The sequence below is a fragment of the Neltuma alba genome, unplaced genomic scaffold (genome assembly GCF_004799145.2).
Source record: "Neltuma alba isolate B1F8T4 unplaced genomic scaffold, ASM479914v2 tig00003454_pilon, whole genome shotgun sequence".
NCBI lineage: Eukaryota > Viridiplantae > Streptophyta > Magnoliopsida > Fabales > Fabaceae > Neltuma > Neltuma alba.
In genome coordinates this window covers 799-72107 of record NW_021633290.1, presented here as the reverse complement: position 1 = coordinate 72107, position 71309 = coordinate 799, and the positions used below count along the sequence as shown (strand labels likewise).

Genomic DNA, 71309 nt, shown 5'->3' with positions numbered 1-71309 from the left:
GAATTTTCATGTGCTGCTTGTTCTCAAGGCAAATTAATTATAAGGCCTTCATTGACAAAAATAGGAGTTGAGTCTCCTGCATTTCTAGAGCGTATCCAAGGAGATATATGTGGACCTATCCATCCACCATGTGGACCATTCAAATATTTTATGGTTTTAATAGATGCATCTACAAGATGGTCCCATGTGTGTTTGTTATCAACACGTAATTTAGCATTTGCTAGATTACTTGCTCAAATAATTCGATTAGAGCACAGTTTCCAGACCATGCAATTAAGACAATTCGTCTTGATAACGCTAGTGAGTTTTCATCTCAAGTTTTTAATGATTATTGCATGGCAACTGGAATAACAGTAGAAAAATCTGTTGCTTATGTCCACACTCAAAGTGGTCTAGCAGAGTCATTCATTAAACGCCTCCAATTGATTGCTAGACCAATGCTCTTGAGAACAAAACTTTCTATTTCAGCTTGGGGACATGCAATTCTGCATGCAGCAGCAATTATACGCATCAGGCCAATAAGTTATCATGAATTCTCCCCGTTACAATTGACTTTTGGTCGAGAGCCAAATATTTCCCATCTTAGAATTTTTGGATGTGCAGTATTCGTCCCTATTGCTCCACCACAACGCACAAAGATGGGACCTCAAAGAAGGTTAGGGATATATGTTGGCTATGAATCTCCTTCTATAATTAAGTATTTAGAACCATTAATAGGAGATTTGTTTACAGCACGTTTTGACGATTGTCATTTTGATGAGACAATTTTTCCAATATTAGGGGGAGATAATAAGCAGCTGGATAAAGAAATTATATGGAAAGCATTATCATTATCTCATCTAGATCCTCGTACACAACAATGTGACCTTGAAGTTCAAAGAATAATTCATTTGCAAAACATTGTAAATCAATTGCCAAATGCATTTACTGATCCTAAGAGAATTACTAAATCTCACATTCCAGCTGAAAATGTGCCAATTAGAATTGATGTCCCAGCAGGACAACTAGAAAGTGCAAGTGAAATCAAACCACGCCTGAAGCGGGGTAGACCAATCGGTTCCAAAGATAAAACTCCTAGAAAGAAAAAAGGAGCAAATAATCATGATGGTCATGATAGTCAAATTGAGGAGGCAAGTCCTATAGGAGAGGACCGAAACATAACTAATCAAAAGACCTCAGAGGAGGCTCAGGTACCTGAAAACAATGAAGAGATCTCGATAAGTTATATTACTACAGGAAAAAGATGGAACCGAGAGAACACAGTTGTTGACAATATGTTTTCATATAATGTTGATGTTGAAATAATTAATCAACATGAGGATCTTGAACCTACATCAGTTGAAGAATGTAGACATAGAGATGATTGGCCAAAATGGAAAGATGCAATTCAAGCAAAGTTAAATTCACTTTCAAAGCGTGAAGTTTTTGGACCTGTAGTCCATATACCAAATGGTGTGAAACCAGTTGGATACAGATGGGTCTTCATGCGCAAACGAAATGAAAAAAATGAGATTGTTAGATATAAAGCACGGCTTGTAGCACAAGGATTTTCACAAAGACCTGGTATTGATTATGAAGAGACATATTCTCCTGTGGTGGATGCAATCACTTTAAGATATATAATTAGTTTGACAGTCCATAGAAAACTTGAAATGCGTTGATGGATGTTGTTACGGCATATATATATGGTTCTTTAGATACTGAGATTTATATGAAAGTCCCTGAAGGATTTAAATTGCCAGAGGCATGTAAGAATTCTCGAGAAAATTATGCAATTCGTTTGCATAAATCCTTATATGGATTAAAACAATCTGGAAGAATGTGGTATAACCGACTTAGTGAATATTTGTTGAGAGAAGGTTATAAAAATGATCCAATTTGCCCATGTGTTTTTATAAAAAGAAATGGATCAGAGTTTGTTATAATTGCTGTCTATGTGGATGATTTAAATATAATTGGAACTCCTGAAGAGCTTCAAAAAGCAGTTGATTGTTTAAAGAAAGAATTTGAAATGAAAGATCTTGGAAGAACAAAGTTTTGCCTTGGCTTACAAATTGAGCACTTGGCCAATGGAATTTTCCTCCATCAATAAACTTATATTGAAAAAGTATTAAAGCGATTTTACATGGATAAGGCACATCCGTTATCTACTCCTATGGTTGTAAGATCACTGGATAAGGATAAAGATCCTTTTCGTCCTCAAGAAGATGAGGAAGAACTTGTTGGTCTTGAAGTACCATATCTTAGTGCCATAGGTGCATTAATGTATCTTGCTAATTCAACACGACCTGATATTGCATTTGCTGTTAGTTTATTAGCAAGATTTAGTTCTTCCCCAACAAGAAGGCATTGGAATGGAATTAAGCATATATTTCGATATCTTCGAGGAACAATTGATATGGGATTATTTTACTCTAATGAATTAGAATCACAATTAATTGGCTATGCAGATGTAGGATTTCTATCAGATCCACATAAAGGCAAGTCTCAAACAGGATATTTATTTGTTTGTGGAGGTACAGCTATCTCATGGCGTTCAACAAAACAAACTTTATCGGCTACCTCATCAAATCATGCGGAAATAATTGCAATTCATGAGGCAAGTCGAGAATGCGTTTGGCTGAGGTCAGTGACTCAACATATTCAAAAAATGTGTGGTTTTTCCCTTGAACAGAAGATTCCAACAGTATTATATGAAGACAATACGGCATGCATAGCTCAATTAAATGGAGGATATATCAAAGGAGACAGAACAAAACATATTTCTCCAAAGTTCTTTTTCACTCATGATCTTTTGAAAAGTGGTGATATAGATGTTCAACAAATTCGCTCATGTGACAACCTTGCTGATTTATTTACCAAGACACTGCCGACTAGAACATTTGAGAAGTTAGTGTATGGTATTGGAATGCGCAGACTTAAAGACTTAAAATGATGTTATCATTAGGGGGAGTAAATATTGTGTACTCTTTTTCCTTCACTGGGTTTTTGTCCCAATGGGTTTTTCCTAGTAAGGTTTTAATGAGGCACAATACTCATTATGGACATCCAAGGGGGAGTGTTATGAATATTGCATGAGTGGATGTCCATAACCCCTAATCCTTAGAATTCTCATAGGATTCCTTACCTTCAAGTGTCATAAACTACATAACCTCCCTAATGAATGACTTGGGAGGAGTTTCTCATTGTTAATGCCATTATAATATTCTTTATTCCTTTGTAACCTTAGTATAGGACTTCAATGCTTGGAGGCCTATAAATAGAGGGCATGCATGAGGCATTTGTACCTTGAACCAAAGTGAATGAGAAAAGGCCATTGTCTTCTCTATCTCTTGCTTTCTTTTCTACTCTTCATTCTCCTTATTTCTTGTAGTTTTACAACACTGGCAAGATTTAGAGAAAACTGATGTACTTAGCCTTGTGTATCTAATACTATTCCCACTCCGGTCATAAATATAAGACTTTATTTGTAGATAAATGAGATCTTATAATTAGAATTGGAGGTAATATTTTTTTTCTAATCAAATCAAAATAGGCAGATTTTAAAATGTTAATAATATAATGGCAAAAAAAATGTTCATAATATTACTAATAAGGATTTGTTATAAATAAATAATATATAAAAATTTCACATTTCTTGGTGCCTCTGTGGGAGTCCGATGAAAAATTAATTATCTATCAAAACATTAGTTTTGGTTTTTCTTTTTTATTGAGTGAATTAGTTTTGGTTTATTTGATTGGGAACAAACACTTTAAATATATAATATTAAGAATATAAGCTTTTTGTGATCTATATATTATATGATTCCAGTAAATAGTAATGCAACTGCCATTCAGCTGCTAAAATATTCCACTTATTTAAACTCATACACACCTCAGAAAAAAAATAAGGGAAAATGATCAGAAAATGACTGTTCAAATTTAAAATAACAAAAAAAGTATACAAATAACTGAAATCTCCAAATGGGCCTGAGATATGAATATGAGATTTTCAAATTTGGTTAAACTAAAATGCCTTCAATTTTTTCAGGAAAAAACAAAGTGTGCATAATCGAATAGTCTTCAACGGAACTGCAACCCAAGTTTCCAGGTCTCCACTAGCTGAAACTGCGAAGCTAGGGTTCTCCTAAGTCTCACATTGTTATTGTTGAGGATACTATCAGTGAGGAATGTGCATAGTATCTGTGAGAAGCTTAATCACAAAAAGTGGGGTCACAGTAAAAACCAATAAACTAGTGAGAAGCTTCAATCTTCTTCTTTTCCGCAAAGCATTTCCAATTGCTCCTTTAAATTTTGATCGTCGCAATTATGGGTACCTCAAATTCTAAGATTCCGAGTAGGTTTGAGAGTTCATTACGTGATTATTGTATGCTCTGCTCTATGTATTGCTCGTTATTACTGTTCGCATTCTTTGTAAAGCTTGATTATTGTTTGCATTTTTCTATCCTATAATTCATCTCTTTGAAGTTCGCATGGTTTTTTTTTTTATTGTATCCTCTCACTTTGGCTCTTCTATAGTTTAATACTTATGCTTGAATGCATTAATATGCAACTCTACTATAGAAATATCGACTATGTTATGTTGAAAATTTGGGGAGTAAAACTGCCCTTTAATAGTCACATTTTCCCTTCCGCTCTTCATTTTCCCTCTACATGTTGAACGTAGACAGCCAAACCACAAAACCTCTAGTGTCCCTCTCCATGCTGAACATTGGTAACCAAATTAAAGGAGGTGCTAATTGAAAAGAGAAAATAACATAGCTAATACCCTGTATCCTTTCTAATTAGAAAAAAATCATGTGATCTATTCTACTATCACGTGAGTTTTTGCATTTTGGTTAGTCATCCTCAACTATCAGGTGAGGTCACTGAAGTGGTGAGAAGCGTCAATCGTATTGCTGTCATGGAGGAGGTCGGTGAAGTAACTCTGACTGCAACAAATAGTAATATCCAGTTGTAGTAGCAATTGAGTGGTTGAGTTTTGATAGCTTGCTAATATTAGTATTCATTTGGGATGGATTTTGATCAATTTAAAGTGCCATTCATAGCAAAATCAAAACCTTCGCAATATTATTGTAACAATTTAACTTTGGATTTTGATTCTTTAAATTGTACTATAGCAATTATGCAAGAGCAAATATTAGATTACATCCAAGGATAATATATTAGATTGTTTGTAGTTAGTTCTTAAAGTGTATTATATTGTTAGTCTCTATTTTTTGCTCTATTTTGATAATTCAGAAAGAAATAATAACTTTCATTATGTGATCAGTAAATTTGGTTATCTAAGTAGTAAATAGTCGGGGTTAGTTTTGTGGTTAAATAACAATAGTTAGGATATGAATGACTATATTTGCATTGATAATGACAACTTTTTTGAAAGGCAAAAAAAGTTGAAATCTTAAACTAACCAGATTTAGTTATTCATTGTGTACCATAATTGTTAAACTGAACATTTTGCATCTTGTTTTCATTAGCAAGCATCCTATATATTTGTTGTAACCATATGCTTGTTGTAGAAGAAGAGCCAAGTGAAGAAGTAAAGAATGGGTACATGTTTAAAAAATAATTTCTTAAGGTGAGGAGGAAGTTTAAGAATATGTTCAAACAAGTGACAAAGGCATCAAAGGCATGGAAGCAGCTGACACTAAAGGAGCAGAAGAAATATAATGATAAGGTTAAGCAATCAAGAAAGGAAGGGATGAAGAAGAAGAGGAAGAAAAAAGTTGCTTTTAGCACTGTTGCTCAGTTCGACAATTTCAGTCATTAGTGGACTTTATAAATAATGATGAAAGTTTGAAAGTCAAGGTAAAAATTTAGGATTCTCCAATTTGCTTCACATTGGATGTGAGAGACTCCCTCGTGATCTCATAATATGTATGCTTTGATCATATGAACTGCCTACCCATCAATTTATAATAAGAGGGAAAATAAAGGAAATAGAAGCAAAAGATGTTACAAACTTGCTGGGTGTACCCCACACAGGAGAGAAGGTAAAAATAGACATATGTAATGATGATGAAACTTACCAGAGGTTGAAGAAGGAATTTGGTAAAGTCTCTTATACCAAGATACTCAATGACATTGAGTAGAAGAAAGATGACTTTGAGTTCTTGTTTATGTTGTACATACATAGGAGTTTTTTAACTCCTACTTCGCAAATAACTGTGAGTGACAAGCTAATAAGAGTCATGTGTTGTACCATGAAGGGATTTCACCAATTTGATTGGGCCACGTATATTGTCAACCACTTGTGGAAAGAGATGGGAGATTATGTGAAAATATATGCAAAAGCAAAGGAAGATGAAGATGAAGATGAAGATGAGGGAAGTTGCAATGTGGGCGGATGCATCTACCTCTTGTTGGTATGCATTTGTTACCTATGCTTTTTATTTATTGTTTTCTTTATTTGAGGAATTAGGAAGTTAATTATTTACTGTTGCAGTTATATTTTGCTGAGCATTTCCCACTGATGAAATCTGTTAAATGATGGTCCATAAATGCTATTCAATTATGGACTGATCAGAGGATAAGGAAGCTAAAAAAGAAAGAGAGGGAAAGCATCAGGGGTTTATTACACAAGGGGAAGGGAACTACGAATAGAAATGAGAAGGATGAAAGAAAACATAAAAGTGTGGCTCATTTATAGCTAGTTTGTGTTTCTTTAGTAATTTTCATTCACATTAGCAAATAATGTCATGAAAAAAGTGTCTACTCATTTTGAATAATTTCATGCAGGAGTTGCAGAACTTGCATGGACGACTGATGGCTTTGATCGAATTAAGCAAACAAAAGGCTTATCAGTGCAATAAAAGATGAGCTACCTAAGGTGCAGATAAAGATAGAGAAAAATAATTTTATCAGAGATGATTAGCCTATTAAAGACCGAGATGATGCATTTGGTGATAAGGACCCTAATGATCATGATGGACATGAGTCTGATCAGCAAGATGATGATGGAGATGGGTCAGATCAGGAAGATGATGATAGACATGACTCAAATGAGGGTGATGATAAGGGAGATGATGATGGAGATGACTCAGATAAGGGTAAAGAGATAGGTGTTGAAGTAGAAGGAGTAGAAAAAGGAAATATGGATTCTCCCCTGCCCCTTTCCCCTATGGACAGGGGATTTCAACTCAGGAGATCACGAAGAAAGATGAAATCGGCTATAAATTCTCTATGGCTTTTGACAAAGCCAATTAAGAGGAGAAAGAGGACCGTGGATGACAAGGACCGGTTTTTTGACATAATTTCCCGTATGTGTTCAAGTAAGGAGGGTAACAAGTAAGTACATATTCACTACCCACATAATGATATTCATTACAGTTTTGTACTAATTGACTACATGCATAATGATATTAACAACATATTTTTAGGCCTTTGGTTAAAATCTCTGATGAAAATATTACTCGGGATCAGCTAAGGACACTTAGGGGGTGTTTGGATAAGCCCAAACCATGGTTTGGAGAATAGCTTCTGGAGAATAGATTATGGGAAGAATAGATTTTGAAAGAATAGATTTTCTGAAAAAGTGATTCTGATAAAGTAAGAGTGTTTGGATAGTTGTTGTTAGAAGTGCTTTTTTATATGTAAAAATTACTAAAAAGGACATAAATTTAAATGATAATTACATATAAAATATATTTCATAATATATGTTTATTTGAAGTAATAATTTTTTTAATAATATATATTTTGGTAACATAATAAATAAGACATAAATAATATGAATAATAAATAATTAATGTGTATATATATTTATAAAATAATTACAATATTTTTAGGAAAATGATTTATTTTGCTAATAAAAAATATTATTATTTATTAAAGAGTTTAAACATGAATATTATTTTGCCAATAAAAATATTATTATTTATTAAAGTACTCCCAAGCTTCGAGCTTTCCCTACTTCCTTCCTTATCCCCCTTCTATTCATCTTTCCTATCTTTACAGCTTTGTCGTACTTTGTGCTTGTCTGTTTCTTCTGATTTCTTGCAGTGAAGTCGCTCTATTTGATAAACAACAAAAAACAAAGTCACTCTGTCTCCTTCGTTGAACCCTCACAGCATACTGCTGGCAACGATAATGGACTACACACCGCCTCCGTTTGACGACGGCTTCACTACCGAGAAGCTATTCTGCCAAGGTTACTCCTACACTTATAACGACGTCATTTTCCTCCCTCACTACATTGACTTCCCTACTGATGCCGTTCAGCTTGCTACTAGAGTCAGTCATAATGTGCCTCTAAATATCCCCCGTGTCGCTTCTCCAATGGACACCGTCTCCGAAGCTCACATGGTCGTCGCCATGGCTGCCCTTGGTGGTAGCGCTTTTATCCACTCTAATACGACGCCGTCCGATTAGGCTGCCATGGTACGTTCCGCTAAGTCGTGCCGAGTGCCGATTCTCTCCAGCCCTGTCTTCAAAGCACCCTATGGGAGGATTGAGTCGTTGGATGATTCTGGCAACTCACCGACGGCACAGCACGAATGGGAGAAGAGGCGACGGCACAGGACAAGAGAAATCTTCAGAAGGGGCGACAGAATGGGAGAAGAGAAATGAGAGAAGAGGTCTTCATTGAGTGGGAGCTACTGATAGGAGTAATAATTACTCCAACGACTATTTGTTACTCCTCAAAAGCTACCCCCGCGTGCTTGTCCCAAACCAAGGTTTTGCCAGAAACCTTGGTTTTAAAAAAAAAGGGGGGGTGTTTGGCTTTTTTGCCAAACCATGGTTTGGCAAAAAATTTGCCAAACACCCCCTTAGTAGAATTGAGAAAATAGGTAACCAGGTATGTATAATATTTATGATCAGGTGATTTAATTATTTAATTGATGATGTGTTTTAGGTTCATCAAAACTATCATTTCTTTGCATACAACTGATGTCAATTGTGTGCAAGACATTAATAGCTGATATGAACAAGGAAGGACAAGTGAAGCGGCATATTTTTAATGCTGACTTTATGGTAAGCTTCCTGATATAACAGTTTTTTGTGGATTGATGTTGATAAATACTAACATGTTTATGTTGTAGGCAATAATGGCTACTAACCCCAATAGCTGGGATGCGAGAAAAAAAAAGAATCAATTTTTACCTGAAAATTAAGTTACAACATAGGAGAATGTGATTTGATCTTTGGACCCATACTTGTTGGCGTTCACTAGTTCTGTGTTGTGCTTGAGCCTAGCACAAGGAATTTCTATGTGCTGGACTTAATGAAGCCAAATTTAGAGGGTAAGAAGAAGAGTAAGAAGAAGGGTGTAATTGATGATGACATGATGACCGTGATCACTGGATGTGTAAGGACAATGTAACTCATCTTGTATTATTGTCATTTCATTTACCTTGTATTTACAAATGCAACTCTATATTGTACAGAGGAATCAATTTTATGACATTATTGACATAGTTAAGCCTAATGCTACTGGGAAGAAGAAAATGAGTGATATCATTTGGGCTCCTGCTCCGTAACAAAACAATCTGTGAGTGGTTTATGTTGTTGATATTATAACATGTCAATGTAGCCAAATGTGTTTTTTTTTTATTCATTTACATTGTTGGAATGTTTTGATGTACAACCCAATGTGTATTTAATGTCACAACTATTACTATCTACACCAAACCATTCTCCTATCATAACCCTCAAATCTTCAAGCCTTATACGCTCATTTATCACTCTTACCCTAACTGTTTCACGATTGTACTTAACTTCACCTTCACCATTTTCTACAAAGTTCCCACCCACATGAAAATAACAAGCAAGACACTTTAAAGATGTTGACCCAATGTTAGATGTGATCAAAGCTTACTAACCTGTAGCAAAGAAGCATAAATCAATATTTTAGTTCCCCAATGATCAATTTCATCTATCTTCCGAAACACCCAAAAAATGCACACACCCACTTCCTCCATTGACAACTTAAATATAGGATTTCACAATTCTACTAATGAATTTAACAACACTGACCAACTCATGCTTACTGTTTGTCCTCAAACTTCATGCCCATGTTATCAGTTGCTACCATTTTCTATTTCTGATGTGTCACTCTCTCATCCCGGTCAAAGTCTTCATCAAAACCCTCTACACTCACAAGCCCATCCCCATTCGAGCATGCAGCAGCAAAGCGAGTTAAGAATCCAAACCCATCATTAACCTCAACTCTCTTATGTAATACCCACGTTCAACCCCTCTTTTACTACAAACCAGCTTGTCCACAAGCAAAATCCACCGTAATAAATCAGGTTTGCAGAATGGTGATAGTTGGAGGAATACGATACTAGCATTTTAATAGAAAAATTACTTACCTTTTTCCTCTTTCCAGATTTCCACTCTTGCTCCAAGCCTCCTCTTCTCAACTCTCTCTCTCTCTCTCTCTCTTCTAGAGCTTTTACGTGTCTTGTCTTGAGCTCATGTGTTTAGAAGTGTTCAGGGGTGTTTTAGTCTTTATACCAAATTGTAATAATTCCATATTCATATCTCAGGCCCATTTAGTGATTTCAGTTATTTGCATACTCTTTTTGTCATTTTAAATTTGAACAGTCATTTTCCCAAAAAAAATATGTCGTCACCCATTCAATGTTATGCCAATAATTCAACTAAAATAAAAGGTAATATAAATTGAACAGAGGCGAAAAAACATTATACTACATCCATATAAGAGCTCATTTGACTTTTATTTTGATACTAAATACAAGACCCCAATCCATTTTGTCTATCATATTTATCTTTTTTTTTCAAGGTAGTCCTTATAATAATAGTAGTTCTAGGCCAATACACTTGATTAGCAAAGATATTTTAAAAAAGATAATACTTATTTATTACAAATAACTAACTTAACTAGTTTTTATAATCTACTCAAATTACTCAACTAGCTCTTGTATTAAGGGCCAGAGGTAGTAATACTTAATTTACAAGGCACTTTTTTTTTTGCCAAAGCAAATTTTTATTGAATAAGGAAAATATACAAGGCACATTTCATATTTTTAACAGTGCGTCTTAAAATATTTAGATACTCCTCCGGTCCTTAATATAAGACTCATCTAATTAATTTGATTAGATTAAGGAAGTTAGTTAAATTAGTTAATTATAAGAAATGTGACACGTTTTTCCGAAAATACCATAATTATCTTTCTTAATACCCCTCTTCCTCTTCTACTTGATTATAGTTGAGGGAGTATCCATAGGGGTAATTTAGAGAAAACTGATAAATATAAAAAGTGGGTCTTATATTTAGAATCAAAACTAACTCAATAATTGGGTCCTATATTAAGGACCGGAAGAGTATGTTATTTTTACACAACAAATTGAGAATATCATTGTTATAATCCCACCCTTTTTCTTATTGGTCTACAATCCCCACCCTGGTTGAAGCTTCGTCAAAATATTTTAGGTAAATTGAATGTCACTTTTTTAACATTTTTAAATTTAAATTTAATCTCTTTAATCTAGCAAAAATAACTAACCTCCTTAAATTTTTAATTTTTAACATTAAACCTCATGCTACTGCTTTTACCGTTAGATTATTGATAAAAATTGCCGCGTTATATTAATGAAAATTATGTTACCTATGACATGGATAAAAAAATTTATGCCATAATATACAACATTGAATTCTAATCATTTAAAATTTGATCCCATAGTTGGGAATTTGAGATGGAAAGTGGAGCGGATATTCTTTTTTTTTTTCTAACGGTAACTAGAGTCGATAATATGATTCAACCCGTGAATCACTAATCTCTGTGTCGTACAAGATCTCAAATTAATTAACTAAATTAACCCTATATAGTATAAAAGTCAACCTAGGTCGTCTCTCTCTATGAGAAGCTTTGTTAAAATTTTGAAAACATTTTTAATTAAGAAAAAGGTGATGTTGATGAGGAAGTAGTAGGAAAGAAAATTGATTGATTTTTTTAGAAAAATAAATTAAGAAAAATGAAAGGGAAATAACAATAATTAAAAGAAAGCAAAAGGAAAAAAAACTTTACCAGAATGATGCACTTCTCAAGGACGTTGGTGAGTAGCTATCACAGTTCAAAAGGATGAGGAGTTTGTATAAAAACAATTACTAAGTCAAAAAGAAAAAACCCTAGATAACATCTAAGTCGTGATTAATTAATTAATAATTATATCTAGAGAGCTGACATATAATCATCTTTCAATTAATCATTTAAAAACCACTTAGATTGTGAATTCAATTAAACAATTATATCTTGTTTCTTGAAGAGAATTATCTATCAAAAACCCTAAAGCATAAACTACTTGTGCAAATCAAAATAGAAATTTATAAAGATAAACACTCATAGAATCATGAGGAAACTGAAAATATATTTATTGAAAATTTCAGAATATAATGGTTCAACTAAAACACAAATCAAATATCAGTCCACAAAAGAAATCAAAATCCTAACCTAGGAAATTCATAAAGGCAACGTACTAGTAGATTGGAATATGAAAACTAACAAGCTTCCTAATATAAACAGAAACTCAAGCCACATCATCTTCTCCTCAGGAACATAGAGGACCAGCCACACATATGGTTAGATGACACCATAATGATAAAAGTAAAAAAATAAAAAGAAGATGGTGAAACAACTAGACACAAGAGGAAGCCAAGTATATGCTTGTGCTTATGTAGTGCAGATGGCTTTGTTCTTCTCTAAGGCTCCTTTGATCCCCTTTTATAGCTTTCGAATCTATCCTAGATGGATGAAGAAATCCTTGAGTCTTCTAGGTTGATCTTTTATCTTCTTTTATCTTGTAATCTTGATATAACTTTGGATTTGAATTCTCTTGATTTGGTGTGATCTTCATGGCAACCAAAGTAAAAGAGCTTTTGAATTTAAATGATATTGGATAAAAGGATAATGTTTTAAATTTGAATAAAGATATGGTGGTAGGATGAATTAGGATTAGGGTTTATAAAGAGGATAAAAATGATAATGTGGATATTTGGAAAATTAAATGGATAATGAAATATGAATAAAATATTTATTCAAATTCAAAATACGATAAGGGAATTATCCACAAAAGAAATTAATTATTCAAACTCTTTAATTTATGGTGAAAGATAAGAGATATTTTGACTAAATATTTTGGATAATTTCCAATTAGATAATTAAAAAAATTCTCTTTTAATACCAAGTGGCTACCATAAATGTAGTTTCCATGGGGTTGATGCTTGGTTTAACGGAATATTCCTTTAAATCAAAACAAAGATACCTTTCAAAAGAGAAATTATAAAAATATAATAAAAATGCACTTTTAAGCAATTAATTTATATAATTTTCTTAATTCAAAACATGAGTGTCTTCTGCATTTTAAACCCTTTAAACATTATAAAATCCCTTAATTGTATATAAAAATATATTATAAAATAAGGATACATCAACCACCCAAAAAGTGGCAAGCTGGGTTGATAAAAATCATGTTCATTTTAAAATAGATTTTTTTAGCCCATGACCACCAAGACTAAATACATTTTAGGCTAACCTACAGGGTTGACGGGCTAGCACATTTTATTTTATCTTATGTTTTTAAAAAAATTTCTCCCTTCAAATATAATTATGTTTATTTTTTGGTCCTTTATCTTATTCTTATTATTTAAAATTACCATAACGTAATATATCTTTCGCTTTGTATTATGAATTTTCTTTGTGGTAGAGTTAGCCAAGCAGAAGGAAAGTGGTTCAACTTCTCAAACTCAACTAAATAATTTCACATATACAGATCATGCTTCAAACGCTATCAATATTGAATGATAACTCATGGTTGAACACTTAATAGTAATTTATGATATTGTGTTCGTGTTATTGTTGATTTAGATTTGTTATATTTTAATTTAGTATGTATGTTTAATCATTTAGGATGATATACATGTATATTTAATATTTTGGGATGTTTGAAACTTTGGATTCTATGTTTCATTTATGATCATTTCTATTTGGATGTTTCATTTTAAGTATTTAGGAATTGGAATAGATTTTATTAAAAGAAAATAAAAAGCAAAAAATTAAAACAAAAAAAAAGGTGGCAGGTTGGCAGGCCTAACCTACCAACCCTGATAAAATATTCACTCGTCAAAAATTAATCCTTTTAGGACCAGTCCATCAGTCCTTGAGCCCACCATGGATCAGTCCGTAACCAGCAGGCTAACCCGTATTAGTGGCTCTAACGGTAACTAATCTTATTCCATATTCTCCCATTAACTTTTTTTTCCTTTTGCCAACCACATTCTCCCATTAACAATTATTAATCTTCACATTAAAATGTTTATATGTCTAGATCCAAAAATAGTATTTTACGCAATCTATCCATCTATCATCCATCTGTCTACTATAATTTAGATTTCTCGTATATTTTATATTGAAGATATTGTTGGGAAATGACAATCTGCTATATTTGTAGTACTTCTAGTCCTTAATATAAAAGCTAGTTGATTAATTTGAGTAAGTTAGGAAAACTAATTAAGTTAGTTATTTGTAATAAATTAGTGTTGTCTTTCTTAAAATATCTTTGTTAATCAAGTGTATTGGCCTAGAACTACTATTATTACAAGGACTATCTTGAGAAAAAATAGATAAATATGAGAGACAAAGTAGATAGAGATCGTATATTTAAAATTAAAATGAAAATCAAATAAACTCTTATATTAAAAAAATGGAGGTAGTAAGTAGAGATAGAGAAACCTAAAAAGAAGAAAATAATATGGATATTGGATGCCCTGATTGGTTTTTTTGGTCTTTTTTCAAACATGACAAAATGGCCTATATTAAAAATAGGGAAAATTTCAATTAGGGACTGCAGTTGACAATTTACTTCAAACAACCCCAAAAAATTATGAAATGTCACTGTAGGACCAAAGGAGCAAATTGAAATTAATTTAAGAAAGGGAAAGACATTCTTGCCCCTCAAAATTGTGACTCTGATGCTCTTCCTCCTCTCTCTCTTCAAACTATCGATAACTCAAGCTTTCCTCCCTCTCACTCTCTGAAAAATCTGGTTCATTCACTGTCGTCACTATTCCGGTAAGGAGAGCCTTTACCGTCACTACTATACTAGTGTAAAAACCCTCTTCCTTAAACATTAATACTTTTCATAAGACCACTACTATGGTAGAAAAAGGAAAAATGTACATCAACTACCATAGTAGAAAGAGGTTGCGTAATTTTAGAAAATTTACATTTAAAACTTGGTTCCCTCTCAAACGCAGTTGCATGCAACTATCATCATTCAATCACAATCACTGGGCCTCCGGGCCTCCGGCCCGGTAACGACATACATCAAAATCAGCCCCTTTCCAATTGATCTCAAGCACGAATAACAAAGTTTCATAAAGTAATAGGAATGGCCTCCGGCCAACAAAACGAGTAGGTAATATATTCTCCAGTTTACAATAAGGCCGGGAAATCAAAATATTTCAAGAAAACCCTAGCTGTGGCAATATACAACTATCCATGCATAATAAAGCTAGAGGCCTAAAGCTAACCCAGCTCAAGCCTCTGCGTCTCTTCCCGAAGGTGCTCGCCTAGAACCTTCTCCTGAAAACATTGTAAACCACGGGGTGAGACAAAGTCCCAGTAACCAACCTTTCCAATACTAGGTACTACTAAATAGGTGCTCGTGAGGTGTCAAGTGGGGCAGTTCACAAAATAATACATAATGATAGCCACAACAATTTATGCAAGTGCAATGATGCAATCCCATCAACCAAATCCCTCACTTTGGGGGATTTTCAGGAGCCGAACCCGGCCTATCCCTCACTATGGGGGACGTAAGGAGCCATAAAGGCCTATCCCTCACTCTGGGGGACGTAATGAGCCCGAAGGCCTATCCCTCACTATGGGGGACGTAAAGAGCCAACCATCATGCATTAATGGAGGCCTTACCACGTGGTAGTAACAGACAACTCTCACCAAATTTCCCAATTAATGCATCATGCTCAAATCATAATCAAGAGTAATAATCACTTCACAATTAATCTCATTCAGTGGCATATCTTTCACAATTCCACAATTTCATTCATCATAAGTCCAAACCCCACAAGACGGTTTTCCATTTTTATATACAACATATAATTCGAACACAATTACTATTTGGAGCACAAAACACAAATCTACTCACAATACCACAGAAGCAAGTACTAAGGATTGGAAAGTGGTTACCTCTCGCCTGAGCAAGGAACAACAAACCAACGATGTGGCCCCGTGCACCACCAAGACTCACAACCGGTCTACACAAGCACACAAACATACAACCCACATATATTAGCTTTCAAACTAATAATGTGGCCAAAACAACACTTGGGGACACAAAATTCCTATCTCCCATCAAAACTCTACTCAACTCAAAGGGTATAACTATCAAAACAACAATCCAAAGTCCTCAAAGTCTATTAAAACATCAAGTCTCCTTCCAAGCATCAATTATAGTTCAAACCTCAAGGGCGCACTATAGGAATTCAACCTCCAACAACCCATTTGAACAATTAAGGTTCCAACAACAAATCTAAACCGATTAAACATCCAATTTAACCCTCCTTAACATAACCCAATTCACAAAACTCAAAATCAATCTCTACATTATCATCCTCAATCCCAAATCATCCAATTCCATAAACCCTAACTCCAAAATTCAAGATTCTTTAAATCCAAGGAAACTACACACGATTAAATACTTAAACTAACCCAATGCAATCAATTAAACTCAAAACAATCGATCAAAAACCTCAGTTCAATCACAACTTAGAAAATCTAGGGTTCCACCAAAAATCCTCATAAATCCATGGAAATTCAAGAAAGAAAGAAGATTAGAGGTTAAAATCACTTACTTGAGGTAATGGATCCTTAGAAATGTCTTCCCCAAGCCAAAAGTTCGAAACCCTAGCAGAGCTCTCTCTCCTCCTCAGATTTTCTTATTTTTCGCATGCTGACTACTCCCGCGAATATATAGATTCGCGACCTTTCGCCGCGGCGAACTCCATCTTCGCCGCGGCGAACTAATCCCGAGAGGGATTACTCGCCTGAAAAACCGACTTAGCCGCGGCGAACTCCAAACTTCGCCGCGGCGAAAGCTTCCCGAGAGGAAACTCTCGCTTCGCCCAGAAGAACTTCGCCGCGGCGAAACCTTCCCGAAAAGACACTCCCCTCTGAAACTCCCGGTGCGCCGCGGCGAACATACCCTGAGAGGGGTACGTTCACCTATGCCTCCAACCAACCTCAAATCCAACCCAAACACCAAGATCAAGATTAAATCACTAATCTATCCTCAAAATCAACCCAAAAGAGGCTATTAAAACCCGGTAAAACTTAGGATGTTACAATTCTCCCCAACTAAGGAATTTTGTCCCCAAAATTCAAGCAATCACACAAAACACCACACAAACAAACACAAAACACTTACTAAGAAAACAAACGAGGGTAATCACGTCGCATCCTTTCCTCTGTCTCCCAGGTGGCATCACCAGGACTCATGCCCTTCCAGAAGACCTTCACCAAACGAATGGTCTTATTCCTCAACTGCTTGTCCTTCACATCAAGGATTCTTTCAGGTTCAGCCTGGTAAGTTAGATTGTCATCCAGCTCCACCTCCTCAGGCTCTAAGATGTGAGACGGATCAGGGTGGTACTTCTTGAGTTGGGACACATGAAACACATCATGTACATTGGACAAGTACGGTGGCAAAGCAACTCGATAGGCCACTTCTCCAATTCTCTCCAGAATTTCAAAGGGTCCAAGAAATCTAGGAGATAACTTTCTCGCTTTAATGGACCTCCCAATACCAGTAGTAGGCGTGACCCTCAAAAACACATGGTCACCCTCACAAAACTCCAATGGTCTCCTCCTCCTATCAGCATAACTCTTTTGCCGGCTCTGAGCTGTCAACAACTTCTGCTTGATGATCTCAATTTTCTCTGTAGTGGCATCCACCAAGTCTGGTCCTAAAACCGTTCTTTCACTCAGTTCCGTCCAACAAAGAGGCGATCTACACTTCCGGCCGTAGAGTGCTTCATAAGGGGCCATCTGGATGCTGGCATGGTAGCTGTTGTTGTAGGCAAACTCAGCTAAGGGTAGGTGATCAATCCAACTCCCCTTGAATTCAATGGCACAAGCCCTCAACATATCCTCTAGCGTCTGAATTGTCCGCTCGGTCTGTCCATCGGTCTGTGGGTGATATGCCGTACTGAACTTCAACTTAGTACCCAAAGCCGCATTCACCGCTTTCCAAAAGTTAGAAGTAAAGCGCGGATCTCGGTCCGAGACTATACTCGACGGAACACCATGAAGCCTGACAATTTCATCCATGTACAACTTGGCCATTCTCTCCAAGGTATAACTGACCTTTACAGCAAAAAGTGAGCAAATTTTGTCAATCTGTCCACCACCACCCAAATAGCATCATACCCTTCGGGTGTCCTCGGCAAACCTACAATGAAATCCATGGAGATGCTGTCCCACTTCCACTGAGGAATTTCTAGTCCTTGCAACAAGCCTCCAGGTCGTTGATGCTCTATCTTGACCTTCTGACAAGTCAAACACCGAAGTACAAAGTCAGTCACTTCCTTCTTCATGTTGGGCCACCAATACTGTTGCTTTAGATCATGGTACATCTTGGTTGCTCCGGGGTGGATGGCGTAACGGCTTCGATGAGCCTCCTCTAGGATAGTTCTTTTGATCTCCTCGTCCTGGGGAACACAAATCCGGTTCTTATACTTCAGGATGCCCATATCTCCAATTTCATAGTCCTGTACTGGGCCATCCTCCAATTCTACCCGAATCTTTGCCAACTGATCATCTTCCCATTGAGCCGCTCGTAAATCTTGATAGAATTCATAATCTCCGAGCACTGCACATAAAGTAGCCTGCTCCGACGGTACAATTGGGATCTCTAACAACTCCTCGAGCAAGAATTGTTCCTTTAAGCTTATACAGAACACATGCACTGCTTTTCTACTCAGAGCATCTGCTACCACATTTGCTTTTCCAGGATGATACTTAATCTCAAAATCATAATCCTTCAGGAACTCCATCCAACGACGCTGTCGGTTGTTCAACTCTTTCTGATCCACCAAGTATTTCAAACTTTTATGGTCACTGAAGACTTCGAACTGGGAGCCATACAGATAATGCCTCCAGATCTTTAGTGCAAAAACTACTGCCGCTAGCTCCAAGTCATGGGTTGGGTAGTTTTCCTCATGTGGCCTTAGTTGCCTGGAAGCATATGCCACCACCTTATTGTTCTGCATTAGCACACAACCCAAACCCTTTAGTGACGCATCGGTGTAAAGCACATAAGGTACTCCGGGGATTGGAAGAGTAAGCACTGGAGCTGTAGTCAACTTGGTCTTCAGCTCTTGGAACGCTGATTCACATTTCTCCGTCCAAACAAACGGTTGATCCTTCTTGGTTAACTTGGTCAACGGCATTGCAATCTGAGAAAAGCCTTGGATGAACCTCCGATAGTATCCAGCTAATCCCACAAAACTCCGTACCTCAGTTACCGATCTAGGGACTTCCCACTTAAGTACTGCGTCCACTTTGTTAGGATCCACTGCTACTCCCTGAGCTGACACCACATGACCCAAGAACTTCACTTCTTTTAGCCAAAACTCGCACTTTGACAGCTTAGCATACAACTGGTGATCCCTCAATATCCGTAGTGCGATGTGAAGATGCTCTCGATGTTCTTCCTCACTTCTAGAATAAATCAGAATGTCATCGATGAACACTACCACAAATCTGTCCAAATAAGGTCGGAAGATCCGATTCATGTAGTCCATAAAGACAGCTGGAGCATTTGTCAGTCCAAAAGGCATCACCAAAAACTCATAATGTCCATAACGAGTTCGAAAGCCGTTTTCGAAATGTCCTCTGCTCGTACCCTCAACTGATGGTATCCTGATCTCAGATCAATCTTAGAGAAAACTGATGCTCCGACTAATTGGTCCAATAGGTCATCAATTCTAGGCAACGGGTACTTGTTCTTGATTGTGACCTTGTTCAATTGTCGGTAGTCGATACACAACCTCAAGCTACCATCTTTCTTCCTCACAAACAAAACCGGCGATCCCCACGGTGACACACTTGGTCGGATAAGTCCCTTTTCTAGCAACTCTTCTAGCTGCTTTTTCAACTCGACCAATTCTGAAGGAGACATTCTATAGGGAGCCTTGGAGATTGGGGTGGTTCCCGGAACCAACTCGATGGAGAACTCCACTTCTCGCTCTGGAGGTAGTCCTGCAACCTCGTCTGAAAACACTTCGGGATAATCCCTCACTACAACTATCTGCTCAATTCCTCCTGCCTCATCCTCACTAATCGAAAAGAAGACAATGAAGGCCTGGCACCCTTTCCTCACCGCCTTCTCTACTTGAGCAGCTGACAACAAAACCGGACCACTTGACAACTCAGCACATAAAGCACCTACCGGAATTGTCACCAACCTCCTTTTACAATCAAGGATTGCTCCATTGGCCATCAACCAATTCATGCCAATAATCACGTCAATACCTTTCAAAGGTAGACAGAACAAATCTATTGTAGAATCTTGACTCTCAAACTGAAGTGCAAGCTCTAGACACGCTCTTCCAGTTACGACAGTGACTCCAGCAGGAGTAGACACTCTTAAGTCATAAGGTAGCTCAACCACAGGCAAGCTCAACTTCTGAGCACAGTCCACAGAAATAAAGGAGTGCGTAGCACCCGAGTCAAACAAAGCGGAAATAACATGTCCCTCAAGTAGAATGTTACCTCGAATCAAGTTCGGAGATGCAGAAGCCTCCTCATTTGTCATCGCATAAACACGTCCTGGAACGGTAGAACGACCAGCTGGAGGTGTCGGCTGACTCTCTGGACAGTTTCCTGGCAATATGTCCCCACCGGTGGCATCGAAAGCACTCCCAGCATTGCCCCGCATGCCTACCCCCGCATCTGGGGCATGGTCCAGTAACACTCGGGGTGGTCACTGAGGAATCTCGACGGGAGCCCTGTCCCCCGCCAACTTGATTGTTTGGGTTCTGGCGTCTTTGCATAAAGCCCCTCTGAGCATTCACCCTCTGATTCTGCCCTTGATTCCTATTTCTCCCTGAGCTGCTCGAGCTCCCAGAGCTGTATTGACTCCTCTTCCCCACTCCTCCTGTAGGACCAGGATAACGGGCTGCTCTAGCTTGATTCTCGGCCCTCCTTGCCTCTACCACTTCTCTTGTCCTCCTCGCCGCAACCCGCAGCTTCACACACATGTCCTCAAAAGTCTTGACCTCTAACAAGGCCAATTGTTGTTTCAACTCCGGCCTTGCACGGTTCATCAATTGTTGAGCTAACCAGAGTGAATGATCTTCCGTCTGCCTCGGCACATACTTTGCCAAATCTATAAACCTTGTGATAAATTGGTCCTCATGCATCTCGCCCTGCTTCAGAGAATAGAATAGGAATTGCTTTTCCATTCGCAACTCCTTTGGAAAGAAGTGATCATAAAACATCCGCTTGAAAGTATCCCAGTCCAGCTGAGATATATCAGAGGGTCTCGCACTGTCCCACCAATGTCTTGCTTGCTCTACAAGATAGGTGACCGCCACTTGTACCTTGAGCGGGGAAAGACAAGGAACAGCAGTAAAGATTGTCTCCATCCGCTCAATCCATTTTTCTGCATCTGATGGTTCCAAACTTCCCTTGAACTGGGGAGGATCATGACGATGCACCTCTCTCCATACTTTGGTGATGTCATTCAGCAGCGGAGGGTAAATCACTCCCTCTGAAGTATCTCCTCCCTGGCTAACCGCTCGATACTCCTCCCTCTGAGGTAAATCTTCAGCTCGATCACCGCTCCTAACCCCTCTTTCTCCTACTACTCCCGTGCTTCTATAGTCACCTCATTCTCTCGGTCCTCTTGATTGATCGACTCTTGGTGCTTCCTCGTGAAGTCTTCTTCAAACTTTCTCAGCCTTTCATCTACCACCGCCGTCATCATCTCCCTCATTTGTCTTAGGAAGGCCTCATTCTCTTGAGGCGGTCCATTACCGGTTGGATCTGTTTGACGTGTCCGTACCATCCTTCCTCTCCCCAACTAAGGATGGAAACCCTCATTAGTAAAGAAAGAAAGGAAACACAAACAAACAGGGAAGGTATGTATGAAGTGTGTATATTGCCACTAGGAAAAGAAACAATTTCAAAGAAACCAACCGGCTCTGAATACCAATTTGTAAAAACCCTCTTCCTTAAACATTAATACTTTTCATAAGACCACTACTATGGTAGAAAAAGGAAAAATGTACATCAACTACCATAGTAGAAAGAGGTTGCGTAATTTTAGAAAATTTACATTTAAAACTTGGTTCCCTCTCAAACGCAGTTGCATGCAACTATCATCATTCAATCACAATCACTGGGCCTCCGGGCCTCCGGCCCGGGTAACAACATACATCAAAATCAGCCCTTTCCAATTGATCTCAAGCACGAATAACAAAGTTTCATAAAGTAATAGGAATGGCCTCCGGCCAACAAAACGAGTAGGTAATATATTCTCCAGTTTACAATAAGGCCGGGAAATCAAAATATTTCAAGAAAACCCTAGCTGTGGCAATATACAACTATCCATGCATAATAAAGCTAGAGGCCTAAAGCTAACCCAGCTCAAGCCTCTGCGTCTCTTCCCGAAGGTGCTCGCCTAGAACCTTCTCCTGAAAACATTGTAAACCACAGGGTGAGACAAAGTCCCAGTAACCAACCTTTCCAATACTAGGTACTACTAAATAGGTGCTCGTGAGGTGTCAAGTGGGGCAGTTCACAAAATAATACATAATGATAGCCACAACAATTTATGCAAGTGCAATGATGCAATCCCATCAACCAAATCCCTCACTTTGGGAGATTTTCAGGAGCCGAACCCGGCCTATCCCTCACTATGGGGGACGTAAGGAGCCATAAAGGCCTATCCCTCACTCTGGGGGACGTAATGAGCCCGAAGGCCTATCCCTCACTATGGGGGACGTAAAGAGCCAACCATCATGCATTAATGGAGGCCTTACCACGTGGTAGTAACAGACAACTCTCACCAAATTTCCCAATTAATGCATCATGCTCAAATCATAATCAAGAGTAATAATCACTTCACAATTAATCTCATTCAGTGGCATATCTTTCACAATTCCACAATTCATTCATCATAAGTCCAAACCCCACAAGACGGTTTTCCATTTTTATATACAACATATAATTCGAACACAATTACTATTGGAGCACAAAACACAAATCTACTCACGATACCACAGAAGCAAGTACTAAGGATTGGAAAGTGGTTACCTCTCGCCTGAGCAAGGAACAACAAACCAACGATGTGGCCCGTGCACCACCAAGACTCACAACCGGTCTACACAAGCACACAAACATACAACCCACATATATTAGCTTTCAAACTAATAATGTGGCCAAAACAACACTTGGGGACACAAAATTCCTATCTCCCATCAAAACTCTACTCAACTCAAAGGGTATAACTATCAAAACAACAATCCAAAGTCCTCAAAGTCTATTAAAACATCAAGTCTCCTTCCAAGCATCAATTATAGTTCAAACCTCAAGGCCACTATAGGAATTCAACCTCCAACAACCCATTTGAACAATTAAGGTTCCAACAACAAATCTAAACCGATTAAACATCCAATTTAACCCTCCTTAACATAACCCAATTCACAAAACTCAAAATCAATCTCTACATTATCATCCTCAATCCCAAATCATCCACTTCCATAAACCCTAACTCCAAAATTCAAGATTCTTTAAATCCAAGGAAACTACACCGATTAAATACTTAAACTAACCCAATGCAATCAATTAAACTCAAAACAATCGATCAAAAACCTCAGTTCAATCACAACTTAGAAAATCTAGGGTTCCACCAAAAATCCTCATAAATCCCATGGAAATTCAAGAAAGAAAGAAGATTAGAGGTTAAAATCACTTACTTGAGGTAATGGATCTTTAGAAATGTCTTCCCCAAGCCAAAAGTTCGAAACCCTAGCAGAGCTCTTCTCTCCTCCTCAGATTTTCTTATTTTTCGCATGCTGACTACTCCCGCGAATATATAGATTCGCGACCTTTCGCCGCGGCGAACTCCATCTTCGCCGCGGCGAACTAATCCCGAGAGGGATTACTCGCCTGAAAAACCGACTTAGCCGCGGCGAACTCCAAACTTCGCCGCGGCGAAAGCTTCCCGAGAGGAAACTCTCGCTCGCCCAGAAGAACTTCGCCGCGGCGAAACCTTCCCGAAAAGACACTCCCCTCTGAAACTCCCGGTGCGCCGCGGCGAAGTAAACTTCGCCGCGGCGAACATACCCTGAGAGGGGTACGTTCACCTATGCCTCCAACCAACCTCAAATCCAACCCAAACACCAAGATCAAGATTAAATCACCAATCTATCCTCAAAATCAACCCAAAAGAGGCTATTAAGACCCGGTAAAACTTAGGATGTTACAACTAGTATGGAGTACCTTTGCCATTTGTGCTGTCTTTGCTGTCGTCATACTCTCTCTCTCTCTCTCTCTGTGTACAGTGGGTTTAGTTTGGGTTGTTTTGAAGTTGTGAACTTTATAATACTGCAAAATCCTTCTCTATTTCTTCTATTGTAGATTTTATGGGTTTGGTTTAGGTTGTTCTGAAGTTCTGAACTGGTGAGAAATTTTTTTACTACTTAGATTTGAGATAAAATTATACAGTGAGTTGATTTTAGATTCACACCATTGAAGATTTAGAGTAAGTCTTTCATTTCTTATCATGAATTGTATTATGAATTTGCAAATTCTACTTCTCTAGAAAAAATGGTGATTTGGTGCTGTGAAAGCTTTTATTTTTGTTGTGAATTTACAAATTCCTATTACAAACATATATTGTGTTTAACTATTGAAAATTGATTGAAACTAATACTTGAATGATGTGCAGCAACATATCATATATGGCTAGCAACAGTGAAAAGTAATTATTTAGCATCTTCCATGCAGGAGGCAAATCTGTGAAGACCTTAGAAAGCAAAATGATATATGAAGCACTACTCTGAAATTCGCTGGCAACTATGTAAATGTAAAACAAATTAATCCACTTGCAAATCGATGTATTTATGTTGTTAATAGGTGTTTCTATATTATGAATGGCCTAATTCTACTTGTAAATTGTTCTATTCAACTTTATGAATGAAATAAATTCACTTGCGAATAGACATATTTATGTTGTTAATGGGCATAATCGTCCCAAATTTTCTAATTCCACTTGTGAACTATCACTCAGAGACTTGTGAATTGTTGTGTTTATGAATTAAATAAATCTACTAGCAAATAGACGTATTTCTATTGTTAATGGACGTATCCGTGTTGCAAATTACCTAATTCCACTTGCAAATGGTCCCTCCTGGACTTGTGAATTATCATGTTCATCTTCTTCAATTCAACTAGTTCACTTGCAAATGGACGTGTTCTTATTGTTAATAAACATATCTTTCTTACAAATTTTCTAATTTCAGTTGTCAATATGACAGCTACATTTCTAAAACATGAAGTTGTTAAGCAATGTATCTTTGCCGCAAATTCCCTAATTTCATTTGTGAGTAGTACATCATATACTTATAAACTAATGGGGATAAGCAAAAGATTAGAATTAATTGACATGAAACATAATCATAATATATATTTTCCAAAACTGATTGTACAAATTCTCTATACACAAATTTGAATACATTCTAAAGTAGTTTAAATTACATCTCGGATAGAAATATAACAATTGATAAGTCATCACTATTTTTTATTGTGTCTTTATTGGTTGAAGCAGTTTCACAATAGCGCTACCTTCGTATTTTTTCTGTAAGTAATGAGCCACCACAACAACTCAGACTTTAGCACAGTGTGTTGTTCTTATAGCACAAAGATAAGAACCATTAATACATTCACACAGGTGCAACAATAAAAACTCAATAATCAATGAACTCATAAATATTTAATTCCATTGCCGCTAACTATATATGATACGTTGCTGCATATAATTCAAGTATTAGTTTCAATCAATTTTCAATAATTAAACATAGTATACATTTGCAATAGGAATTTATGAATTCACAACAAAAACACGAGCTTTCATAGCACCAAATCACTATTTTTTCTGGAGAAGTGGAATTTACAAATTCATAATACAATTCATGATAGGAAATGAAAGACTTACTCTCAATCTTCAACGGTGTGAATCTAAAATCAACCCACTATATAATTTTATCTCAAATCTGAGTAGTAAAAAAATTTCTCACTGGTTCAGAACTTCAGAACAACCCTAACCAAACCCATAAAATCTATAATAGAAGAAATGAAGAAGGATTTTATAGTATTATAAGGTTCAAAACTTCAGAACAACCCAAACCAAACCCACTGTACACAAAGAGAGAGAGAGAGATTATGATGACAGCAAAGATAGCACTGACGGTGAAGGCACTCCATACTAGAATAGTAGTGATGACGAAGGCTCTCCTTACTGGAAAATGACGACAGCAAATGATCTGGATTTTTTGGAGAGTGAGAGAAAGGAAAGCTTGAGTTATCAATAGTTTTAAAAGAGAGAGGAGGAAGAGTTTCAGAGTCATAGCTTGAGGGGCACAAATGTCTTTTCCTTTCTTAAATTAATTTTAGTTTGCTCCTTTGGTTTTACAGTAACATTTCAAAATTTTTTGGGAGGCTGTTTGAAATAAATTATTAGCTACTGTCCCTAATTGAAATTTTCCCTTAAAAATAAGAAGAGTTACAGGTTACCCCAATACATCCATCCTTAATAGCTAAGTTGACTATTTGATAAAAATAGAAAAGTCGCTAAATTATTTTAAACTATTTATATTTATTATTTTTTAAAATTTTAATTGATATATAATCTAATAATTCATATAAACATTTATGTAACATATGATATAATCAAGTAATTTAGTAATTTCACCACTCGCGTTGTTTCTCTGGTTCCTGGAAATAGCAGATGGTGAAGGAAAAGTTGAGTTGAGCCCGACGACAGAGGAGGAGGCGAACGTGTTGGAAAGAAGCAAGAAAAGGTGCAAACAGGGGAGGGAATCTGCTTTAATGACCGTGCCATGGCTCCCTGATGGATGACTGGATGGTAGAGGACCCAATTAGGTTGGAAGGCAACAAGACAGGGGACAACAAGCGTAGATCCTACCAAGAAGCTATTTCAAATGACAGCAACACGGATACCCAGGGGTTGGAAGAGGAAGATGGTTGGTGGTACGGCAAAGGATGGAAGTTGAGGATTAAAGTGGAGCAAATGGTGAAGGGGCCGAATATAGTGCTGCTTCCAGAATTCAAGAGAAGACTAGCTAAACGTCGAGGAGGTCATTGATCGTCACAGTCTTTGAACGAATGGTCAGGGAAGACATCCTAGACAAGAAGGTGAATCAACTATGGGGGGAAGCAGAAACCATTGACATAGGTTCGGGTTTCTTCATGGTCAACTATAAATGGACAAAATCTTATGACTTAGCCTTGACTGGGGGACCATGGTTGATTTTCGACCACTATATCAATGTCCAATCGTGGAAGGAGGATTTTGATCCAAATGAGGAGGTGGTGACTAAAATAGCCAGACGGGTTGGGGTAGCTAAGCTACCACTGGACTACTACGACATAGGTATTCTGCATGTAGTGGGAAGTCAGATTGGCCCGGTACTGAAAATAGATAATACAACGCTGTGAAAAACCAAAGGTTGGTTTGCAAGAATGTGCGTCCACCTGGACCTTCAAAACCTCTCCTCCCATGTGTCCTGATCAATAGGAAGGAGAAGAAGATAGAATACGAGGGTCCCCATGCGATATGTTTTCGGTGTGCCAGGTATGGGCATGACTCAGATCACTGCATTGGAAATAACAAGACAACTCTACATGAAGGTAGGAGAAGGAATCACGAGTAGACAGAAGAAACAAGGGAGGATGGTGGATACAGCAAGGAGAATGGCGAGGCTTACGGTACAGCATCACCAGTGTACGGCAGATGGATGGTGGTACAAAGGCCATGGAAGGGACGAAGGCCATTGGGACAAGAAAGGCAAGGAAGAGATCCCTGCCGAAATTTGCATGAGTCATTAACGCAGGGTCAGGGATCGGGATTTGTCACGCTTGATATGACCGTTAGCGAAGATTTGGCGGAACCAACCACAATGGATGCTGACATACCACTTAATTTTCATGATCCCTTTAAATATGCATCATCTGGGCTACTAAGAAAACCTGAGACTTAAAAGGGGATCGCTATGAATGGGCCCAAGAAAAACAAGTAGGCGGTGAAAGAGTTCGACTCACCTAGGCCCATGGACACCTACCCAAAAGCCAAGGAAAAGTTGGACATGCCCAATTTAGTAGGCCCTACAGAATCAGTCAAAGGATCCATAACGCAGACCATAGAAGCCAAAGTAGGACCCACTCTTACAAGGAAGACTATAGAGAGAACCCCACCATGCAGGTCTCACCTTCCACATGAAAGATGAGTGGAGATGATGACCCCCTGGACCCCGGATCACTAAAAAATGAAAGTTTTGTGGTCATAACAAACCCTTTATCGGATGAAGAGAGCGACTAGAGGATGATCATGTAAATGGAGGGGGTTGCGAGCCCCAGATTTTAAGAGTGCTACTGCCAACAAACTCTCCTCACATTCCTTATGAATAGTAAGGGGGACATAAATCTCTTTGTCTAGAATGCCAGAGGAGCAGGAAGCAAGGGCTTCGGGCAGCTGATGTTGGATTTGTGTCATCGCTATAGAATTAATTTTCTCATGATCCTAGAGCCTAAACTGAGAGGTGATAGAGCAGGCAGATTGGCACATCATGTCTGCTTCGATCACTATGACGTAGTGGAAGCAGTGGGATTCAGTGGAGGCATCTGGGTTTTCTGGATGAAAGAAGTGAAGTTTCAGATCACTAGGAAACACAATCAAGTTGTGCATTGTATTTTCAATGAGGGATCTCATACAGCCTGGGAGATCTCTATTGTATATGGAAGTCCTGATGGGTGTCAAAGAAGGTCTCTATGGCAATACCTTACGACCATCGCAGAGTTAGGAGTAAGCATTAGTGTGTATGGGGGGACTTCAATGCCATCTTAAGAGATGAGTGACTGTCAAACATGAGGAGGCCAAGACCTGCAAATAAGCTTTTCAGAGAGTGGATCTCAAAGTACGACTTAATAGACCTTGAGTTTCATGGGCCGAGATTCACGTGGTCAAGAGGAAGGAGTCGCAATCGGCTGGATAGAGCAGTGGTTAATATTGGTTGGTTGGAAAAATTCCCTCACGTGACAGTGACACATCTACCTCCTTTCAAGTTAGACCATATGCCACTTCTTCTTCGTCTTTTCAGAAACGAGGTAGTGGTAAGGAAAGATCACTCTTTTCGGTTCTTTGCTCTATTGGTAACACATGAGGGCTTCCAGGACCTTATAAAAACTTCCTAGGTGCTGTCTAGAGGATGAGAAGACAATGTGAAAGCTTTTTCAGAGAATGCAAAGACCTGGAATTTAGAAGTGTTTGGGAATATAAATAAAAAAAAGAGGCACCTCCTACAGAAAATGGAGGCCGTAAGTAAGAGGGATGCCGAAATGGTGTATAACCCAAAGTTGGAGATGGAAAGAGATAGATTGTGGGTAGAGTTTGAAGAAGTCCTAATCCAAGAGGAAATCATATGGCCAGAGAGATCTTGCTGCAGTTAGTATAATGAGGGAGACAAGAACACATGTTTCTTCTATTCGATGGTGAAAAGTAGGAAAAAGAGGAACTGGATCGAAGCCTTAAAGAATGAGGAGGGGGAGTGGGTCTACGATCAGGACGAAATCATGAATATAGGCTCTCATTTCTATAAGGAGCTGTTTCGTGACGATGAAAATACTCCAGTCATCAATTTTGGAAGGACGTTCCCCGCAATAGATGATACGGTTTTGAATGACATGGCCAAAGATGCATGCTCGTATGCAGTCAAGCAAGCCCTGTTTTCAATGGACTCTTTAAAGGCCCCTGGACCTGATAGACTCAACCCGTTATTCTTCCAATCTCAATGGAACGTAGTGGGAGGCTCAGTAGTCAACATGGTTCACTGATTGCTGTCTAAACCAGACGAGATACATAAAATAAACAGCACAAACATCATGTTGATTCTGAAAATCAACCACGCAGAATTTATTAGGGACTTTCAGCTATTAGCCTGTGCAATGTGATCTACAAAATCCTTACGAAGGTGCTAACAAATAGACTTAAAAAAGTCATGCCACATGTGATAGGCCCCAACCAGTGTAGTTTTTGTGCCACGTAGACAAGGGGTGGATAATATTACAGTGACACGAGATATTTCATTCGATGAGAAACAAGAAGGGGAAAAAGAGATTTATGGCTATCAAAACTGACCTAGAGAAGGCTTATGACAGAGTAAGATGGTCGTTTATTTCAAAATGCTTGAGAGAGCTTTACTTACCCGAGAATACCATCAGTGTAATTGATTCTTGCTTTCAGACTGCAAAGCTACAACTACTTTGGAACAGTAGACAAGGAGAGAGTTTACTCCCTCGAGGGGGCTTCGACAGGGTGATCCCATGTCTCCATACCTCTTTGTCATTGCAATGGAAAAATTGGTGCACCTCATTCAAAGCGAAGTGGATGAGGACAATTGGAAACTGTTTAGACTTAAGAAGAACGGGACAACAATCTTGTACTTGTTCTTCACAGATGACTTAATCCTCTTTGCAGAAGCTTCCCTTGATCAGGCTGGGCTCATAAAAGCGTGTTTGGTAGACTTTTACACAGCATCAGGAGAGAAGGTGAACAATGCTAAATAACGTATCTGCTTCTCACCTAACGTCAACTTTAACCGGGTGCAAGAGATTAGCAACTTCTTAGGCTTTACTCTGATAATGGACTTGGGAAAATATCAGGAGTGCAATTGCACCATAAAAGGGTATCCAAGAGAACGTATCAGAACATCATTGACAAGATGGACACTAGACTAACGACCCGGAAAGCAAAGTCTCTTTCAATGGCAACCTAAAGCACTCTGGTGGTGTCAACCTTATCTACTATTCCTACGTACATAATGCAATTTGCACCGTTACCTACTGCAGTTTGCTCGGACATAAACAAGAGATGCCATCTCTTTTTGTGGGGCGGAAGTGAAGATAGAAAGAGGTCCATCTGGTATCCTGGTATAAAGTTTGCATACAGAAAGAAGAGGAAGGTCTAGGTCTGCGACAAGCAAAGATCCAGAATGATGCGTTTATGATGAAGCTTGGATGGGCTATGATAAAACAAAGGGATTCCCTTTAGGTCAAGCTCATGAGGGAGAAATACCAATGTGGAGATGACTTATTACCTGTGATCGGCAAACGCCGTGGGGGCTCACAAGCTTGGAAGGGAATCAAAGGAAAGTGGGAGGACATCCGATTGAGATTGGACTAGAAGCCAGGAAATGGGCGCTCAGTCAGATTTTGGAAAGGTAGATGGGTTCCACGACGAGCAGACTTTTAGATTGGGTGACGTCTGAAGTCCCCAAAGACCTGAAGGACATGAGCGTGCTGGAAGCTATGATGGCGACCTGGGAATGGCATAAAGATCAATATGCTTCATTCCTACCTAAGGTTATCGTCCGGGAAATTGATAACCTAGCCAAAAATGTGGATATAGAAGACTCCCCGACGTGGAGTTTATCGTTGTCAGGGAGCTTCACCACTAGATCGGTGTACAATAGCCTCCGTGGACAGGGGGACTCGTCCAACAAGAACTACTGGAAATCAATTTGGAAACTGAGTATACCACAAAGATGCAAGAACTTCCTATGGCTCTGCTCACAAAACAGGCTACTTACTAATGAAACTCGGTTCTCCTGGGGCCTCGCAGCAACCGTGGACTGCCAGTGGTGCACCAATAAGGTGGAAAGTTGCATGAACATACTCCGCAACTACAGAATCGCTAAAGAAGTGTAGGGCAATTTGGTGCCATGCAAAGTGGGTGCTAAGTTTTTCTCAGTTCAAGACGTAACAAGGTGGATCGACTGGAACCTCAAACAGACATCTCCGAGGGATAAAGTGCAATGGAAGGACCGGTTTGCGATTACTTGTAGACAACTCTGGATAACCAGAAACTCCAGGATTTTTGACTATAAGGAACCCAAGGTGGAGGAAGTACTAGCTAAGGTTAAAGCGTGTGCGAGTTGGAAAATAGGGACATACTCGATGACTAGAAGAGATGGGGGAGATGCGAAAAGGTGGCAACCACCTGAGCAAGGGTGTGCGAAAGTAAACATCGATGGAGCTTACTCCACGAAGTTAAGGACGCAAGCATGTGGGGGGGATAATGAAGGACTAGAAGGGAGAGCCTCTAGGTGGCTTTATATGTAACATGGGGAAAGGGAAATGCTTTGGAGCCGAAGCCTAGGCCATTCTTTGGGGGCTGAAGTATGCTTAGGACTCTGGTCAGCACTATGTCATTATCGAGTCTGACTGCTTGGAGGTGGTCGAAGCTCTAAAGAGTCGAGCTGCAGTGGAAGGACATCACGAAGTCTTGCTCAAGGAAATCACTGAGGTCCTAGAACGCGAGTGGGACGCCTACATTAGTTGGTGCTGTAGAGAGAGAAACATGGTTGCTGATTTATGAGCAAAGGAAGGCCTCAGCGCAGCTCCTGGGGATCATCGCTTCTCCAACATGCCTCAGCTTATTACAAATTGCGTATACGCTGACACGTCGAACTGTTCTAGTTAGCGAGTTTTGTATTCTTCTACTACCAAAAAAAAAAGTAATTTAGTAATTTTATTAATTTTCTTAAATTAGTCAATTGAATCTTATATTAAGATTCGTAGGTAGGATAAAAGTTAGTTAGAGATTAGATTTGGTTCTAAATATAAAATGTCAATCCACTTCGTCTCCTTTTTTTTTTTTTTAAATATCCCTATTGACTTAAAGATGACCCACCAAGGAATAATTGTAATAATTTAATGCATATAATGGAAAAAGATAGTTTAAGGAGATCAACACATATTTGTGATAAATAATCAAAATAACTAATTTTTTGAATATCTCTAAATTAATTTTCTAAGCTATTATACTATCTTCGGTTCTTAATGAAAGAGTTAGTTTGAATTTTAATTTGATTCTAAATATAAAATCTCAATCTATTTTGTTTCTCATATTTTTTTTATTTTTTTCAAAGTATTTTTTATGGTAGTTGTATATATTAAAGATTCTATCAAACGATAGTTTTAGTTAATATATATAATTTGTAAAGAGTATTTTTTAAAAAATACATATTTATTACAAGTAACTAATTTAATAAATTTTCCGGCATTTAAGCAAGGAGAGCCTGTCTTTCACCTTGCCCTTGGGATGCCCTGGACCGTTGAGGACTGCTTGAGAATATGCGGGTGTGTTACCCGGAAGGTGAGGGATAATACTTCACGTGTGACATGACAGATAATTCTCACGGCACTTGAATTCGCATTCTACGTGCTTCGTGCGCCTTTGTGAAATGCTAATCGCTATGTTGTCATATTGATGATTGGTGATTGATCCGTGTTGATGACTGCAGCATATTATTATTGTGTTGTTCTCGGCATAATCAGATTGTTCACCGGTTTCTTTCTCTCTCGTCGATTGAAATCAGTTGGCTAGTGAGGCTCTGCATATTGAAATTCGGAGGCACATAGAACGAGAGAATGGGAACGAGAACCAATTTCTACAAGAACCCTTCTATCTCTTACAAAAAACAATTCAGTCTTTCCTCCGTTCTTCAGAACCTCAGAGGTCAAGCTTTGCTTGAATTTTTTTGTCTTTAATTATTTTATATTCGTATTAATTCAGAGCTAGGCATTTGGCTTACGCAATTTGCAGCTTACAATATCGCCACCGGTAATGTTCCGGCTGAATCCGAGGAGAAAAAGCCCACCCAGAAACGTCGCCGGAATCCGAACCCACCGCAAACCATTGAAGCTGACTCTGAAGAGAACGACATCTCTTTGTCACATCACGATTACATTGAAAAGAGAAGGCACGTATCGTGATCTTTTGCTTCATTAATCGCTTCGAATTTGATATATAAGTCCACATTCATTGCAATGTTTCCAGTTCATGGTCTACCTGGGGAATTCATTTATTTTTCCTTGAGCAGGAAAGAAGTCGGTTCGTCTCTGCCTTACGAAAAATTGACTGAAGATGTTCTGGTAATTCAGTTACTGGGGCTGGATTAATATGTTTCAAGTTACTCCTCCTCTTCCATCTTCTGTTCTTGATGTTCTGGTTTCTCTGTGGCAGGGGAACCCTAATTCTGCCATAAGCTTGGTGGATTACACTAGTAAGTTTATGAAACATTTTACACCACTGATATAGTGTTGAAAGATGATGGTAGTTATGTTAGTTAGATGCAAAGAGAATGAAACTAGCAATCGGATGTAGCATGTGAATTCCCCAGAATGTGCTGTGCAGTTAAGATAGGCATTGTATATGTGTATTATTGAAATGACCATGTGAACCGATTAATTCATTGTTCAGAATTACACTTCTTGTTCATTCAGTTTTGCATCCTCTTCTTCATTGGGTTTAGCTTTCCGCCCTTCTAATTCAGTCTTCCTCAAACTTCAACAGATGCAGTTACTTTGTTGCTTGTATAAATGGAGTACATTGGAAACTTGGAAATGTTATCTTGGATTCGTTGGATTCTTTCAACACTTGACAGCCATTAATTTTTATCCTTCTTTCCTTCAAAATAAAATATACTATTTTAACCAACAAGTTGTTGGTTGAAATGGTAAGTGGTCTCACACCGTAAGGAGGAAAACACAAGTTTGGATTCCGGGAAGCACACTTGTTGGAAGGCCTTTAATCTTAATGCTTTCAGCCTAACAGAGATCCAAAGTAGTTTGAGGATATTCTGAATATTACAAAATATACATACACACTATTATATTCCGGTGATGGCATGCATTGTTATATTGTTGTTCTTCTTGTATGTTGATTTGTGCATGATTGGTTAACTGATCTGCCGTGCCTGTCTCTTGGGAAAAATTTAAAGAAATATGTTATTTTCTAGAAATTAGCCATGTTTTTTTTTTTTTCCTTAACTTTCTATTATCTTCATGGATGCTCAGGTGACGAAAGCCTCCCTTTAGAATGTGAGGAAAAGCAGGATCTTCCGACTTCTGGTTTGTTTCTTGATATGCATGTTTACAAGTTTTCTTTTGACAGCTTATTTTTATTTCTATATTAGTATCATAATGTTCTAATGTCTTGTTTGAATTGGCGCATTAATAAGGCGATGCAAAAGAATTTGATGGAGTCAAAAGCAGAAATGAACAACGATTTCCTCTTCTTGAAGAACCTGTTTGCCTCATATGTGGTAGATATGGAGAGTATATATGCAATGAGGTAAGCTGTGATATTTGTAATCACATTAGCTAACACTTTACATGTTGTGCTTTGTGCAATGACCGGTCATGTTAATATTTACATGCTTTGATAGACAGATGATGACATTTGTAGTATGGAGTGCAAAAAGGAACTCTTGGAAATTCTCCGACTCAATGAGGTGCTTTTATTGTTAGATATCTGTAATAAGAGTTCCACATGTTCTGCTTTCTAAGTTTTCTCATTTTTAATTTATGCTGATCTCAGGGCTCCTGTCATGACCAAGTTCAAGATTTCTCTTCATCCAGACTTGATTATGGTTTAACAGTGCCTGTGTTTGGTGAGAGTACATGGGATTATAACCGGCATCGCTGGTCAAAAACAAGATCAAGCCTCTGTACTTATGAATGGTATGTTTCTACTTCAATCATCCCGTCCTTAGAGTCAAAATGGGCTCTGGTTGGCCAATTGGCATGGCAGGATAAAACTGATTGACAAGAAGTCTATAATTATCTGCTCATCTGCTCAAATGACTTTTCTGATACAACCCCGATGCTGACCTATCTTTAATACCGTGTAATGCTCTAGGAAATTTAAACATCAATATCCCCATCCTTAGTTACAATGAGAGCTTTTACATTGCTCACATCCATGCAAATAGATATACTTCTTTGCTTCCCTGGATTAGTATATCTTTACAGCAAGTTGTTTTACTGTAGTTGGAAATGCCAAAAACCTGGGCACCTAGCTGAAGACTGTGTAGTGAATACTAGCATCCAGGTTTGTCATGCTATTCAGTCATAGCATTCCACCTGCTCGGCTATTCCATTCCATGAATTTATATATTTGACAACGTAAAAGTCTGCTAAAGTTTCTTCCTTTTCTTTTTTTCCTTTTGACCTAGGCCACTGTAGCAGATAAGAAATCAAGTTCCATTCCTAAGGATCTTCTTGGACTATATAGAAGGTTTGGAACTTTCTTTTTGTATTTTGTGTTGTAAGAGGAGTTCTTACCAATTATAATAGTCTTATTGACTGTTATGTGCAGATGCCACCAAATTAGTAAAACAATATTGTCAGCAAGTTGTAATGCATGCCGTGTCTCATCAAATTTGGCGACATGCCTTGATTGTGATACTGTCATTTGTGATGGGTAAGCTGAACACTTATATACTGATTACGTATTTTGTTTCAGAATTATCCATAGCTATTGTCCGTTAGAATTTCTTCATATCTTTCGATCTTTGCAAGTTTCTTAAAAGGTTTCTAATGTTTTAATTATTGAATGTGATGATTCCTACGCTTATAAGTCCGTATTCTGGAGAATGCATCTTTCTAGTGAGATGTGGAAATGTTTCTGTATACTCTTTTTTATCTTTCAATGCACCATTATGTTGCCATTCGTGAATGATGTAATAAACAATTTTTGCTGTCACACGGTATTCTAGTCTTTAGTAGGAGGTAATTGAAATCCAAGCTGTTTTCTATATGAAATGTTATAAACATAGGCCTGAACATTGATATTTGATGAAATTTTGATTCACGACCCTATTACTGATGTAAGCTAAGATTGCCGCTGCATTTGATGACATGACAAAAGCGTTGACCTTAGCTGTCATTGCTTTTCTTCTCTTTCAAAAAAGAAAAAGAAAGAAAAGAAAAGGAAAAAACTCTAATCACATAACATGCAGCTGGATGAAGTTTTATCAAGTACTACTTTGAGAACCGGAGTGCATTTATCTCATGTAGGTAAATTGATTCTTGAAGCAGCTTTAATAGCTAATTAGGTTGTTGATGGTGATAAACTGGGGGGAATAATGGTTTTGTTTTGAAGCTAGACTTTGAGAATACTTGATCCTTTCACCAAAAAAGGATTTGGAGTAAAATTGGAACCCAGTCCCCCCCCCCCCGGGGGGTTTGGGGGCAACCTTTTCTGAGTTAGTAAATGGAGAGCCGACGTCCTGGTTTCATGGGAAGAGAAAAAGAGAAGAGAGAGGGATCTATTGTCCCTTTTCTGTGATAGCATGGTTGTTTTCATGCTTAATAGGAGGATAACTAGGGCTGTTGATAGATATTTTGTGAGGGGCTTTATGGGGGAAATGGAAGGCGTTTTAGTTTCCAGTCTGTTGAACACTGGTGTTCTGAGAATTTTGTAAATCTTAAAACATCTCTTTGGAAAGCAAATGGCTATCGTGATCTCCTCTTGAAATTAATTCCCTGTAGCATTGAGATAGTTGGAGCAAATATGGCTTGCATCAGAGCAGGTGGGATGCCAAATAGTACTGCACACCCTAGCTCATGGAACTTCAATTCTCCGGTTTACATAGTTTTTCTCGCTTTTCTCAGAATCTGCTTCAGTTAGTCATACTTGAGAAAATTACTGTGGGAAGAAAAGTCACACGGATGTAATCAATTTTCGTTCCCCCAACATCTTTCCAACCTTTTGTGTGTGTGTGTGTGTGTTAGCTAGTTTGTGTCTCAACAATCCAGGTGATTCTGAGATTCCTATTTTCCAGTGCAGGACACTTGGATGAGCATATACGAACACACCCATCTCATCAGCAGTTTTACTCACACAAGCTTAAACGTCTAGTAAGTTTCTCCTTTTTCTTGACCATTCTTTTTGACTAATTCCTGACCTTATATGTGTGTTTACTTTTAACGTGTCATGTAATATGTATGAACTATGGTGTTGTCCATTGAGGTAACGTCAGTTACGAATGCTTTAGAGGCAATTTTTGACTATAATCCTGGTGGGTGGAATACTGTACCAATACATGTTTGTTCAAATCTGTATTCAATGTAGGTAAAATGTTGCAAGTCAACTTGCAAGGTGACTTGCATTAAGGATCTGTTGGTTTGCCACTACTGCTTCAGTAAAGCCTTTGAAAAATTCTACGACATGTATACTGCAGCTTGGTATGTGATCTCAACGTCATCATTTTCCAATCCCCATCTTCTACTGAAGCATGCAGTTACCCAAAGTTCTCATTGGATGCTTTACCATATTATGCTTGATGAGAACTATCCATGCCCTTTCTTCTGTTGTGTTAATTTCCTGTGAATGCAGGAAAGGAGCTGGTCTTGCAATTATATGGGGTTCTATATGCTGTGAAGACCACTTCGCCTGGTAAAATGTTTTTACAATTCTTGTTGACTATTATATTTTTGTCTTGGCACTCTTTCGTTTTACGTTGAAAATCACTAAAACCACAGTTTTGGCGAAAGCAGCTAACCGGCTGCTTCCGTCAAAACCATGATTTTAGTGATTTCCTACGTGAAATCAGACGTTCTCTTAGAGCATGTCGAAGTGTCAAATGGTGGGTGGTTTTGGCCTCATCAAATAACTCTTCCTTATGAACAGGCACAGGATGAATTGTTTGAATGCAGACACGGAAGAAAGTGCATACATCATCAGGAAGAATGGACATAAGAGCAAATATACTCAACTTAATGACTTCATTTTTTGATGATTGATACACTATTTTTTTTCTAATTTGTGGTATGAAGTTTCTCATCAGATGTACACAACATCATGGCATGGGGTCGTGCCTGTTGCGTCTTATATTTTAAATGTTTGTGAGGAGGGTAAAAAGATCATATAGTTGGAAGAAGTTGCATGTTTGTTTATAGGTTGTCAAATAATGCGGTTGAGTTCTTCCACTTTTTTCCCCCCTTTTTTTTCCGCTAGACACAGGTATCTTTCTATTGGATATATTATTTAAAATACTGTTGATCACTAAATATAAGTATCTCTCCGGGCAGGGAGTTCTTTCCTATTTAATTGATGGGCCTAGTAGATCAAGTTTTGTTTTGAAGTAATCAAGCATTGCTCTGGCTATCTATTGCTTGATCTTCAATAACAATTGTTTTTTAATAAACTCTGAATTTCATCGATTCTTAAGAACCATACAAAAATAGAACAATTTCTAGCTTTCTTAGTAATCTCTATCTTGAATAAAAACTAATTATTAATCTCCATCTTGAATAAAAACCAAGGTTCGTCAAGGATAGTGTTTGGTAACCCGAAAAGCACTTGCATAAAGCGCTTTCAAACAAATCAAAATTGTGTTTTAATAAATTAACTTTTGCTTTATGCTTTAATTCAGCTTTTATAAAAGCTAACTTAAATCCCAAGGCGCACCTGGATGCTATTAGGCTAAGGGGGTGTTTGGCTCTTTTGCCAAACCATGGTTTGGCAAAAAATTTGCCAAACACCCCTTTTTTTTTTTTTAAAACCAAGGTTTCTGGCAAAACCTTGGTTTGGGACAAGCACGCGGGGGTAGCTTCTGAGGAGTAACAAATAGTCGTTGGAGTAATTATTACTCCTATCAGTAGCTCCCACTCAACGAAGGCCTCTTCTCTCATTTCTCTTCTCCCATTCCGTCGCTCCTTCTGAAGATTTCTCTTGTCCTGTGCCGTCACCTCTTCTCCCATTCGTGCTGTGCTGTTGGTGAGTCACCAGAATCATCCAACGACTCAATCCTCCCATAAGGTGCTTTGAAGACAGGGCTGGAGAGAATCGGCACTCGGCGCGACTTAGCGAAACGTACCATGGCAGCCTGATCGGACGGCGTCGTATTAGAGTGGATAAAAGCGATACCACCAAGGGCAGCCATGGCGACGACCATGTGAGCTTCGGAGACAGTGTCCATCGGAGAAGCAACACAGGGGATATTTAGAGGCACATTATGACTAACTCTGGTAGCAAGCTGAACGGCATCAGTAGGGAAGTCAATGTAATGAGGGAGGAAAATGACGTCATCGTAAGTGTAGGAGTAACCTTGGCAGAATAGCTTCTCAGCAGTGAAGCTGTCGTCAAACGGAGGCAGTGTGTAGTCCATTATCGTTGCCAGCAGTATGCTGTGAGGGTTCAACGAAGGAGGCAGAGTGACTTTGTTTTTTGTTGTTTATCAAATAGAGCGACTTCACTGCAAGAAATCAGAAGAAACAGACAAGCACAAAGTGCAACAAAGCTGTAAAGATAGGAAAGATGAATAGAAGGGGATAAGGAAGGAAGTAGGGAAAGCTCGAAGCTTGGGAGTACTTTAATAAATAATAATATTTTTATTGGCAAAATAATATTCATGTTTAAACTCTTTAATAAATAATAATATTTTTTATTAGCAAAATAAATCATTTTCCTAAAAATATTGTAATTATTTTATAAATATATATACACATTAATTATTTATTATTCATATTATTTATGTCTTATTTATTATGTTATCAAAATATATATTATTAAAAAAATTATTACTTCAAATAAACATATATTATGAAATATATTTTATATGTAATTATCATTTAAATTTATGTCCTTTTTAGTAATTTTTACATATAAAAAAGCACTTCTAACAACAACTATCCAAACACTCTTACTTTATCAGAATCACTTTTTCAGAAAATCTATTCTTTCAAAATCTATTCGTCACATAATCTATTCTCCAGAAGGTATTCTCCAAACCATAGTTTGGGCTTATCCAAACACCCCCTAATAAGCCTTTGACTTAAGTTAGCTTTTATAAAGAATGCTTGTCCTGCCTTATGTTTCGAGGGTCATAGTTTGTTCTATTTTATGTTTTGGCGAGTTGGGTTGTATGAAGTTACTTGTTTGCATCTAAAGCCAAAGAAATATAAATCCAGGCTTCATCAATTGTGAAAATCAGAACAGAATCCTTTATCAATAATATTTAATGTGCTTCTATGAATTCTCTCTCAGAGCTTTTCTTCCTCCTAAAAATTTGAGTCTATAGTATCTTACTTTTGTTTTTAAAAGATTCCAGCATGATTTACACTTGTCTTCCTCAAAGGATCCTATATGTCAGAAAGAATTTAATCAAGATCTATTGAAGTAATCTTCTTTATATAGGTGATTAGAAGTATTAGTTCTAATATTAAAAGATTGAGGTCCTAAGATGGTTTGATTATATGAGTTGTTAATAAGGCTTTACTTAATAAAATTCTTTGGTATGGGAACTCAGTCTCTATGACATATTAGAGGAATTTAAATCCTTTATATGAAAAAATATTATGGAAAATTTATCTATGATGTATTTAAAAGAAAAAAAAAAACAAGATGTGAGCAGATAAGGATACATATAGCCAGCTCTTCTTAGCAATGAGATTATAGCATACCTTTCCAATGATGAAATTTTTTTCATTTTTTTATTAAAACATCATTATGACTTTCAAAAAATTTTAAAAAATTATTATTGATAGATTAACACAAATATAAATTATTAGAATAAGACAATAACATACTTAAAATAATTAAATTCATTTTGTAATGTTAAAAAGATGAATAAATAAATTTTTATCCAAATATTTCAATAAAAACATCATATAGTTTTAATAAAAAGTCCTTAAAGATAGCAATGTATTTCATTCCGATCAAATATTTTTATCAAACGAATATATATAAAGAAAAATGATTATTCCATAAATTTCTTTTTCTTCTCTTTTTTTTCGCCAACACCCCATAGATTTCTGCTCAATTATTGATTTGGTCGTTGTGGTTTTGTTCATTATTTATTAAATCCCTTACTTTCATAAACACATAAAAGTAGTTTTTATAGTTTTAAAATGGTTCTCCGGTCAAAAAAAAAAAATAGTTTTAAAATGGTGCAAGGAAAAGGACGTGAAACAAATAACGTTGTTTTATCAGCATGTACAAGTTTTAAACTGAGTATTATTTTTTTCTGAGAAAAATGTTTACATTTTTCCTGCATCATTTTCGAACTAATGATATAATTAATAATTAAAAATATTAGGAACAGAAAATTTTTTTCCCTCATATAAAATAAGATCTTTATTTTTACCATGACTTTTTGGCCATCCAAGAGCGTGCAGGGAATACACGACTCGAGAAATTGTTAAAGGCAAAAGCAACAGAAGAAGATCGATAAATCGGACTTGGCTATATCGGTATTATCTGGCAGCAGTGATCACAATCTTCTTCAAGCTAATCCCTATCTGCGCCTCTCAGGTACTTCATTGGTTAGGTTCGATTATTTCTCACGCAAATTCTGGAAGTAGGTTTCTCCCTTCTTATCTGTCTTGAGTACGACTTTTGAATCAATTATAGCTAGATTGATATTATTTCTCTGAGGATACGGGAACTGTAATTTCTGAAATTGAATATGATTGATTCATCTTTATATTTTTGCTTAATACCTTCGATGAATTTTGCCTGTGGCTTCCGAATTTCAACTTTCCCTTCTTCCGTCTAAGGTACGCGTTTTTATGTGCAGTTGGTTTTGGTATATAATTGATTATGGGAGGTCATGGAGGTCTGAATATCCTTCCCCAGAAGCGCTGGAATGTGTACAATTACGAGAACAGGGAGAAAGTACGGCGCGATGAAGAGGAAGCAGCAAGAGAAGAACAGCTGAAACGTGAGCAGGCGAGAAAAAGGGACGCTGAGTTTCGTCTGGAGCGGCTGCGAGCTGCTCGAGGTTTGGCTCCACTAATAAAACCTCAGGAACCTGAACCTGAACCTGAACCTGTGGAACCTGGTGAATCAGAGCCAAAATCTGGTCACATTAATCTTTTTGAAGGAATTAAGATTTTTGACCCAATTAAAGGGTTAGAAGATGACGGTGCAGTAGAAAGAGATGGGTCCAAAAAGAAGAAGATGAAGAAAGAGGATGCGAAGCCCAAGATTGTGACTCCAGATGATGAGAAATATAGGTTGGGTTATGGGGTTGCAGGGAAGGGGGTTAAGCTTCCTTGGTATCTCCAAAAACCTAACGGTGATGCTAATGGTGATAGCGGCTCAGATGATGGTCACCCGAAGGATGAGAAAAAGAGGAGTGGGAAGAAAACATTGGAAGAGTTGAGGGAAGAAAGGCTGAAAAGAGAGAAGCGAGAGAAGGAGAGGGAGAGGGCTTTGCTACAACCGAAGGGCCAGAGAGACAGAGATGTTGCTGGCAATAGGCGGTTTTCCAGGTAAGCATTCAAAAATAATGTTGTATTTTGTTTGCCTTAGACATCTAACGATCATTTGTGATGTCATAGTGATCAAGAGTTTAAAGCTTATAGAAGATTTTTATTTGGACTTCTGTTAGGAAGAATAGATTTGATTCACCAGAAGGGATTAAATTGTTTCTTTATTCTTGTCATCTACTCTTCCTGTCCTTAATACAAGCACACTATGTAGGACAATTTGTACTGCAGAAATTTAACAAATCAATGGAGTTTATATTTTAAACAATTGTGAAAACAAAGTAGAATAGATAAAGAATGACGATGCAACATGTGAAACACTTTCAGTTTGTGCTTCATATCTTTGTATTCTTTATCATTTAATGGAATGTTTGGGCAGTGATAACTGTACCGTTTGGACTTGCGCAGAATTTGATTCACTAATTTGATGCCTAAGAATAGTGATAGTTAGAGATTATTGATCAAAAGTTTGGAGGTGGATTGATAATATTTAGGAATTGCTATAGCATACTATAGGTGATCTTTTAGAGGGGAAACTGTTATTTTCATTGTTTTTTTTTTTTTCTCCTAAAATGCTTTTGCATGCTGGTCCGCAGGCGATGATCAAGGCAAGCGAATTTCTTGCTCCCATATCGAATTGCACGTTGTTCTGCGTTCTTAGTGAGGATCAAGGTAGGTCCATGGTTGGGAAATTGATGGCAAATTCACTAGCGACTGTGGCATGGCATTATCACCGTATCTCAAGAATATCATGACCTCGGGAATCTTGAGTGAGAGCATTTGAAATCTGCCCCATCTTGATTGTAACTGCTTTGGGAATCACTTCCATTCGAGGAAGATGATCATTTTTTAGTTTGTTTCACCCCACGAATCCCCCCCCCCAAAAAAAAAAAAAAAGAATGAATATTGGCTCCAAAATGAGGCAGGGGTGAATGTTGCCTGGCAATTATAATTATGTTCTCCGGCTTTATTAAGGTTGTGCCGGTGCCTGCAGACTTAAATGCCGACCGGCTTATTTTTGTATGCTAAAAAATGTTGCAGGGATAAGACGGAGTTCAGATTCTTTCAATTTAGGGAGTATTTTGGAGATGTCAGAGATTTTTAAGAGATGGCAGATAGTAAATAAGGGAATTGTCCCTCATACGTATTTTTTGTTGTTCGTGTGATACTCTTTTGACATGGTGAAGTGTCGCAGGTCTTTAGATGCAAAAGGTCCAGGCACCTTTCACCTCATCGGTAACATTTTCAATGGAGCAAATAAATTTTGCACGGATTGAAAACAAAACTAGACTGAAAACTTGGAATGATATTTTCACATTAGCAAATATAGTTTTGGATCAGTTTTTTTAATCGTGATTTGCAGAAGATGAGATATGTATGAAAAAATAGTGTTTATATAAGGGATGCCAGACAAACACATTGCAGTAGCAGTAGATGAGCAACTAGCAAGCCATGCCTAGTATCATTGTTTTCCCATAACCTTGCCCAATACGAATTTCTACTTTCAATTTTGATTTTGTTCTCTGACATGGTATTTTCGATTTTGCTTGAAAAACTAAAAAGTTTTGCAAACGTGAGATTTAAATATTGTAAAGATATGTAGATATATTATAATTAGTATAGGATCAAATTAGATATAATAGGATATTATCTCCTAATAATGAGCTATTAATGCTTAGAGCTCCTCTCTTGTGTATATATTCCCTCTTTCTAATCATGAATAAACTAGAAACATATTCCATATGATTCTCTAATTAATATGGTATCAAAGTAGACTTTTTAGGATCCCTTCGGTTCTGTTTTCTCTGAAAACTAGTTGCGCTATGTCTCTGTTTTGCATCAGCTTTGTGCTCGTTGTTAGGGCTCCTGTTTCTGGTCTCAGGTGGGAGCACACGCCGGCCAGGGAGAGTTGCAAGGTCCTGACCGACCAGTCAACGGAATTTTGTCACCATCCACGAAGTGTGTGAGTGTCACGAGCCATCACTGTCAGAGCCCGTGAGTGTCACGTGCTGTCAACGCTAGCCACTTTTCGACGTCAAAATTCTTCCTTGAATTCACCTCTTCATTTTCGATCCATCCCTAGTGTGTTTCGGATCTGGGTCTTCCTCTTTGAGTGGATTTTGGCTTCTGTTCAGCTAGGTTTGCTATTTGGCTTCTGTTTGGTCTCTGAACAGTAGCGTTTCAGATCTAGTGTTATTGCTACTACCTTCTACAGACTGTAGGCGGTGTTGTTTGGTCCCTGGTGTGATCATTTGTGGCTACTTATTCCTTCTTCCCACCGTTAGAATTATTATTTCTTTTCTGTTCATCTCTCATGGGTGATACTAAGTGTGCAGTTACCTCTGAAGTGGTACTAGTGGTCGTTAAGATTACTGAACATAAATTAAACTGGACAAATTATATGAATTGGAGTAAGACTATTCGTATCTACTTATGAAGCATTGAGAAGGAGAATCATTTAACTGAAGACCGTCCAGCCACTGACTCTCGTCAATCATAGTTAAGGGATGATGCACGGCTCTTCTTACAGATCTGCAACTCCATTGACAGTGAGATTATTCCTTCTATTACTCATTGTGAATTTGTTAAAGAATTGATGAATTATTTAGAATTTTTATACTCAAGCAAGGAAAATATTTCTCGAGTCTATGAGGTTTGTAAAGCTTTTTATCGCGTAGAGAAGCAAGATCGTCCTCTCAAGACTTACTTCATGGATTTTAAATGAATGTATGAAGAACTGAATGTCCTAATGCCCCTTACTTCTGATCTAAAGGCTCAACAGGCCCAACGAGAGCACGTGGCCATCATGAGTTTTCTCACTGGGCTCCCACCTGAGTATGAGATTGTTCGCTCTCAGATTTTATCTGGATCTAAGATTCCTACTCTTTAGGAGGTGTTTTCTCGTGTGATAAGGACTGAGAACCTTTCATCACCAGTTCCGACTGCTCCTGTCAGTGGTCTCATCAGTCGAGGCCCAAATGATAGTCATGTAATGAATAACCGTGGCGGTTCCAAGCAAGGGGGAGCTACTCTAGATACAAGTAGGGTGATATGTTACTACTGTAAAGAACCTGGCTATACAAAACGTACTTGTCGCAAGCTGCAAAACAAACAACAACGTAATAACTCTACCCATGTGGCAACGCTGGCCGATGACAAAATCAAAATCTCTGCTACTAAATATACTCAATTAAAATCTATTGCAACACCCATGAATGCTTTCGTTGCTACAAGTAATGAGGCTACTGCTCTTGTCTCTTCTTCCTCCAAATAGATCATAGATTCTGGTGCTACTAACCATATGATAGGTAACCACCATCTCTTCTCCACTTATAATTCTTACGCCAATCCTTCAACTATCACTATTGCCAATGGCTCCCATTCACGGGTCCTCGGATCGAGCATCGTTAAACCTACCCCCTCCATTCATTTGTCATGTGTGTTAGATGTGCCTGACCTTGCATTTAACCTGTTTTCCCTTAGTAAACTTACTCGTCAATTAAACTGTTGGATCTCACTCTTTCCTAATCATTGCTTGATACAAGATCTTTTGACGAAGAAGATTATTGGTAGGGGCTATGAATCTGGTGGACATTATTTCTTTGACAAGCAAGGGTTTCGTGCTGTGGCTTGTGCCGGTGGTCTCACTCCTTTTGAAGCACATTGTCGTTTGAGTCATTTGTCTTTGTCTTCTTTAAAAAAAATTTTATCCTCAGTTTCAACATTTGTCATCTTTATATTGTGGTCATGTCAGTTTGTCAAACATCATCGTCTTCCCTTAGTTTCTCGAGTCAATAAACAGGCTTTGTCTCCTTTTGAGCTAGTTCATTCTGATGTTTGGGGTTCGTGTCCTATTGAGTCAACAGTGGGTTTCAAATATTTTGTTTACATTTGTTGATGATTATTCCTATACAACTTGGTTATATTTAATGAAAAGTCATTCTGAATTATTCTCTCATTTTTGTGCCTTTTTTGCAAAACTTAAAACTCAATTTCATACTTCCATTCACACCTTACAAAATGACAACACTAAAAAATATTTTTCTACCATGTTTCAATCCTATATGCTTCAAAATAGTGTCCTTCGTTAATCTTCTTGTGTTGATACACCAGCTCAAAATGTGGAACGTAAAAATCACCACTTACTAGAGGTGGCACGAGCACTTCTGTTTCAAATGAAGGTTCCTAAAACTTTCTGTGCTGATACTGTCTCCACTGCTTGCTTCCTCATTAACCGCATGCCTTCTTCAGTTCTTGATGGTAACATTCCCTATGCTACTCTTTTCCCTTCAAAACCTTTGTTTCCTGTTGATCCCAGGATCTGCGGGTGTGTTTGCTTTGTCTGGGATGTACAACCATCTGTCTCCAAATTAGATCCGAAGTTTCTTAAATGTGTCTTTCTTGGATACTCTCGGGTTCAAAAGGGTTATCGGTGTTTCTCTCCTACTCTTAATCGTTCTCTAGTTTATGGAAATGTCACCTTTTAGCAAAGAACAAAAAACCAGACCGGTCAATAAACCGGTTGATGTACTAGTTCAAGGATTAGTTGGTCAAATCAAGGTCAGACCGAGTTAAACCGTAATAACTAAAATAATGTAATTTAATTAAAATATGTAAAAAAAATTCTTATTCTAATTATAAAAAAATACTATTTAATCTTTCTATTTTCTTTTTTTTCCCTCTTTATTCTCTCCCTTTTTCATAAACTCATAGCCCATTAAATTTTACCTATTAGTTCTATTTTTTCTCTTAACAAGTTTACATTTTTACTTTTATTTCTCATTCTCTCTCTTTTTTTCCTGCATAAGCACGTGAAAGGCTTTCCTTTTTTCCCATCCTCTCCCCTTCCACGTTGATCTATCAAATCATGTCATATGCCTAATTTGACTTTCATTTTTCTCTCTCTGCACTTTTGCAGAATCTCTTATCATTTTCCCCTGACCTAAGACTCCCCTCTCCTTACTCTTTCACGTTACTTTCAACCAGCACAAGGTTTTTTCTTCCCTTTCTTTTTCCTTTCCTTCCAACAACACGAGCTGCGTCTTGCAAGAGAAATACTGAGATGAAGATCCAGCACAACAGCCATGCAATAAGAGACGGCGATGGAGCAAGAAACAAAGAGTGAAAACAACGACCACAAGCACCAGTGAAGTTCGATTAGAAGACTGAGCATAGAATCGACGGACAGGCAAACAAATATGGATTTTCTTTTCTTCTTTTCATTTCTTTCTCGAGATCATATTACAGATCGAGCAGATTTGGGTTTTTCTTTTTTTTTTTAAACGACAAAGCGACGTTGTTTTACTCCAGAAGGAGGGGCTAAATCACTAAACCGGCTGACCCACTCTAACCTACAGTTTATCCGGTTTAACACTGGTTTTGACTGATTTAATCGATTCAATACCGGTTTGAACAATACCCAATTCACCTAGTAAACCAGACTGAACACTAGACCGGTTCACCGGTTTCCTAGTTGAATCAGCCGGTCCGGTTTAGTTTTTTCTTCCATGCCTTTCAGGAATCGATTCCATATTTTTCTCCATCCATTTCACTTGTCCCTCCTCTATTTGTGAAAGAGGATGACCTTCTGGTGTACCTTGTTCTCCCGCCACCCACTCCACCACCTCCGGCTCTAGCTCTTGCTCAGGCACCTATGCCACCACCCCTATCTCGTGTCTACACAAGATGTTCCAAGGAGACCAATGTCACTGTCCCAAATTCCAGCCCTCCATTGTCTGATTTGTCATCAGATCCTGTGTTAAGCATCTCTCATCCTGATCCTACACCTATCTCTGACTCCGAGACACCTCGTGTTCCTGATCCAGACCCTTCACTTGACTTGCCCATTGCTCTTCACAAAGATAAACGCACTTGCGCCCATCCTATTTCCTCATTTGTTTCTTTTAACCACCTTTCCCCTGCTTCTCGTGCCTTTGTCTCTTTTTTAGATCCTATTTCCGTACCTGAGACCCTTCATGAAGCTTTAGCCCACCCGGGTTGACGTGCTGCTATGGAAGAGGAGATGGCGGCCCTTGACCGAGCTAGCACTTGGACCTTAGTGGATCTACCGGCAGAGAAGAAGGCTATTGGGTGTAAGTAGGTCTTAACCCCTAAAACTCGAGCTGATGGTACCCTTGACCGTCTTAAAGCTCGCTTGGTTGCTAAAGGCTATGCTCAGACCTATGGTGTTGATTACTCTAAAACTTTCTCCCCTATTGCGAAACTTTCCTCCGTTTGTCTTTGGATCTCTATGGCTGCAACCTATGGCTGGGATCTCCATCAATTGGATATCAAAAATGCCTTTTTACATGGTGATCTCCTTAAAGAAGTCTATATGGAGCAACCACCAGGCTTTGTTACTTAGGGAGAGTGTGGGAAAGTATGTCGCCGTAAGAGATCCTTATATTGCCTGGAGCAGAGTCCCTGTGCATGGTTTGATAGGTTCAGTGCTGTTGTGCAGAAGTTTGGCATATGTCAAAGTAAGTGTGATCACTCTGTGTTCTATAAAAGAACAAACACTGGCATGATTCTATTAGTTGTGTATGTAGATGACATTGTGATTATAAGGAGTAACATGTCGGAGATCTCATCATTTAAGTCCTTTCTTAATTCTCACTTCCAAACAAAAGATCTGGGCCTGTTAAAGTACTTTCTTGGAATTGAGGTCTTGAGAAGTAAGAAAGGAATCTTATTGACTCAGAAGAAGTATGTTCTTGACCTATTGAAGGAAACTGAAAAGTTAGGGGCTGCGCCAAATAGTTTTCCTATTATTTATAATTCACTACTTGATGCTGATGGAAGCATACCATTTGAGAATCACATTGATGCTGCTAAGAGCAAGCCGTTTGAGAATCCAGAGAGGTATCGAAGATTGATTGGAAAATTGAATTATCTTACTATGACCCGTCCTGATATCACCTATCTAGTCAGTATACTTAGCCAATTTATGGTCTCACCTACTATCAATCAGTGGGAAGCTTTAGAGCATGTGCTTTATTACTTGAAAGGGTCTCCGGGTCGTGGGACATTATACAGAAATCATGGTCATACAAATATTGAGTGCTTTTGTGATGCTGATTATGGTGGTTCAAAGGCCACAAGAAGATCCATTACAAGATATTGTGTCTTTGTGGGAGGAAATTTGATATCCTAGAGGAGCTAGAAAAAGAATGTGGTGTCATGATCAAGTGGAGAGGCAGAATATAGAGTTATGTCACAATCTGTATGTGAGATAGTTTGGATACATCAGTTACTAAAGGAGGTTGCTCTTAAAACCTCGTTGCCAGCAAAACTATGGTGCAACAATAAAGCAGCCTTACACATAGGTTCTAATTCGGTGTTCCATGAACGTACAAAACATATTGAGATTGATTGTCATTTTGTTTAGAATAAGATCAAGGAAAACTTCATCTTAACAGGACACATGAGATCTAGTGAATGGGGTTCAGGTCATCTATCTTTGTAACAAATTGAGTATGATTGACATCTATGCTCCAACTTAAGAGGGAGTGTAAGATATGTAGATATATTGTAATTAGTATAGGATCAAATCAGATATGATAGGATATTATCTCCTAATAATGAGCCATTAATGCCTAGGGCTCCTATCTTGTATATATATTCCCTCTTTCTGATCATAAGTAAACTAGAACCATATTCCATGTTATTCTCTGATTAATAAATATATAACGTTATAAATGTCATTTACGCAAGTTTTAGATAAATTCTTGCTTTTGTAGAATAGTTCCTTCCACAACATATCCTGAACAGGATGGCCAAGAAATAACGCACATCCTGCTCAGACACAGCCACACCGTTACATGACTTGCTGAAACATGCAAAACCTTCCCTTTTTTTGGGTACAGCTTCCTCCTAAAGTTGCTTATAGGACTTCCCACTCTAGTCATTTTCTTTCATTCCAATCCTGTTCTCACTGCCACGCATCATAGAGTTCGCAGCAAATGAATCATACAAATCAGTATTCATTCTTCTTGATGAATCGCATAAGCTGGTTGATGTTGCTATTTTCTAATAAGTTCTGCTTTTTCTCCCACCAATAGGAAGCAAAATACTTCAGAACTATAATTTCTAATATTTTCAACAACGGGCATTAGCCCATTAGTTAAAAGACTGAAAGGAATTCCACGATATCTCTTCCAAGAAAGTGTTGCAAAATATTTTTATATCAATCCCATAACCATCGGGGAGTAGAAGGACAATGGCCTGCCCTGAGTCGGATATGAAATTTCGCAACAGACCACAAGATCCGAAATACTCTGTACTACCTACTAACGTTTAGAGCTCTACAATTACTATGGGCAAATTGGTGAAAGAATTATTTGAGCAAAAAAAAAAAAACTAAAGTAAATTTCATACATCGGTCAATATTAATGAAGATACAATGACTACGTAAGCCAGAAAAAAGAACATGGCAATCTGAATGAAGAACTTGGGATTTTCCCTCATGTTTGGGGATGTCACTGCCCTGAAATTCAGAAATTTGTGCTATTAAAAACACGCAAACTCCAGACATTTAAAAGAGAAAAAGAATGGAAGCAGAAGACGAGTGATTAGCCTGCAATGCTCAATTCAAGTGATGTTCTAATTTCATTCTCTCACTTCATTGCAATGTTACCTAGCAATTCTCTGAGAGAGTCTATGAAATGGCAAACTTTGTATGAAGACAATGCCAGGTCCAGTCAGAAGAGCCGTTACAGCATTGTCACCCTGCAATTTCGAGATTGCAATTATCAATATGAAGCTTTCAGGGTCGAAAATGAAAGGGTGCGTGCTGATAAAAAGAGGTTTCAGAAAAAGGAGTTGCTTACCCCAAACATTGCCTTTCTTGCTGGACCATTGTATTTTGTTTGGATATTGACAGTTGTCGTGACAGCAGCAATGCAAGAAACATCAACAGATAGCATTTCACCGACCTCAAGATTTTTCTGTATAACTAATAAACAAAGCCCAGTAAAAATTCTGGGTAATAAAAGAATTACAAACACAAAGGAAAATATGAAAGCTCCAACTAAGAACAGTTTCAAAAAGTGCAAAAATCCTGACAAACGGTTTGGAAATCAGGATGAAAGCAACAGCTTTTAATTGTAATTTTGACAGCTAATGGAAGTTTACCTGATCCACCCGCTAGCATGAATGCAAGCCCTTGGCCCGATAGCTTCTGCCTGAGAAATCCCTACAAGACATATAAGATGAAGATATGCGTGTCAGGGAGGCCAACTATTTCCCTAGCCCATTTCCGATAGCAATCCACTCTAATTTCCCCCCTAAAAAATGCGGGTCATGACCAAATTTCAAAGCATCTCTATTTTACATTATTAACAAAATTACTATGTCTGATCCTTAATATAGGATCCACTTTACCAGTAGTAGTAGTTCACTAGTTCTATATGTACCCACACAGCCTCACTCTATTTACAATATTTGCACCCCACTGTTAGACTTCTTAAGCACATATTAAGTGATCTTGCATGCCAACTCTTACAAGAGACACACATCAATGAAACTTTGTCAAATGAATATTCAAAATATATAATCTATAGTACTCACAGTCATTGTTCAAGACAACAAATCACAATTTCTTCCAATCTTTTTGGTAGACTTTTTGAGAAATGAATCTAAGCAATGGTTTGAAGTCATAATACTTCTCTACTTGTGTTAACTTTCCCCACACAAGCGACTGATTTAGTCCTCTGTAAATTTTGCAAATTCAGTGTTTTCCACATACTGCTGTTTGGATGTGTAATTAACCACATGATATTAGCATTTCTAATTTTAAAAAAAAAAAATTAAAGTAACACTTCTTAACAAAAAAAAAAAAAAAAAAAGTCCAAGCGTTCACAATATTAGTGATGCTACATCATCAACTCAAAATTAGAAAAGAAATGTGTATTTTCAACCAATATATTACTAGAATTCTGAATAATAATAATAAAAATATTTTCAGTGATATATTTAATGATTGAAGACAAATGCAAAAGGATCATTTTAGAATATTCAAGGAATATGAACCGGCATTTCAGAATTCAGATTAATATATGTAGTTATAGTGGCTCTGCGAAAAGCTAAATTAAATTGCTAAAACAACCCCATGACCGTATCTATTGGTTTTCATTTCCATATAACATGTTTATAATCTAATCATCAAAATGCATATAAGCCTCCAAAAACTTGCATCAATCAGTCACAACCATAACCCAAAAGACAAAAAGCAGAAACATCCTGCCAATTATATTATTTGGCACAAACAAGACAATAATTTAGGCTTGTTAAACTTCAAGTGACATCAATTAATCAAATACGAAAAAGAAACACGGAACAAATCTTGCATCACCATTATCTCACCTCAGCACCAGCAACTACGTTACGTCCCCTCTGATCAACTGTATTGCTGACCTTTACATCATTTACAGAGCAAAGAAAAGCATCTGGCTGCAGAAAATTTAAGTTGCAGTTAAATTCCAGCTCTCAAAGATTTAAAGAAGAAATCAACAAAAGTTGACCCATAAATATCAAATATAGGCTATCTAAAATACTCAAAGAAACATTAGTGAAAATATAAATGGAACAGCAAAGCAAACGCAACACATACCTGACATAAAATTTCCCCATCGAACATCGCCAAATCCATCTGTATTCACAATTTCACATGAGCAACATATATGAAAATTACTTTCATCAGCTGGACAAGCTTGAAATGAGAAGTAACAAGGCTTTGTTAAAATATTTTGGAGACCAGTGAAGGCACAAACCGGGAGAATTCTTGCAAGAGAAGGAGCAGCAATTCCAACAAATCCATCACTGGGTCCAGGATTCCGAAGAACAACACTAGTTATAGTCTTGCCAAATAACCAGTGCCACATGCCAACTTCATTTTCCGGGATGTAGACATTTTCCATTTCAATGGATCCAGACATAAAGCAAATGGAACCTACAAAAATCAGTTTCCTTTATATTAATACTGAAACAAAGATAGATGCAATCTAAATATTAAAAATTCATGTTAAGTATGAATGAACAGAAATGGAAGTGCAGGATTATCCACCCAAACTAAAAAAGATAGGGTAATCTCATATATTATTAATAAACCAACTCTGGCTTTTGCATCCTAATATGGCACCGGATATTTTTTATTTGTAATACCCAAATACCTTTACATGTTCTTGGTTTTCTATGTGTAAAACCAGATCCCAATGGGGAATCTGGTGTCCAACTTCTTATTAGAACTATTTTAAAGCAAATCTGCCCTAAATTTTGATGCAAGACACACTAAAGTTTTCAACAAACAAGCACAAATATATCATTGTAAATTAAAAAAAAAATACTATAGCATTTTCCCCCTATGCTTAAAGCAAAAGGAGACAAAGTGAAGCACGTGCCACATAGACATTGTATTGGTTTAAGAGCATCACCATGCATAGCATCATCTAATACTCTGCTTTTGGTTTATGTCTTCCTTTGGATCATTCTCACATTCACACAGGCTAGACAATTTATTCTTCATTCATATATCCTCACGCTCTTGTAGGTAATTCTTCCACTGCAATTAGGCTATAACCATCACCAGCGGTGATAGTTTCAACACCCCCCCCCCCAAAAAAAAAAAAACCAACACACACACACACAGGCATAGAGTGCCATATATTAGGATGATGTGTGTCTCATGTAGGTACATTGTGAATTTTTTATTTTTCGTCCACATTAAGGCGCACAAGCCAACCAACTCCTACAGGATCACTTGTGGACCGAGAATCACAAAGTGGAGGGTCATTAAAAGTTCGTTTCAATGGATTACACCAAAGATTCATAATGTACTCAGATGCATATCCATGAATTTAGATAAAACAGCAAATCTTATTAAACATAAACAAACCAAATAAATTGGTTTTCTCATCCTCGTTTGACACTGATGACCATGATAAAGCATCAGTACATATCATTGAAATAAGCCCCCAAAGCATATCCATTAATAACCCGAAATCGCTCATGCAATATGAATATTATATTCAAGTGCATTCTGTCATATAACTTACCAGGCTTTGCAACTACTTTTTCATGTGGCTTCAACATTATCTGCATCACACGAACCAAAGCCAAAACAGCTTTTTAATATTGTGTGAATAGATAACAAAAATAAACATCGGTATCTTAAAGTTAAGATGGCAATACACTCACCTGAACCACCTGAGCTTCTCCCCCTAAAATCTGAAAAGGTATAACTGAATCTTGGGGACTCTAAATAATGACATAACATTAAATCCACCGTGAGACTATGTAGGAGACAAGATAAGAACAAAATTATCTGAAGAATGTCGAGCAATTTCTTCAATTATTTTTTTCAAGAATGTGTGTGTAATTAGTCAAAGGAATCATTCACATTAATAGTAAAATCATGAGTTACGTCAATTTAATCATCCATAAAAGTGGAAACATAAATACAACGTGATAAAGTCATTCTGAAACCACAAGGATAGGAAGCGTTCGAGTGCAATTCAGAATTGCCGTGTCAGGTTTGACACAAGCGTCCGAAATTTGTGATATTTACAATGAGTCAATTACCAGTCAGCTTGTCCCTTTTTACTTCTATTGTTGCTGATCATTCAGTAAAGCCACTCATCAAACTAAACCCCAATTGTTGCTGATCATTCAGTAAAGCCACTCATCAAACTAAACCCCAAATAACAACCTAGGTTACAAAACCTTAACAGTAAACCGGATCACCCTACTCAAACAATTCAACCTCGCTAGTCATCAAGCAAGTCGACAAGTCATAAATGTAGCAAATATATCAATTAGAAATTCGAATTAACCTAAGTTATTATTGATTAGCAGAAAGCAAACAATTGAAGCTTAAGAGTTTGCATCGTCGACCGCGAGAAGTGATGCCAATACCTGATAAACGTAAGGCTGAAAAGGTGTCGAGAAGAACGGTGCAGCCATTGTCAAGACACAAGAAATACGTTGAACTTGCCCCCAGAGAGAGAGAGAGAGAGAGTTGATAATCGCTCAAATTTTCTGCGATTTGCTTTCAGAATTTCCAGATGTGTCCATTTAAAGAACCAGATCCACCTTCAAGAAATCGTTTCTTTGTAAAAACGAAGTTCTTCCCCAAATCCAATTCGTCTCTGTTAATTACGAAATGAGTGTTAAAAGACAGTTTTATTGAAGGGCTATGAAATGGAACTTGGAGGTGGAAATAGAATTCCAGGAGTATGAAACTCTGAATTACTAATATGCCATTCTATTTTGACAGTGATTTCGTCGTTTTCCTCTGGAGTTGGGGGACTTTTATGGTTAATTTGTTTCGGTCTTCTAGTAATTTCCCATTTGGCCTGCAGAACTTCCTATTTTTGTGAGTCTCCGAAATCCAATTTTTGGAGTACACGTGTTCCTTGTTCTGACGTGGCTAATTCCTATTGGGTTGCGTGTCTCACACCTACGTGTTCATATGGCATCTTAGTCGCTTTTTTAATGTCAAGATTGTTTCACATATCACGACTCCGTTTGGAATTACCCTGTATATTTACCTCATATTCTATAAATTATTATTAAAAAATAGTTAATAAACGCTTCTAAATGGGCGCTAACTCATAGCATCATAGTCGCATTGTCCATGTTAGTTTGATTTAACTTCCTAAATTTAATTGATATAAATCAAATTCTGTTTTCCCTGGTCAAAAAAGTCAAATTATGTTTTTTTTGCCAACCAAAAAATCAAATTATGTATTCAAACTCTCAACTATTAAAATTGTGGCCTTTATCACTCATATCAAGACTTGAATTCTGCTTCGGGTACTATAGAGACAAAAACCTTAGGGTTGAAATATAAATCTACTCATAAAATATTTAAGAGTTAATATAATTTTTATCCTAAAATTTCATTATATTTTAGGTTTAGTTTCTCAAATTTAAAATTCCTGGTCTTAGTCCTTAAAATTTAGTTCGTCTTAAAACCTTAGTTCATAAAAGTGTAACAATATCAAAATCCCTTAGAGTTGTTTAAGTGGTAATATGAACTCATTAGATACCACGTAACTACATCTTGTGTAGATAACAAAAAGAAAAAGCAACGAAGGGGTCCTCAAAACATAACATTTTAGCCCTTTTTTTTCCTCGCTATTCATTTGAGGAATTAATCATTATATTGTGTTTTAAGAATTTATCACCGTTTGCATAATCTATTATCCTCATAAGGTCAAATTAGGCGCTATATTTAATGCTATTTGTGAGAGTTCAGTAGATTTTAATACTATTACATTTTTAAGGACTAACATTTTAAAATGAAATAAATTTTAAAGACTAAAACCACATGTTTAAAACAATTAATTTATCAATAATCCCAAATATAAGAGTTAGTTAATATTTGAATTTGATTCTAAAATATAAGACTTTAATTTACTTTATTTTTCAAATTTTTATTTTTTTTCAAAACGTCTCCGTTGATTCTAAGATATTTCCACCAAGAGGTTAAGATGTTTCCACCAAGAGATTATTTCAATGTCCATGATTAAATATGATAATTTAGAAAAATCAACACACATTTGTTATAAATAATCAACGTAACTAATTTTCTTAATTTCTCTGAATTAATTATTTAGCTAGTAATATAAATTTTTGGTATGAACTAATGATATATTGAATTTTATTATACAATATTTTGTTATTATTTTTTTAAATTTCAGTAATAAAAATTTATTTAGAAAAGTGAGATATAATGGAATTTTTGGTCCATCAAGTTTATGTGGTTTCATATATAATTTTATACTACTTCCAATCCTTAATATAAAACCTAATTAAATAATTTGAAAATATTGAGAAAATTAGTTAAATTAGTTATTTGTAATAAATATGTTATTTTTTCCTAAAATACCTTTGTTAGCCATGTGTATGAGGTAAAACTACCATTTGATAGAACTTAACATGTGTAACTACTACAAGAAATATTTCAAAAAAAATAAATAAATATAATAGACAAAATAGATTTTATATTTAGAATAAAATTAAAAGTTAAACTAGCTTTTATATGGAGAGACGGTAGTTTTTTCTTTTGTGAATGAAAGTTTAGGTGAGTTGGGTCCCGGGGACTCACTAGGATTAGGGCATATCTTTGGACTCAAAAAACTCTTATAGAAATACATACAAATCGTCCACTAACAAAGTCTTCACAACGACAGCGGAATTCGAATTCACGACCTTGTGGATTATGAGCCAACTCTTTACCAAATGGATAACTCTTATTGGTGGAACAGTAGTATTTTTATAGGAAAATGACACAAAAATGACACTTCAACTTGCAAATGCCAAAATGGCTACTTGAATTTACAAAATCTCAATTTAGGTATAAGTGACCAATTTGATATTTATAAATTTGCTGAAATGACCATATTACCATTTATTTTATTTATTGTTTTTTAAAAATCAAATGCCCCCACTGGCCACCGTCACTGGAGCTCTGGCAACCGGCAACAATTTTTTGAAAATTTTTTATAACTTTAGTAAAACAGTTAACAAGTTTTGTGATGCTATTAATAGGCTTATTATAGCAATTAATAATAGGTTTTCTAAAAAAAATTCAAAAAGTAGCCTTTTTACAACTTCAGTAATACCATTAACAAGTTTCGTAACTCTATTAACAAATTCGGTATAGCATTTAATATCAAGTTTTCTGAAAAATTCAAAAAAAAGGTATTTTTACAACTTTAGCAACTACTTGTTTTGAAAATTTTTACAATTTTAGTGAAACGGTTAACAAGTTTTGTAGTGCTATTAACAAGTTTAGTATAGTAGTTAATAATAGGTTTTTTCAGGAATTCAAAAAGTAGTATTTTTACAATTTTAATAGTGTTGTTAACAAGTTTTGTAACTCTATAAACAAGTTCGGTATAGCATTTAACAACAAGTTTTCTGAAAAATTCAAAAAATGACATTTTTACAATTTCAGTAACACAGTTACCAAGTCATGTAACGATATTAACAACTCTCATAAATGTTGATGTTTTTGATATTAGCTCCTTATTAAAGTTGTATAACAAAATTTTTCCATTTATTAGGTAGCCATTATGGTTTTATACAACTTTAATAAGGAGCTAATATAAAAAACATCAACCTTTATGAGAGTTGCTAATATCAGTATATGACTTGTTAACCGCATTACTAAATTTGTAAAACTATCACTTTTTAAATTTTTCAGAAAACCTGTTATTAAATGCTATACCGAATTTGTTAATAGAGTTAAAGAACTTGTTAACGGCATTACTGAAGTTGTAAAAATGCTACTTTTTTAATTTTCTGAAAAAAGTATTGTTAACTGCTATACTGAATTTGTTAATAACATTATAAAACTTGTTAACCGTTTTACAGAAATTGTAAAAATTTTCAAAAAAAGTAGTTACTAAACTTGTGAAAATGCTTTTTTTTTAATTTTTCAAAAAACTTGTTGTTAAATGCTTTACCATAATTATTAATAAAGTTAGAGAACTTGTTAATGATATTATTGAAGTTGTAAAAATACTACTTTTTGAATTTTCTAGAAAACCTATTATTAACTGTTATACTGAACTTGTTAATAGTGTTACAAAACTTGTTAACCGTTTTACTAAAGTTGTAAAAATTTTCAAAAAAATTGTTGCCAGTCACAGGAGCTCTGGTGACGATGGTCACCTAAGCTCCGGGGATCGGACGGCCAGTAGGGTTATTTGTTTTTTAAAAAACAATAAATAAAATAAAAGGCAATATAATCATTTCAGTAAATTTACAAATGTCAAATTGGTTACTTATGCTTAAATTAGGATTTTACAAATTTAATTGATCATTTTGACATTTTCAGATTTAAGTGTTATTTTTGTGTCATTTTTCCTTTTTTTATTTGATTGATCTCGTGAACTAACAATTTCTTCTGCAATCCATGCGAAGGTTGTTCTCTGAGTTAATGGTCATGCTACGTGTGGTTTTAATTATATGTCTCTTTTTTTTTTTTTTTGGTGAACAAAAGGTGACTAAGTCACTACACTAACAACCCTCTCGGGATACTAACTCCAGCAGCATCTTCTTCCACAATTTGTAGTACCTCCTCTGACGGTGTCGTCCACATCATTAATTTGAACCATAAGAACCTTGTATGATTAGAAAACTTTAAGGATTTGACTGGTAAAAATTAAACTCCGTGAATCAAATTTATAACTAAGCTAATGAAAAGTTTTATTATCCGAAGAATTAATAATTAAGTCAAATCATGATTCATGGGTATTTTTTAAAGAATATTAGGTATTAAATAAAAATTATATCATTCAAAGGCATAGAAAATTTACAGTACATTTTTAAGTTATATCATTCATCATTAAATTAATTATATAAATTAATTACTTATAATATTTACTGCATAAAAATAAAATAGATAAAATATGATAATGAAATCAAATACCCTCTAGTCCTATTTATAAGGTATGTTCAATATGTTTCACACAGATTAAAAAAATTCTCAAACTGTATTAACTCTCTATTAATAAGATATAACAGCTTTCTAATTTTATCTCTATTTAATATATATTTTTTAAAAAAAAATAACTATTTATACTATAATAAATGAACAACAAAATAATACATTCATTCTAAAAATTTAATAAAATAACTTATAAATAGGAGTAAGAAAATATTATTTCTCTGTTTTATAAATAAGATTCTGGAATACATTTCTTGCTGATTTTTTTTTTGGCCAACATACATTTCTTGCTGATTAAACCTTAAATAGAATGACAATATGACTGGCCCAAAAAAAAAAAAAACAGAGAGAGATGCTATCAAAAAGTGAGGAAGGGAAGAAAATTATTTAAATGTTAATATTCACCTGACTTTCCAAATCTCCAGAAATAAATGACGAGAGGGTGGGCGGGGGAGGAATGTATAGCTGTAAGCGTGGTCGATGAAGAAGAAACAGCACAATCTCGGCTTGGATTTGCTGCTATCGAAGTCAAAAAAGTAAAGCGAAAAGTACGGCATGTGAAAGGAAGCAAGGCTCCTTCATACAAAACAACTCTCGCCACTTCGGCTTTGACTTTTCGTTACCACCTTCCACCCAGCTCATCAGATCCACCATCGTCTTTATTCCTGCCGTCTGAATCAGGAACAGGTATGCTTTATATATCCTTCTTCTTCTTCTTCGTCGTCTTCTTTTCGCGTTTGCTCAATATCTATCCCATGTATATATGCTTATATTTAAATTTAGCTTTTCGTTTTCCATGTATGATCTATTTGCTCGTGTCCTGATGGAAATTGGAAACTATAGACAGATCAATAATTGAAGATATTTATTGTTGTTTGCTTCTGATCGAACAGAGTAATTCATATATGGAACCCAAATGATTGTAGATGGCTACGAGTTAGGATTGTTAGACAAGGATTTCCATTTGTAGTGACTGTAGAATTTCTATATAAGCTCAATATGATCCAATTAGGCCTCTGAATCCGGATCACGAGGTTCTTGCGCATACTAAGGGAAATTACGTCAATAAGTCATGAAGCTATAGTTTTAGAGACTCACAGTCACTTGGTCTAACACCTAAGAAAAGTTAATTTGTGAACAGCTGTTCACACAGCACGCACCAGGTTCAAATTTGGGTGCCTAAAAAATGCCAAATACGGAGATTTTGAATTTCTGATAATATTGTAGTTTCAACGCCTGATGGCTTTTGAAATTGCAGTGAGCACTCAGGCACTACTCGTGCATCGGAATTAATTTAACCATTTCCTTTTAAAAAGGAAAACCTGCAAGGAAGGAGTGTTTGTGGTGCCTTTGAGTGCAAATAGTAGTTTCATATTGCCATAAGTCTATTGTGAACTTTTTCCATCCAAATGTTTGATTGTTTGCTTGCCTTTGAAGGAAAGTAAGCTGTGGTTGTCATTGTTCTTTTTCTTCATCTTAAATTTTTAATATTTATAAAAGTTTCTGATTGTCAGTATGTTTTGGTGTCTCTAGGAACTTAGCATCACAAAATAGAATTCAAGTTCTGAAGTCTGGAATGGACCTGTTTTATTTACTCAGAGTTTAATACTCAAAAGTAGTATCACTGAGGAGATTTATGTATTCTATTGGAAGCATTGGAAATCTGCTTTATATAATGATATGAGAAAAGCATTAAGGCATTCTGCTTTCATCACTATGAGAAAATTATCACGGCGGTGCTCTAGACACAAAATTGATTGGAGAAGATTAATTTTTATAGGGGCCACTTTGGCAATATCTGTCATTGTGTTTCTGATGCTTGTACAGAGTCATCAATTGAACAAGGAGTACCTTTCTCCTCTTGAATCAGTTTCATCAAATCAATCCTTGATCAACACTAGGGAGTCAAATGAATTTCTAGAAGAGGCCAGACATCAACAGGTTCACCTTAGCCACCAACCTGCCTCTATCATTTCACCTAATGTGTCTAACAGGTCAGAACAATCAGTTCCAGTTGAATCAGATAGTGTGGAAGCTCATCGAAGCAATATTTCTGTATATGGCGGAAAGGAGGACAAAAAGGTTGCCCATACAACAGCAATCATTACACATTCCCCTCCTCATGGATTGGTCCCTTCCAGATTGCAGGTAGGAGTTGATGAGATTCTGAGCGTACTTCTTTCTTCTTTTAAGTATGATTGGGAGAGGTGTCACAAATAATTTACTTGATATATATCTCAGAGGCACATACGTTCTATGCCACCGAATGCGGCCCTTGCATATGCAAAGAATGAGATTGAACATGCGCCTCAAGTTGTCGAAGATTCAGATCTCTACAGTCCTCTGTTCAGGAACATTTCTGTTTTCAAAAGGTACTGCATCAGGGGGGAAAATCCTTTGTTTTGCTTATGTCATGTTCTTTTGTAGGTTCTATCATGATTTATGCATGCTAATTACTGAGTAAAGAGTCCTGCATAGTAAGAGTCTACCACTCTAAAATCAGAAAGCTATTTTTCGCTTGTGACTGTTCAAAGTGGGGGGAAGGGCAACCATTTTTCTCCTAGCTCTAAAACCTCTGTGATTCTAATCAATGTGGGCTGACTGTTTGCTGTGCAACTTGATGTCTCTACTGTATGCTTATGCTGCTAGTGAGTCTATAAAGGCTTCTATATGAATTTATGATCATGTTTATTAAGAAGCTGATCAAATTAAGGCAGAGTTTCTAGCTTTAGAACACTCCATGAAGTTCATTGGACTTGGAATTGTGAAAATGGAAATAGATCCAGGATTTAACTATCAAAGTCACCTTAGGGATGAATTAAAGCACCTGCAAAGCTTCAACCGCAGGGATTTAGTATGTCCCAACTTGTGATATCGTTGCATAATGCAAAGAGTTAGAAGATTTCAAAAACATATGTTATTGTAGAATATTAATCTTCCATTAGCGAACACCTTTGGCTCTGTATTTCATTGTACTTAACTCTATTCTTCTAGTTCATTTTGAAAATTTCTCGTCGTCCTGTGCATGGGCATTATTCATGTGGCATGAGAGAAAAAGGTAATCGTAGTGTGTACTGTTCACAACTCAGTTCATAATCTAGGACATTTGCTGGTATTGTGTAAAATATAGAAAGTGGCTGCTAATTATGTCTATATATTGTACTGTAATGTCATATAACATAACACACTCATTGTTTTCATTACTTTGTCCTAGTTGAAAATTTGTGAAAAGACATCTCAAAGAAATGTTTTGCCTCGATTTCAGGAGTTACGAATTGATGGAAGCAATACTTGAAGTTTATATTTATCCTGATGGATCGAGACCCATTTTCCATAAACCTTTCCTCAAGGGAATCTATGCTTCTGAAGGATGGTTTATGAAGTTAATGCGGGAAAACAAGCAGTTTGTTACCAAAGACCCTAGAAAAGCTCATTTATTTTATTTGCCATATAGTGCACGTCAACTGGAGATGGCACTCTATGTGCCTGGATCTCATTCTTTGAAACCGTTGGCCATCTTTCTGAGGAACTATGTGAACAAGATTGCCGCAAAGTATCCATTCTGGAATCTCTCACATGGATCAGACCATTTCCTCGTTGCTTGCCATGATTGGGTATGTGGCATATCTCTATTCTCCATAAATTTGTTGCTGACTTGAATCCAATTATTTGTTTGGAAGAAATGCGATGATTGCCTTGAGCCCTAGAATTTCCTTTTTCTTGTTGGAAAAAACTAGACATGATTTCATGGCTTACTAACCATGCAATTTGTTATAAATATTATATTTTGTATGATACATTTTCCCCTTTTGACTAGTGCCTAATTACAACTTCAGTATATCAACTTAAAAATGTAACAAATCACCCTATTTTATAAAAAATTAATAAATGTTAATTTCCAGTCTTATCTAAGGTCAGATTTTTTGGGGAGCGTATGTCAACAAATGAAATCCCTTGTCCCCTGACCCAAGCCGGAAAACTGTAGCCCTTTTCCCTTTCACGATTTTGATTGTGTTCATTACAGTCCATGCACAGAAGATGGAAGCTTATTAAAATTGGAGATTTAAAGAAATAGATTTAGCTCATATATAATAAGCCAATTTGGGGCAATAGGGAAGAATTTTAAAGAAAGAAAAAAAACAATGTTTTTTGTATGGCCTGTTAATGTTAAGGAAGACAAACATTTAGGCTTCTGAGTTTTTTTCCCGAAATAACAGGTTATTTTGTTACATTTAAAGTCAGTATGTTAAAATTATAATTAACCTTTGTTTCAGAGGAATAAAATATATTTTCTTCTTTGTATTTTGGTCTTTATGAGTCACATTGGTCTGACAAGAAGCTCTATGTAATCTTTGCAGGGTCCTTATACAGTAACTGAGCATGATGAACTGGCCAGAAACAGCATTAAAGCTCTATGTAATGCTGATACGTCGGAAAGAATCTTCATTGCGGGAAGAGATGTTTCGCTCCCAGAAACAACCATAAGGGCACCCAGAAGACCTCTAAGACATGTTGGTGGGAATAAAGTGTCACAACGTCCAATTCTCGCCTTCTTTGCTGGAAGCATGCACGGTCGAGTACGTCCCAAGCTTCTTAAGCATTGGGGTGGTGAAAAGGATGAAGACATGAAAATTTATCAGCGTTTACCTCAACTAGTTTCCAAAAGGATGACTTACATCCAGCACATGAAATCAAGTAAATATTGTCTATGTCCAATGGGCTATGAAGTGAATAGCCCGAGGATTGTCGAGGCCATATATTATGAGTGTGTTCCTGTGATCATTGCAGATAATTTCGTCCTCCCTCTCAGTGAGGTATTGGATTGGAATGCATTCTCGGTGGTGGTGGCTGAGAAGGATATACCCAGGTTAAAGGAAATTTTATTGTCCATTCCCATGTCAAGATATCTTGCCATGCAAACTAATGTGAAGATGGTGCAGAAGCATTTCCTCTGGAACCCAAAACCAATAAGATATGATCTGTTCCACATGATTTTGCATTCAATATGGTTCAACAGGCTAAACAATATTCAAATCCCACGGACGTAGTTATTCTTTCAGCATTTATTGAGCAGATGACTTCGGTAGGGTTGTGTTTTTTGGCCTGTGTGTTTTAAAGCCATTCATTTCTATATGCAGAATTTTGACAGCCTTTTATTGCTTCATTGTTTGGAAGTATATGGAAAAAGCATTTACTCATTGGATCTAAAACGATTTTTCTTACCCGAGAGGCATTCATGCATTTGCTGTTATCTAATCACGTGCTGATGATAAGGAGACAAATTTTCCCTATCATAATCAAGCAGAGAAACCCTAGCTGTCTGAAATAATGGAATGAGAATTAATGCGCTCTGCTACATCTTGTTATATATGATACACTCCTTCACAAGGTTTTGCATTGTCAGCCGACCGTTCATTTCACATCACAAAGAAATGACTAGTTCAGATACAGATACAGAACACATCTGATTCTTCACAGAAGAGAAAACACCAAACTCTCTACTTAATTACAGATATCAATCTTCATATTGGGATCCTCTAAAGCCCTAAAGAAAATTATTCAGTAAATTTCAAGCAAGGAAAGGCACAAACTTGTGAACCCTAAAATGATCACCAAGCTCTTTTGTTTCTCCAACACCGTCCTAGATCACTTGGTTTCTCCAAAATCCACGGGGCATTAATTTTCTTATGAAACTTTTTTAGGATCAAAACTGTCCACTGCTCCCTGGAAACTCATCTAGTTCTAGATACTTGGTCATCCAATCCAACTCACGAAAGCATCCATCTTTGGGAGAGAAATCAAGGAACTCATTCACATCAAAGCTAACTTCTGAGTTCACAGGTCCATTTCCTTTAATGGCTTCCTCATTCTCCACGAGAGCACTATCCCAGGTATGTTGGGGTGTGCTTTCTTGTGGGGTTGCAGTGTTTGGCTTCTTCTTCTTCTCCTCTTCCCGATTCACTTTTTTGCACAAATGAGAATTCCAATAGTTTTTTATTTCATTGTCTGTTCGTCCCGGAAGTCTCCCAGCTATCAGCGACCACCTGCACACAAAATTTAATGTCAGATACAATAACTCTATCCAACAACCACTTAACAGGAACTTTAAATTCTCATAATGTTTCAGTGCTGACTCGCTTCAAGTACTATGATCCCACAGGAATCGATGTCTTTAGGAGTAGTATGTTTTAAGGGATTGAGTTGGCTCTTCCTATTTATGAGACATGCGAATGTAATCATAATAATATAAAAAAATTTACTAAAATTGTCTCTACCATGTATCAAGGAACTATCATGTCAGGACTGTGAATTTTAACATCTTCCACACTTATAGGAAAGAAATTTCTTACACCGATTGGCTAACAAATATATTATACAGTGCAGAAACTAAACTGACATGTGTGCTCATTCAATCTGTTTCTTTCTTTCGTTGTTTCTAAAGCATAGAGATATATGCAAGATTTGCTTCTACTGATATATATTTACTCCTACTGGGTTAGCTTTTATTCACTGTGCAAATTAAAGAATGTGTTTTGCTTGAAATTATATAGAAAACATGAGTATAAGAAGCACCTATTTCCGAGGAGTTTGTGAAGCCTAAGAATCAAATCTTCTTCTTCAAGTGAAATGTTGCCTCTCTTGATGTTTGGCCTCAGATAGTTGAGCCATCTCAGCCTGCAACTCTTGCCACACCTGTTTAAACCTGCAAAAGCAAGTACAAAACAGAGAACCCAGAAAAGGTTAATGAGGAGGAAGAAGAAGAAGAAGAATGAAGTGAAAAACTTGGCTTTGGTATAGACAGGATAGATAGAGAGTGAAATAAGGAACCTGATTTAAGAGCAATGGTCTTCCACCTCTTGGCTCCATGAAGTTCAATGCACTGAGCAAGCTTTCGATCTTCCTCGGGAGTCCAAGCTCCTCGGTTAATGAATTTCCCAATGGATGACTCAGTCTGGCTTTTTGGTGCCATGTGAGAGATTGAGAGACACAGACTCTTTTGGCAAATATGAGAGTAGTAAAAGGACAATGAAACTACAATAAGTTGAGTATATATTGAGGAGAGAGAGAGAGAGAGAGAGAGAGAGAAATAGTACTATAGAGTATAGACTATAGAGTATAGACTATAGAGTAGGTTAAAAAACTTGAAAGATAGGAGTGTTTGGAAAGAAAGGGATTGAAATTTGAAGGGTGAGTGAGTCAACTGTCAACGCATCTAACCTTCCATACCATATGAACAAAAATAGAAGACCCAACTACCAGCGGCTTACAGGTACGTTGGTTCCTCGCTGGGAAGTGAAGATGAGGCATTTTGATTTTTCTGATGAGTTATCCACTCAGATATTAATAAAATATAAAACTCCTATTTTATTAATGAAATTAGTTCTGTTTGTTTTTTTTTTTTTTTGGGATGACATTTAAAGGAAATCAGATGAATGAGTCATACTGCTGGTTGATAGACTTGTAGTAAATACCGTGTTTCGTTTTCAATCCTATATTTTATAAATTTGCCTTCTAGTACAATATGTGAATCATGAAGAATAAAATGTGTTGTTTAATATTTATAATCTGTTATAAATTTATACGTTACATTAATAGTAAAAATTAATTAATGGTGAAATCAAAGGTTCAACGTATTCCCTTTTTTCTTTTTTTTTTGCTTTTTTAGACGTTACATGGAGTTAGACAATGGCATGTGAAGTGAACAATAATGTGACTTGGTTACTAATCTTGTGTAATACAGAAATATGTTTTCTTTAAGTATCATATAAAATATGAAAAATAGTCACATTGTGAATGATTCATAAAAAGCTAAACAAATCTGTTAACTTTATACGATATTTTAATTAATCTCTTAACTTTAAAAAGTATAGTTTCAATCCTTTAACCTTAAAACTGTTAACAAACAATGATCATATTGAATCCTCGATGTTAATAAGTTATTGTAAAATATTAATATATTAGATTTAATTTTAAAACAATCATAATTATTACAAAAAATCATCATTTAGGACTAATAATTTAGGATTAAATGACTAAAAATATATCTTTTAAGTTAAAGAAATATAAAGTTAAATGACCAAATATATAATTTAGCTAAATAAGTGCATTCTGATATAAATTTTTATATTTATATTAAAATACTATTGATTAAAATGAGAAATGCACTATTTCCAAAAAAAGGTTTTTTTGGCATTTTTGGTGTTGATTACGATTCATAAATAATACTTCTTGCTGTGTGTGTGTGTATTATTTCCACGTTAATATAATATTAATTAATTTTAAAAAAATAGTTCCACCGATTCCGAAGGCATTAAGGTTTCAATTCATAGGTGCACTGCCACCAAAAGCATGTGCTTGATATTTGGCAATGAAAGTCAAAACTGTATACCATGCGACTTAACTGTCTGTTTCATGGATGCTGATTTTTTTATAATTTAGATGCCAATAGATTTATGACAGAATGACACTTTGGCCAGAAAATGTTAAGTTCTTGAAAAAAATTATTATAAGATAAATTAAGAATATCAATTTAGATAGTTAGAATATAAGAGTTTTGGTTATAAATAATAAAACTAATGACAATTAAATATCATAATTTGCAAAGTAAATTTTCATATTTATAATTGTTTGCAACATATTCTTTAGCAGAGTAACTTGTTTTTGGGGGGGGGGCTTACCAATACCACTAAATTAAAGTCTTGAGACCTAATTATCATTCTCCCTAATTTTGTAAAACTAATATAATGTAATAAATTTAGATGAATTTAATATGCTTTTAATGAACTCGTTTTTTGTCAAGATAATCTTTTATTTTTATCTATAATATATTATCAAATTTTAAATAATATTTTTTTTACAAAATATTTAACATTTTTCCTTTATTTAAAACTAACATTAATTTGGTTCTTTGAATATACATATGCATGCATACATGTGTGTGTATTATATAATTATTAGTAAAACAAAGAAGATTTCATAGTCACATTGAGTAATTTCTATATTACTAAATTCCCCGTGTGTAACTAATAAATTCTCTTTTTTTATACTAAACTTTATTTTAATACTAAATTTTCTACTGAATAAGATACAGTGCAAAATTTAACTTAACTTGTTTATACCTACTTAAAAAAATTCCAAACATATTTCATGCTAATAAAAATAACTTTAAATTTTATCAAATTTATCTCAAAACAATAACTTTTTAAAATTTACATATACTTAATATGATTTGCAGAACAATAAATTAAAAGTCAAATTATGAATTCATACTTGACGACTAGTTGTCCAACAGTATCATCATACTTAAACAATATCTTGGATTTGAACCCAGCGTTGACATATTTATTTCGTATAAATCAAAAAACTTATAGGATTATAATGCCACGTCATCCCTCCCTCCGCCACTAAAACTAACTTAAGCAGATGACCAAAGTAGGCCAATCTTGCTTAATCTTAAGTTGAATATGTCCAAAACTTTAATATCTTTAGGTTAGATTTGGTTTTTAATCAAAATCAAAGCAAACCTAACATTAGAATCCGTGTCAAAAATTGGAAGTGGGAAAATGAGCCACGACCACATATGAATTGGATTAATTGGGAATTAATGGCGTGGCGGTCACGTGATTAATTATTACTCACAATAAATTACAAGGAAACAAAGAAACGGATGGGGGGAAATGGAATAGCCGGGGGGGTCCCACGGTTAAATCGGGGCATTAAATTGGGGCTGCTCCGCACAAGTACGGACAAATTGATTTATTGGGCTATAATTTAAAACGTGGCCCATTGCTCTGCCGCTCATGTACACCAGAAACACTCATGGGCCTCACCTGGTCTCCCACAATCATTTTCTTTCTTTTTTTTTTTTTTTGCCAGTCACAATTATTAATGACGCTTACCTACTTACGCCAGTGAATTAAATGGGACCTGAGGTAGGAATGATGATTACATGAACGCAGAAATGTTTTTTTTAGGGGGGGGGGAAGAGAAAAAGTTACAATAACTGCATCCGAATCCAGTCATTTTTATAAGATACTGCTTCCTATTTAAAATATGAACTAAATTTTATTCATTTACATTTATTCAAAAAATAACTAAAATCAATTTAAAACAATAAATGTGTGAGGCATATATTTATTTTTCTTAATATACTCTTATTAGTAAAAGAATAAGTAAAAGATGTAATAAATAAATTAAAGAGGAAAGAGCATATATTGAAGTAAAATTAAAAAAACTCATTAAATGCTTGAACAAAAGTGAATATTATCTTATAAAAAAATCAACTTTTTTAAAAAAGTTTAGCTTATATTTTGAATCGGAAGTAGTATAAAAAAACCCAGCTATGGTAGATCAAAATAATCGAATTGTATGATTTAAGAAAATTGTTTAAAATTAGTTAAAAGTAATAAACATTTAAAAATATTTTTTTTTTCATTTTTTACTCTTATTTCTAAGTGGGTATGTGAGAGTGAGGGGAAAAATGGAGACAATGCATAAGAAAAAGATAACGAA

The 71309-nt window shown here is 36.5% G+C and overlaps 7 protein-coding genes across 8 annotated transcripts; 5 read left to right on the top strand and 2 right to left on the bottom strand.

Moving 5' to 3' along the window:
* Positions 1–5599: 5599 nt before the first annotated feature.
* On the top strand, positions 5600–7291 carry LOC114741637 (late secretory pathway protein AVL9-like). The gene is made up of 3 exons (XM_028929896.1): positions 5600–5762; positions 6739–6803; positions 6911–7291. Exons 1-3 carry the CDS (start codon positions 5600–5602, stop codon positions 7289–7291), a joined length of 609 nt encoding a protein of 202 aa, XP_028785729.1.
* Positions 7292–33392: 26101 nt separating this feature from the next.
* LOC114741633 (uncharacterized) lies at positions 33393–39058 on the top strand. The gene is made up of 15 exons (XM_028929892.1): positions 33393–33800; positions 33888–34044; positions 34165–34216; positions 34308–34347; positions 35141–35194; positions 35305–35417; positions 35512–35577; positions 35664–35806; positions 36116–36176; positions 36301–36362; positions 36444–36548; positions 37912–37987; positions 38202–38314; positions 38466–38525; positions 38760–39058. The coding sequence occupies exons 1-15, from the start codon at positions 33713–33715 to the stop codon at positions 38863–38865; spliced, it is 1296 nt and encodes a 431-aa protein (XP_028785725.1). The 5' UTR covers positions 33393–33712; the 3' UTR covers positions 38866–39058.
* A 3212-nt stretch (positions 39059–42270) lies between these two features.
* Positions 42271–44489, top strand: LOC114741641 (leukocyte receptor cluster member 1-like). 2 transcript variants are annotated; one of them, XM_028929900.1, is made up of 3 exons: positions 42271–42383; positions 42649–43345; positions 43939–44489. In XM_028929900.1, exons 2-3 carry the CDS (start codon positions 42672–42674, stop codon positions 43943–43945), a joined length of 681 nt encoding a protein of 226 aa, XP_028785733.1. In that variant the 5' UTR covers positions 42271–42383; positions 42649–42671; the 3' UTR covers positions 43946–44489. The 2 variants fall into 2 exon arrangements, with proteins under 2 accessions (XP_028785733.1, XP_028785734.1); XM_028929901.1 differs by lacking the exon at positions 42271–42383 and adding an exon at positions 42410–42429.
* Positions 44490–49916: 5427 nt separating this feature from the next.
* Positions 49917–50495, top strand: LOC114741636 (uncharacterized mitochondrial protein AtMg00810-like). The gene has a single exon (XM_028929895.1). It carries the CDS (start codon positions 49917–49919, stop codon positions 50493–50495), a length of 579 nt encoding a protein of 192 aa, XP_028785728.1.
* Positions 50496–51496: 1001 nt separating this feature from the next.
* On the bottom strand, positions 51497–56485 carry LOC114741639 (uncharacterized). Its single transcript, XM_028929898.1, has 10 exons — positions 56252–56485; positions 55535–55594; positions 55393–55432; positions 54112–54290; positions 53952–53990; positions 53705–53791; positions 52475–52535; positions 52171–52295; positions 51978–52069; positions 51497–51827 (listed from the first exon to the last, which is right to left on the bottom strand). Exons 1-10 carry the CDS (start codon positions 56297–56299, stop codon positions 51713–51715), a joined length of 846 nt encoding a protein of 281 aa, XP_028785731.1. The 5' UTR covers positions 56300–56485; the 3' UTR covers positions 51497–51712.
* Positions 56486–61228: 4743 nt separating this feature from the next.
* Positions 61229–65883, top strand: LOC114741635 (probable glycosyltransferase At5g25310). Its single transcript, XM_028929894.1, has 5 exons — positions 61229–61484; positions 62668–62945; positions 63039–63169; positions 64063–64411; positions 65156–65883. The coding sequence occupies exons 1-5, from the start codon at positions 61229–61231 to the stop codon at positions 65843–65845; spliced, it is 1704 nt and encodes a 567-aa protein (XP_028785727.1). The 3' UTR covers positions 65846–65883.
* A 231-nt stretch (positions 65884–66114) lies between these two features.
* LOC114741640 (transcription factor MYB114-like) lies at positions 66115–67799 on the bottom strand. Its single transcript, XM_028929899.1, has 3 exons — positions 67626–67799; positions 67371–67500; positions 66115–66841 (listed from the first exon to the last, which is right to left on the bottom strand). Exons 1-3 carry the CDS (start codon positions 67765–67767, stop codon positions 66502–66504), a joined length of 612 nt encoding a protein of 203 aa, XP_028785732.1. The 5' UTR covers positions 67768–67799; the 3' UTR covers positions 66115–66501.
* Positions 67800–71309: the final 3510 nt, after the last annotated feature.

Coding starts and splice junctions, on each gene's coding strand:
- LOC114741636 (XM_028929895.1), top strand. CDS start 49,917: ATGTCGGAGATCTCATCATTTAAGTCCTTTCTTAATTCTCACTTCCAA.
- LOC114741639 (XM_028929898.1), bottom strand. CDS start 56,299: ATGGCTGCACCGTTCTTCTCGACACCTTTTCAGCCTTACGTTTATCAG. Junction 55,595..56,251: donor TTCAGCCTTACGTTTATCAG/GTATTGGCATCA, acceptor GTCATTATTTAG/AGTCCCCAAGATTCAGTTAT. Junction 54,291..55,392: donor AAAAGTAGTTGCAAAGCCTG/GTAAGTTATATG, acceptor TGATTTTTGTAG/GTTCCATTTGCTTTATGTCT.
- LOC114741635 (XM_028929894.1), top strand. CDS start 61,229: ATGACGAGAGGGTGGGCGGGGGAGGAATGTATAGCTGTAAGCGTGGTC. Junction 61,485..62,667: donor GCCGTCTGAATCAGGAACAG/GTATGCTTTATA, acceptor CTCTTGAATCAG/TTTCATCAAATCAATCCTTG. Junction 62,946..63,038: donor TGGTCCCTTCCAGATTGCAG/GTAGGAGTTGAT, acceptor TATATATCTCAG/AGGCACATACGTTCTATGCC.
- LOC114741637 (XM_028929896.1), top strand. CDS start 5,600: ATGTTCAAACAAGTGACAAAGGCATCAAAGGCATGGAAGCAGCTGACA. Junction 5,763..6,738: donor TGCTCAGTTCGACAATTTCA/GTCATTAGTGGA, acceptor AATTTCATGCAG/GAGTTGCAGAACTTGCATGG. Junction 6,804..6,910: donor AGCAAACAAAAGGCTTATCA/GTGCAATAAAAG, acceptor TTTGGTGATAAG/GACCCTAATGATCATGATGG.
- LOC114741633 (XM_028929892.1), top strand. CDS start 33,713: ATGGGAACGAGAACCAATTTCTACAAGAACCCTTCTATCTCTTACAAA. Junction 34,348..35,140: donor AAGCTTGGTGGATTACACTA/GTAAGTTTATGA, acceptor ATGGATGCTCAG/GTGACGAAAGCCTCCCTTTA. Junction 36,549..37,911: donor GATACTGTCATTTGTGATGG/GTAAGCTGAACA, acceptor CCTATTTTCCAG/TGCAGGACACTTGGATGAGC.
- LOC114741640 (XM_028929899.1), bottom strand. CDS start 67,767: ATGGCACCAAAAAGCCAGACTGAGTCATCCATTGGGAAATTCATTAAC. Junction 67,501..67,625: donor GACCATTGCTCTTAAATCAG/GTTCCTTATTTC, acceptor TTGCTTTTGCAG/GTTTAAACAGGTGTGGCAAG. Junction 66,842..67,370: donor CACAAACTCCTCGGAAATAG/GTGCTTCTTATA, acceptor TTTTGTGTGCAG/GTGGTCGCTGATAGCTGGGA.
- LOC114741641 (XM_028929900.1), top strand. CDS start 42,672: ATGGGAGGTCATGGAGGTCTGAATATCCTTCCCCAGAAGCGCTGGAAT.